Below are 72,089 nucleotides of genomic sequence, written 5' to 3'. Positions count from 1 at the left end.
TTGATCAAGGAAGATCAGAAGAGGAAAAGGACACATCAAAGGAAGAGGAGCAGGCCACAATACAAAAATTAATAGAACTACCAACTACTGGCACTCCTACAAAATTCCTTTAGAAGCTGAGCATTGATGCAATGCCATTGCAAATTTTTGCACTAGGCTCGAGCTCAACTAAGGTAACAAGCACTGTACTTCACTATGGAGACCCTAAGTTAGATGAAGAAATAGTCATACCTAGCTATGACTCAATGACAATAAGCATTGAGCAAATAACTAAAATGTAGGATGCATTAAATAGAAGAAAGAGGCAAGAAATAATCAGGAAGGAGTATAAACATAAGCAAGTATTGCATGAAATTAAGGACATCTTTTTGTATGCCTTCAACTTGTAAACACCTGATCAGAACAAGCCAATAATGGAACAACTATCATAAATTGTAGGGCAAGTGACAAATGAAGACCAAGAAACCAATGTAAAACTTATGGAATGGTTTAAGAGTAAATTTAAAGGAAAAGTAAATGAGAAAATATCCAGTGACAGCACTCTCACAAGTTGAATTGGCCAAAAAGATTGAAAAGGTAAAAACTGTACTTGAGAATGTCTTCTCATTGTACAAAAAGTTGTGTGATTTTTCCTATTTCACATAGGAGACATGCTAAATGATCCTAAGCTTGGAGAGAAATCTAAAGATTTCTAGCATGCAACTACCCAAAGATCTAGCTCAAAGTAAGAAACATTTTGCTCAAATGCTTCACACACAGAAATAACTAGCTAGACTAACAACTAAAGAGGCCAATATCAAGGCCAAACTAATGTAGATACAATCTTCCATTACCCCACATTTGGGAGTACTCCATAAAGAAAAAGCCTATGCTAAAACTATTCTAAAGAAAGATCCTAATCTTTCTACTTTAGATGGACTTGTACATCTTGCTACAAAGACTACCATCTAGAATAAGTCATTGGAAATTGCTTTCAAGAATTAGGATACAGCTCTCAAGATGATTATGGAGGTAAATATGGTATTACTCCTTAGCACCCTTTGACATAAGTGTCAAAAAGGGGGAGATTAATAACTAAGTGGGAGAATACTAAATAATTACATTCTTTCATTCTTTTGGAGAATAAAAGGGAAAAGATTGTACATATCCTATGATAACCAAAAGGGGTGAGATATGAATAAAATTTGGAATTTTAGGATAGGTGAAAACAAAATAGATAGAACAGGACAGCATGTAGGGCACAGGAAGCATAAATAGGGCAAAGGCAAAGAATATCAAATACATCAACATGAAACAAATCAAGCACAAGAACGGAAATGGCACAATTAGCTTAGGGGGAGTTATAAGAATTTTGAGGTATATTGTTCCTTACAAAATTTTGAGCAAAATTTTGAAATTTTGCCAAGCAGAATGAATAATGTACTCATAAGATCAAGCATAAAACTTAGTTAAGTGTTTTTGACACTCATGTCAAAGGGGGAGATTGTTGGTCTTAGATTGGTTTTGAAAACTGAGTGTCAATTTTCATATAGAAGTTAAGTACACTATATATGTCGAGCTAGAGTATGTTCTAAGCCAAAATTTCTATAGGTGTCAAGTGACTTTAGGTGTCAAGTGAATCATATGAGCCGAGTGATATATAGGTGAAAAGTCATAGTTGATGCCAAGCAAGCTAGAATGAAATAAGTACCAAGCAAACTAGAATCATACATGTGTCGAGCAAGCCAGAATGCAATAGGTGTTGAGAAAACCAGAATCATACATGTGTCAAGGACCAGTAATCCAGTATGTGCCAAGTAACATAGATTGGACATAGTTGTTGGTAATTGTGCAAACACCTATGTAAACCATTTTTTTTGGGCCGACATAGAAGAACCTTGAAGGACATTAAGGATAAGAATGGATCTTTTATATTTCTTATGTAATTAGAATGCATCCAATAAGAAAAATGGAGAAGGCATGCAACCAATAGGATAAATCTAAGGATTTGAGAGGGAAAGTTAAGTTCATGAGTTCATTACAAACCCTAAGTCCTTGAGGCCTTTATAAGAAGGCATAGACCCCTCGATTTGAAGTTGCTAGTGGATGAAAGTAGTGTATGGGTAAACTATAGTAAAATTCAATGGGAAAAGTGAAAAGACTTAGAGGAATAGAGTAGCAGTGTAGTATTTAGTTGATCGGAATAGAGCAAGGTCATCAAACATATATAAGATCTTAGAGGATCAAGATTTGAGAGAGTAGATCAAGTGCCTGAATTCAACAATAAGGATTGTAAGATATCAAGTATATTTATCTAATACTCTCTAGCAATCGTATTAGAAGGAGAAAATCCTATGTTGATAGGTTAGCTTAACAACTAGGTTGTAGATCCTTTGAAAAGGTCATAAAATCCTTTAATAGGGTGACACTTTAATTAAAGTGTTTGTAAATCCTTTAAATAGGTCACTATTGATATAGTGTAATGCCTTTAATAGGGCAGACCATTAGAAGTGGTCAAACATTATTGTTGCAGTGATTTTTTTGGTATCATCCCTACCCCAATTTTACCTTCTCATTTTGGAGGGTTTCTAGGTTACCAAATTCTAGTGTTACGTGTTGTTGATGGATGTATTTGCTTTATGCTTATTTGATATGTTTACATGCATGCAGTTTACTTTTAGTTAAAAGTTTTAATGGATAAAATGTATTACTTCTTATTCACACCCCCCCCCCTCATCTTAGAAGTATTATTCCCATTTCATTATTCCAACATTTTCTTTATCATTGTCAATCCTTTCATTGAACACTTTGAAGAAATGGATTTTCACTCCTTCCCTCTCAAGCCCAAGAGATTGAACCATTATATTAATGAAACTAATGTCTATTAGCCCCAAGAGCTCAAAAATTGTAGGAGTTTCACACTCACCTTAATAATGTGTCACCTTGTATATCCTTCATTATGCAATTGGAGTCAAATGATTGCGTCCCATTTCTCGATGTGTTTCTCCATAAAAAAATGTAATGGATCCCTTGATTGTCGGGTGTTTTCTAAAGCTACCCACATGAACTTGTATCTCCATTAATCTTCCCATCATCATCTTTTCCCTAAAATCCCTTTATATTTATGATGATGGCAACATTGACCAAGATTTTTCTTACCTTTGTTAGGTTTTCAGGCTTAATGGGTATTTTGAAAAGCATATAACCAAATATTTTCAACAAGCCAAGACTTTCCTCTCTATCTTGAGACCTATCCCTTCTCAATGTGGGGCTACCCCCACCAGTGTCATTCCTCATATTGAAGGTATTTGGCACAAAATTTCCAAAATTATTATTTTAAAAGGATTTTGTTCTTCCATAAAATCCTTACCCACAATTAGGAATCACTTACCTCACTCAAGGACTACATATATATCTTATTGGAATCTAGAGGCTACAAAGTGTTAAATTCTAGTAGCATGCCTTACATTGGTGAAACAGGTTGATATTTTGTTGGCAAGAATTAGGAAGCACAATGCTGAAATCAAGCATAAGAGGGTAGTTAAATCTTCCTTAGCTGCGAATTCATCTGGTACCAAACAACATTTTTTTTTGGAAAACACTCAAATCCTCATTAAAGAGAAAAACTACTACAAGAGAAAGATGAAGGAGGCTATTGAAATATGTTGTCACCCCTCCAATATCAATCTTAATGAAGTTGGGACTTTAGTATTTCTTGGCATCCATTACTTTCCTCCATCAAGAGCCTCCATCATCCCCGAGTTTGACCCTCCTACCCCCTTTTTTCTTTCTTTTTGCTAGTTTGGTCTCTTCTCTTTATCTTTATCTTTATTTTCCTTGGTATTCTCCCTCTTGTTTCTCTTTTCTCTCATATCTACTTCACCCTATTTTACACCCCCTCTCTCTGGGATTGGATCTTTCCCACATTTTAGCTCTTTCATTCTCTCCTCCTATTCTTCTTGCCCAATTTCCACCCCCCTCCCCCCCCCCCCCCCCTCTCTCTCTCTCTCTCTCTCCCCATTTATTTCCTTCATTTATTAGGTCTTTCCCACATTTTAGCTTATTCTTGGTCTCCTTGCCCAATTCCCCCCCTCCAATTTGTGTCTCTCCCTTGTCCCTCTACCTTGTGTCCCTTTTATTTTGTAGTCTCTATTAGTTATTATTTTGGTTTTGATCTCCCCCATCCTTTTTATTCTTCAAATTTCCTCACTTTTTGTTCCTTTGATCTTATTTCTCTTCTTTTTGTTGTTCTAGATTTGTGTAATTTTATTTTGTATTTTTGCTAGTTTTTCCTAATATAGTTTTTTTGGCACATATAATTATTTCTTCTTATCTAATAATATATTACTTATTATATACTTATGGTTATTGTGTGTGTGTGTGTGTGTGTGTGTGTGTGTGTGTGTGTGAATAGAGAGAAATTAGCCTATAATTTATTTTGTATCTTTTTTATTATATTTCACAATTATAAGAATTAACCTATAATGCAAAATAGATAACAATTATATAATCTATGTATGATTATGAATATATTATAATCAATTCTATAACCATATATAGATTAATGTTCATAATTCCTACATATATTTATAGTTATATACACACGCACACACATATGTTTGTGTGTGTGTGTGTATGTATACATCTATATAACTATATACATATGTATATAAGTGCACACACACACATATGTATATATACATATCTGTTAATGTGTATATATATGTATGTATATGTTATATATATAAACATAAACACACACACACATGTGTACACAATTTATTTGTATGCATTTATATTTTTTATTTTTAATCTTATATATATTCATATATATACAATCTAATTGTGTATGTATTAATGTAAAAATATTTAATAAGGTGGGTTCATTTCTCATCCGCATAATCTTGTTCGATACTAGGAATTATTTTTTCCAACATGTGTATATAGATTTTGAGAGAGATGATAAGGCATTGCTAGTTTAGTTATGGTCAACTATTTTGGCAATTGATTGGAATGAACCTAGGTTCACATTGTTTGAAAATTAATTTGCATTTTCTCTTAGGAGAATAATCTTTTCATTTGCCATGTATTTCCCCTAGTTGTTTGTTGGATACAATTGATTAATTGTGTGATGTCTTTGATGTTACACAAATGTCATAATCTTTATCAGTTAGTATATGTCAAGCTCACTCAGGTAGTGAAGATAGTTCTCATTGCCTACCGAGCATTCATGTGTTTGCCTAGTTTAGAAGGAAGTTTCTACCATGTCCACTTGGGAGTCAAAGGAAAAGTTACAGAATGTGAGTGTTAACCAAGCTCACTTGGGTATCGAAGGAAAGTTCAATGGAACCAATGCTAATTGAGCTCACTTTGTTGCCAAAGGATTTTCATAAGTTTGTATTGTTAACCAAGCTTATGTTGGTTAATGAAGGAAATCATTTCAAAGTTAGTTTCTACTAAGAAGGGTTGGGCAATGACGAATTTTCTTATTTTTTTGTGTTAAGCTTAATTGATTTATCTATTGATTCCAACTAACTAAGGTGATGAATATTGATTATTGTAAGTTGTATTTGAGTCAACTTGACAAAGTGAAAGATATAAGTATAAGGTCAAGTTGTGATTTCATAGTGTGCAAGTGAAAGAGTGCATGAAAATGTGTGAATTATGGTGATGTGATTGAAGATATATTGATGTGAAGAGGACACAAATTTGAAGGATAAGCATAATATCCTTGTGGTACAGCAAAGTCATATTTGATCAAGAAGGATCAAGTACAAGACATAACAAAGATATGAAATCAACAAATTGGTTGTAGTCAAATCAGGTCATCTCATTGTTACTCTCCAACCATTGTAGTAGTGATCTAAATATTTTAATAGAGTTGGCTTAATTGATATTTGCTAATCCCCTAACAAGGTGACAAATCCATTAAATTGTTCTCAAGACCTCTAACAAGACCACTCCTAACAAGGTAATTAAATCCTTTAATAGAGTTACAACTAATAGTGTGTTTTGTAACCTTTAATAGGGTTGGCTCCTAATAGGGCTCACCTCAAAAGAGTGAAAATTAGTAACTAGTTTCTATTGGTGGTTTTTCCCAAATTGGATTTCCACATTAAGTCCTGGTGTCAAATGTGTTCATGCTATTTTCTTTATGTGTTGGCAACTAAGTTAAAGTAATTTTAATCACAGATAACATCTAAAGGGTTATATATTAATTATTTACTGAGCTAATCCAATTATTACTAAGTTACAACATTCTATGTGTTTACCAAGCTTCAACAATATTTAGTTATCTATTTGCATTTTTTTGCTAACATCTAATGGATCTGGGATTTATTTTTGTAGTAACTGATTCACCCCTCGCCTCTCAGTTACTCCTCTTATATTTCCAAAATTTGGTATCAAACCTTCTGGTAACTGCAGAGAAGGTTTCGAGGACCTAAGCTAAAGATCAGGATGTCTTACAAAAGAGACCTTCCCAAGCTAAGCAGAGATAATTTTGCAGCATGACAAGGACTTATGAGAATACATCTAGCTACCATCAGTGATTCATGTTGCTAGTATCTTGATGCTGAATATAAGACTCCCACTAGAACATTATCAGTTGAAGATATTGATGAAAAGAAGAATCGGAATATCATGATGATTGATATTTCATCTACTCTCAGTTATGTTGAATTTGATGAGGTAAAAGATTGCAAAATTACTTTTGAAATGTGGAACAAACTTAAAGATTTCTATGGTGGAGATGATAATGTAAGAAGAGCCAAAGCTAAAAGCCTTAGAGGACAATTTGATCAAATGAGAATGAGAAAAGATGAAAACATAAAAAAATATGTGGAAAGGTTCAAGGCTAGTGTAAGTGAAATCAAAACATTTGGAGGAGACATCAAGGAGGAAGTTTTTGCAAGTAAAGTACTCAAAACTCTTCTTCCCATCTATGCATTTAGAGTATCTACTATTTAAGAAATGAGATGTGGTCCAACTAATAAGATAGATTTGGATGCTCTAGTTGGAAGATAAACAAATTTTGAATTAGACAATTATGATAACTATGTTCTTACTTCAAAGAATATTGAATTTGCATTTGAAGCTAAGCTTTCACTGAAAGAGAAGGGTAAAAAGTCAAAATCTAGTCAATCAGGAAGTGAAGAAGATGGATCATCAGAAGAAAGTTCAAATAGTGATCTTGAAGTTGTTGAAGCCTTGCTTGCAGAGGAATTATTCCAAAGGAAGAGGAAAGTATAAGGGTAAATTTCCTCTGATCTATTTTTCTTATGAAGAAATTGGTCATATTGCTGCTAGGTGTCCAAACAAAGAAAGCAAGGGTGAGAAGAAAAGAAATAACCATAAAGGCAAGAAAGACTCCAAGAACTACAAGAGCTTCAAGGGAAAAGGTAAGAAATCTTTTTTCATAGCTAAATATTCTAATAACAGTGAAGATGAAATGGTATATATAGCTATGAAAGATGAATCTAATGATGAAGGAGATAAAATGGCACTTATCTCTTATGTTAGCAAAAATGATATGTGGATTATTGAGAGTGGCTGGACACATCATATGAGTGGTGACAAAATAAAATTTGAGCATATGGAATATTATGATGGAGGTAGTGTAAGATTTGGGAACAATGAACCTGGTAACATAAAAGGAAAAGGATGTATCTTGTTGACTAAATAACTTGCATATGACAATACCTATTGGGTTGAAGGATTAAAGCATAATCTACTAAGTGCGGCACAAGTGAATAACATTGGATTTAAGGTAGAATTCATGAATGGATAGGCCAAGTTACTGGATGGAAAAGAAAATTTGGTTGGATCTAGCAAGCAAAAAAAAGGTAATCTATTTTATCTTGATCTTAGTGATTGTTCATGTTTTATTCCTCAAGTAGAGGAAAACTAGTTATGGCACAAAATGCTATATCATGTAAATTTTGATAATCTGGTTAAGATAAGAAAACATAAAAGAATAAGAGGTATTCCTAGTTTGAAGAAACCTAACATGGGTCTATGCAAGAATTACCAAATTGGTAGGATGGGAAAGACACACTTCAAAAGAAAAGACTATTAGTCAAAAGAAGTCTTGGAAATTGTCAATAAAGACTTATGTGGACTTGTTAGAATAGAGAGTTATAGTGGAGAAATTTTTTTCATTCTCTTTGTTGATGAATACTATAGAATGATGATAGTAATGTACCTAAAAGAAAAGTCAAAAGCCTTAAAAAAATTCAAGTGGTATCTGGCAAGAGTAGAAAAAGAAATTAGAAAGAAGTTGAAATGCCTAAGATTAGATAGAGGTGGTGAATTCATCTCCCATGAATTCAATAATTTATTCACTAAAAGAGGAATCAAAAGACAAGTATCTACCCCTGGTACACCATAGTGGAATGGCATAGCAAAAAGAAGAAATAGATCTATCATGGATTGTACAAGAACCCTGATGATTGAAAAGAATGTTGCTCTCGAATACTGGAAAAAAGCTATCATCACTATAGTTCATACCTTGAATAGAGTTCAGTTGAAGAAAGATTCAAACAAGACACCTTATCAGTTATGGTATGGCTACAAACCTAATGTAAGTTACTTGAAATTATTTGGTAGCATATGTTACATACTGAAAGAATCTAGAAAAGGAAAATTTTATGTAAAAGGTGATGAAGGCATATTTCTAGGATAGTCTTGTAGAAGCAAAGCATACATATGTTTGAATTTATCTACTCACAAAATCATAGAAAGTGCACATGTTAGAATTGATGAATTTGTAGAAAAGAGTGAAGAAGAAAGCAATAAGGAACATGAAGACTATAGAAGATTTGTTTAATATGTATATTATACTCTGCCAAGTCTATCTGGAAGAAAAGAGGCTTCAACTCTTGAGTCCCTAGAAACTTCAATAGCTACCGAGTTGTAGAGAATGCAACACAAGATGCAAGGACCTAAGTCATAATCAAAGGCTATCAAGCTAGTTCAAATCGAGCCTAATGGACCTAATTCATAGACAAAAGTAATCGAGCTTGAAACTAAAATGCAAGGAGAATGTGGTGGAACTCTTTCAAAGACCAAGGATCCTATGTTAGCAAGATATGTTAGAAGACATCATGCACTTGATCAAATCATTAGAAACAAATCAAATGGAACAATGACAAGAAGAAAATTAAAAGGTACATGTTTAATTGCTGAATTTGAACCTATAAGTATTAAAGATGCTCTAGAAAATGAAAGTTGGATTGAAGCAATGAATGAGGAGATAGAACAAATAGAAAACAACAAAACCTAGACTCTTGTTCCTAGACCCAAGGATAAAAATTTAATTAGTACAAAATGGGTATTTAGAAATAAGTTGAATGAAAATGGAAAAGTATCAAGGAACAAAGAAAGATTGGTGTGTAAAGGTTACTCTTAAGAAGAAGGTATTGACTATGGTGAGACTTTTGCTCCTATAGCAAGACTTGAAGGTGTTAGAACTTTACTAGAATATGTAGCACATAGAGGATTTAAAGTATATCAAATCGATGTTAAATTTGCATTCTCAAATAGAATTCTTGATGAAAAAGTTTACATTGAGCAACTAGAAGGTTTTGTAGATCCTAGCAAAGGAGACATGGTTTGCAAACTACACAACACTTTATATGGTCTCAAGCAAGCTCCCAAAGCTTGGTATGAAAGACTCCATAATTACTTGGTATAGATTGGTTTTCAAAGGACTAATGATAATAGTAGTCTGTATATCAAGGAAGGGCCAGATAAGAAGATTGTGTTAGTAGAAATATTTTTTGATGACACTCTATTTACAGGAGATGATGATCTATGCAAAGCATTCTCAAAAGAAATAAGCAAAGAATTTGAGATTTCCATGTTTGGTGAAATAAAATTATTTTTTGGATTGTAAATATAGTGGAACAAGAATGGTATCTACATCACTGAATCCAAGTATATCAAGGAGAGACTAAAGAAATTTGGAATGGAAGATTCAAAACCACTTGGAGCACCTATGTCTACTAGACATAAGCTTTCCAAAAATGATGATTCCAAAGAAGTAGATAAGACCACTTACATATCAATGATTGTAAAATTACACTATGTAGTTCACACAAGGCCTTATATTGCTCTAGTAGTTGGAATAGTGGTAAGATTCTCAGCAAATCCCAAATAAAATCACATGATGGCAATCAAGAGAATCATGAGTTATCAAAAAGGTACTAAAGACTATGGTTTATGGTACAAACTTGGAGGAAATCTAGACTTGAAAGTATTCACTGATGTTCATTGGGCAGGAAGTCTTGATGACAAAAAAAGCACTAGTGGTGGAGCATTCTTTCTTGGTAAAAAACTAGTATCTTGGACAAGCAAGAAGCAAAATTGTACTTCTCAATCTACAATAGAGATAGAATATGTAGTAGCAACAGTCAATTATTCTAACATTGTTTGATTCAAACAATTGTTGGAAGGAATTAAGGTAGAGATCAAAGATTTAGTTGTCATATACTATGATAACACCAGTGCAATCAACATATCAAAGAATCCAGTAAAGCATTCCAAAACAAAGCAAATTGTTATAAAATATCACTTCTTAAGAGAGTTGGTGCAAGATAAAGAACTCAGATTGGAATATGTGAATATAAAGGAATATATTGCAGAAATATTGACCAAGCCATTACCCAAGGATGCATTTTTTTATCTAAGAGGTAAGCTAGGGGTCATTCACCTATCTAAAATTCACTAAATTGAAGTTTAGTGAATGCATCAACTAGAACCTATTGAAGATCAATCAATTGATGCAAAATTGGCAAGGGCATATTATAGATGAATCAGTACTTAAGGTACATTGGTATTTATAGAGTTATTATCTTTGACATGTGTTGTCAAAGAGGGATAAGTTTACTGTCATATCTTTAAGAAATTTTTGGAACCAAAAATGGAAAAGTCTTCTAAAGATGAAGTATGCTTATAGAGGGAGGATGTTTAAAATGAACTTGGTAATAGCCATTGTAGAAAAAAATATTTGAAAGGAAGAGCTCATACTGATAGAGGAAGTTCTCAAATATAAAATTTCATTGTACTATGGCATGTTGTGTTGCCATCAATTCTGAAGAGGGAGATTGTTGGATATAATTGATTAATTGTGTGTTATCTTTGATGTTACACAAATTTCATAGTCTTTATCAATTAGTATATGTCAAGCTCACTCGAGTAGTGTAGACAATTCTCAGTGTCTACCGAGTGTTCCTATGTTTGCCTAGTTCAAAAGGTAGTGTCTACCAAGTCCACTCATGCATCGAGAGAAAATTGTAGAAAGCAAGTGTTAACCAAGCTCACTCAAGTATTGAAGGAAAGTTGGATGGAGCTAGTGTTAATCGAGCTCACTCAGTTGCCAAAAGATTTTCTAATTTTGTAGTGTTAACCAAGTTTCTATTGGTTAACAAAAGAAATTAATTTTAGAGTTAGTTTCTATCGAGCAGGGTAGACTAACGAAGGATTTTCTTATTTTGTTGGTTTAAGCTTAATTTATTTATCTATTGATTCCAACTAACTAAGGTGATGAATATTGATTCTTGTAAGTTGTATTTGAGCCAACTTGTATAAGGTCAAGTTGTGATTTCAAATTGTGCAAGCAAAAGAGTGCAAGGGAATGTGTAAATTATGGTGATGTGATTGAAGATCTATTGATGTGCAAAGGAAGCAAATTGAAGGATAAAGAAAATATCCTTGTGGTGCAGAAAAGTTAATTTAGGAGATAAAAATGGCATAAGGGGGAAACATGAATTTGACTTCCCTAAAGACATAACTAAAATGATGATGATAGGAAGTCTTAGAGAAAGAATAAGCATTGGCATGTTAATAAAGAATTACTAGATGAAATATATGGAATAGATCCAAGTCATGGCCCACTTCTAGATGCCAAGATATGTGTAGAAAAGTTAAGGATTATTTTTAAAATTTATCATATGTCTATGGTACTATGAATGAAATCTTGGTAGAGCCAAAGCACCAAAGGTCCCTTTTATTGAAGACATTGCATGATTGGAATTACTTTTGAAATCACATGATTTATTTCCTCGAGACGGAAGGAGACATAAAAGGAAAAAAGAAGAGGAAAGGCCTTAAGATGAGGACACATATAAAAATAAGATGAGTGAAACTATTGTGATAGTATATCAAGGGAATAATTCAAGTAGAGGTAGACAAGCACCAACTACTTGCTAGGGGAGGGAATCCAAAGATCCAATTAGACAAACCCCTTCCCCACTATCTTTGAGGCCACCCACTCCACCATCACCACCAAGAAGAAATCATGACCTTGTTCCTAAAGAGAAGGGAGAAACACAAAATATAGATCCCATCCTAGATGTGGAACAATCAAGAGAAATAAATATGCCTAAGGATAATGATGAAGAATGAGATTATATTTATGTGCCAAAAGAATTATTAAATGAAATAATTCCCTATATTCCTAGGCCACCTATTTCTAAAATTACCATATAGGGAAAAAAATTTGGTGCCTTGTGTGGAGAGGGCTCTACAACTAAGCCTTCATAGAGCCCTCATTACTCCTCCTATATAGGCCTTAATGACCTCAGCTTGGCTTGGGGTTAGGAAAATTAATATCCTCCATCACTTGGTACCTGCTACATTTATTGAAGAAGGCAATAAAATTGTTGGTTCTAATCAAGACCACTCTCACCATTACCAAGATCCCAAAGATTCACATTACAAGACAAAGGATGGAGAACATAGGCAATCCCTAAGAGCCCAAGAAATTGGAAACACTCGACCCACCTTCAAATAGGCATTGCAAGGAAGCTTCAACATCTCAACCAATGCCAAATTTATCAAGAAATAACCATTCATAACTATTTTCTCCACCATCTCAGGATATGGAGGTAAGAAACCATCTTCCCCCTGTCTTGTTGTCAAGCCTAATTCCTAGATGATGATGCTTGAGTTTGATAAAGAAAAGACTAGATTGAAGAACACAACTATTTTTTTGGCTGCTATGAATCCATTGAATCTACTATTGAGGAACTACCTTAATGATTGGTTTCATAGAGTCTGGAGTAATAAGCTAGGGTGTCATTTTTCATTTTGCAGCATGATCCTAAAAGGGCTATTTATTACTATTTTTTCTAATTCTAATGCTCAAAATACTATTGTTGATAAACAATTCTCAAAGGTAAAACATTGTAAATTTAGGGCTTTACCCTAGTCTTTTGACTCTGTTAATGAAGAAGTCCTTTCCTTAGCCAACCCTAGATGGGTAACTATCAGTAATCTCCTGTCGTATGTCTAGAACTTAATCCCCAAATTATTGGAACCCATTGGGAAGATCCTCAAAATTGACACTCCAACACTCTCATCCCTAATGTTGATATTAGAGTCCTTGTTTCCATCCTCCCTACTGTGGATGCCCCCCAAAAAATAACCCTAGAAGATGGAGTCATTCCTATCAATTTCTCTATCATTTACATGGGAGGTTTGAATGCCTGCTACCGATATAGATGGGAAGGTCATAAAAGGAAAAATTGTCCCTTGTTGGTAGGGAGAAAAGTAGCTATCTCTCTGAACCCCTCTCCCTCCAACCCACCCCCTAAGATTAAATCTGTGATTATGTCTTCTAGGAGAGAATCTACTCAAATCTCCATTGATCCTCAAGCCTCTAAATGGCTGAAAAAATCTAAGGATATTGTTGCATGCTTGGACTCTCTTAAGAACCAATTTAACTAGACATTAGAGGAACCTCATCTTCCCATTAATCATGATGCTTTGAAAGAACTTAAATCTCTTCCTAATATTCTATCTTTGGATTTTGGTTTGGAATCTAAATAGTCTATGAGAAAGAATAAACCAGTTAATCCCCAATAGTTGGTCCTTATTTCTCTGAAAGATAAAGCTAAGATGAAAATTCATGATAAGCCCTTGACGACTATGGAACTCTACTATGCTATGACTAGGGATTGTGAGGAGTCTACCCCTCCTGCCTCCCCATCACCTTATGCTGATTTAGAATCAAGTCTCCCTGAATTGTTAGCCAAAGCCCCCCCTAAAGTTGATACCATGGATTGTTTAAACATGGAGGAAAGGCTTCATGACTTCTCTCTTGTTGTTATTCAAGTGAAGTCTAGTATTCCTAATCCTAGTGTGAATGAGGAGGTTTTTGAAACTAAGGATGATAATTGGGACATTCTTGATTTGAGTTAGCACAAGGAGAATTATGTTCCTGAGGATGGGCAACCTTCTAGTAATCCACTAGTTGCAGTGGAGTGTAGTCCTCATGAAGGATATTTTGTAGTGTTAGAGAAATTTGTATTTAGTAGGCAAAAAGAGAACTTAGATAGTAAGAATTGTTAGGACAATGTTGAGATTTATAAAAGGAAAAGAGGGAGATCTTGGCATTCTAGTGGTAATACTAAGCCTTTTAGAAAAGCTAGGGCTAAAATGCTAGATTGTTTCAAAGGGTTCATGTCCCCTATAGACACTGATAAATAATTTTCTATGATGAATAATCTAAAAATTGCTTCCTAGAATGTGAGAGGTCTTGAATCGTTATATAGGAAATATATAGTTAAGAGATTCCTATGATGGAAAAAAAACATAGACATTCTACTCCTCCAAGAAGTTAAGTCTATAGGATTCACTCTAGACATTGCTTTGAAATGCATCTCCAAATATGTTGTTACCCTCTCTACTAAGCATCCTAAAGGTAATGGAGGCTCCTCTATCCTAGTTGGCCCTAGTTGGAAAAAGAAGATCACCAATTTGGTCTCTTCCCCTTGTAATAGAGTGTCCTAGGTCACCTTCAAGGATGAAGATTTTGAGTTTGGCATTTGCTTAGTCTATGCCCCTAATGAATTTCTAGAAAGAATTGTTCTATGGAAATGGTTGGCTAAATCACCTAACATCCCCTCAATTCTGGTAGGTGACTTTAACATGGTTAAAAGGGCTCAAGAAAAGATGGGAGGTCTTAGGTTTGAATGGAAAGGCAATGAACATCTTTATTGGTCCAGGATGGCTAATAAACTCAACCTCATTGATCCTCTTGCCAATTTGAAGCATCAACCTTGTAGTTTTTGGTTCACTTGGTCTAAATACCAAAAAGGGGATAAAAAATATTATTCTCAACTGGATAGATTCTACTTCAATCAGAATGTTTTTAGTTCCCATAAACCCATGGACAACAATCTAGTGCTAGTTCTTCCTTTCTCCCTTTCTGACTATCACCCAATTGTGATTGATATTTTTAAGCTTGGCTTCCAACAACCAATAAAAAGAAAGACTCATGCCTATACTTTGAATACTTCTCTCTTTCATGATCAAGATCTCCTAGCTACCTCTAAGATCATCCATTGCTATAACTATTCTATTTGCAAACATGACAACCTAATTGATAGATGGGTACAATATGTTCTCTCTTGGTAGAATTTATTCAAAAAAATGAGTAAAAATAAAGCCAAAGATAGTACGGCTCTATAAATTTCCTTGGTTAACTCTTTGTAGACTGAGGAATCTACCTCCTAGATGCATCCTGATAACCCCATATTTGTTGATTCTATGGCTAAAACCAAACATGAGTTGAGAAAGCTCCAGTCCAAAAAAATTTAGGGGGCCATGATTCGATCAAGAGCCAACTAGTTGTCCTTAGGGGATAGGGGTTCTAAGTTCTTTTTCAATGTGTTGCACTTGAAAGTGGCCAAGGATAAGATTGATTGGATTTGTGATGAAAATGTCATTTTCATTGATATAGAGGATATACTTATGACCTTCTATCAATTTTACAAGAATTTGTTCTCTTTTGAGGATAAGGGAATGATGACTGAGGTAAAAAGGTGTAAGATTGATTCCATCATACCCAAGAAGGTCTTAGCCTCATATTCCTCCATTCTTAACTCCCCTATTTCCCTGATAGAAATCTTAAATGTTATTTCCTCTATGGAAAATTATAAAGCTCCTAGACCAAATGGTATCTTTGTGGAATTCTTCAAAGCTAATATTGAATGGATTGTCCCAGTCTTCTTGAACTCTACAACTATTCTATGATGCTAGGAATCTTGGGTCCATCTATCATTTCTAGCCTTATCAAGCTTATTTTCAAAAGTGGTGATAAAACCCTGGTCAAGAACTGGAGACCAATTACCCTTCTCAATGTTACCTATAAGATTCTGGCAAAGAGTTTACCAGCCAGAGTTGCTCCTATTCTTCCCAAAGTAATTAGTCAAACTTAGATAGGCTTTGTAAAGGGGAGGTGTATTCTAGAAAATCTCCTAACTTGCTAGGAGGCTATGGAATGGGCAAGATCTTCTAGATAGGACTTTGGAATGCTTTTGATAGACTATGAGAAAGCATATGACATAGTGGAATAGAAATTTGTTCTTATGATGTTGAGAGCCTTAGGTTTTCTAGATTTCTATGTTTAGATGGTGGGAGTACTATTGAAGGATGTTAATGCATCTGTTGAGGTGAATGGTAATAGATCAGATTGTTTTGAGCTTTCTAGATCCATCAAAAAAGGATGCCCACTTGCCCCTACCCTCTTTGTTATTTTCGTTGAAGCCTTGCAATACCTTCAACTTATAAAAGAGCTTATAGAAGAAACCATACATCACCTCATGGCTAAGCTATACCTCGTTTACATAGCTTTAGGGAGAAAAATATCCATTGCTAAATCTACCATCTCAATGGTGTACCAAGTTTGGAATCAGCTAGGGTGGCCGCAACCATATTGTAAGATACCTTGGTATCCCCTTTGCCATCAATCCCAACATTAACAATATGTGGTGCTGGGTGAAAGAGAAGATTAGTAAAAAGATCTTCAAATAGAACACGATGTATCTATCTCTAGCCTATAGGATTCAGGTCTATCAGAAGATTATTTTCCAATGCTACACTTGGTGAGGAACCTTGGAAGGTGCTAGTTAGAAATAATTTGACTAATGGACACCCCTATGGAGCCAAACTCTAGAATAATTAAGATGCTATAGAATTTATTGCACTCAACTACAAATCTGTAGTTAAGGCATTTGTTGTATTCAAGGCTATTTGGAAGAGTTGGGGTAAAGTCAGACCTCTTTTGGGTACCATTGTTAGGACTTAATAGGGAAGCATTTGGTGTGGATTTTTCTCTATTTGGTGAAATCTCCAAAGTTGCAAGGTTTCTCAGCAAAATGCTAGTCTAAGATGGGTATCAATACATTTAGAGATGTTTTTGGAAATAATAAGTTATTGGACTGGTCAAAGTTGAAGCTGAGATTTAGTTTACCAAACTCCCATTAAAAGACATATGTTATGGTTAAAAAATCCCTTGAAGCCTTTGGTGTTAGAAGTACCTATTTCTTGGCTAATTCTTTCTAGTTTCATCTTAGGTGATCAAATTCCTCCCTTCTCCATCTAGTTAAATCAAAATATATTTATGACTTGCTCTCTCTAGACCTGCTATGCTTAATCATCTCAATATTGTTTGGAATCTCTCTCTATCCCATCTTGAGTGGAAGAAGATCCTTGGCCAACTTTGGGCTAGATCTATTGAACCCAAGATTATCTATTTCTTTTGGAGGTTGCTTCTTCATAAATTACCCTTCTCCAAACCTAGTGGTGAACCCAATTCTTGCTCTATTTGTGCCCATCTTGAATTTGTTATTCATCTCTTTTTTTATTACCCTTTTGCTTATGGAGTTTGGCAATTATTTGGTTTTACTTTGGGCTCCAACTTTTTTGTTGTTAATGTTATCCATGGTAAAATTTGTTATGGCAGCAGGAAACTAAATGTGTTTTGGTCTATTCTTTCCTCTTTATTGCTCTACTTTATTTGGAAATCTAGGAATAACAATTTTTTTTTAGTGGGTTGATCATATCCTTACTGAGTCTCTAAGGAAACTCATAGCTACTGATATTTCGCTATAGGTGACAACAATCTTCAAACTAAAAGAGAACTAGTTCTAGGAGTTCCTAAAAGAAGGTAAAGCCACACTTTCAAAGGAGGAGCTCTTCTATGGATACACAATCGTTAAAGAGAAATACAAGGGGAGTGTTGTCAACTCTATGGAGGATGTCTTCAACATCCCTATAGCTCAATTGTTGAAGAAGATTAGAAGGGATGGTCAATGGAGGACCCCCCTCTGAAGATTTTGTACTGACTACATGTCCTTCCTACCTTCCCCTATGAGGTTCACCACCTCGGATTTGAGTGAAGAAGAAAATGTTTAATCTTTTTTGTGTTGTATATTTTTCTTTTTTTCATCTGCATGTTGATACTATGATATTTCATCTATGACAACTTTAGTGCTATATTTTGGTCTAGGTTCTCTCTAGTATATGGTGTAGATAGCATCTTACCTTGGTTAAACTTTGGTTGTAACTCTCTTTTTTTTCTTCTTGATATGAAATATTAAAATTACCAAATAGGAAATAAAAGATGTTTTTCCTAGATACGTAAGGACAGAGGCTTGCATGTAGTTTTTTGAATATGATGAGTTCATCAAATCTGTTCCTTTTAATAAACTTCTTTGGCACTACTATAGGCTAAATTCTTGTAGAACGTAGATGAGAAGGAACTACAAAGACCTGGAGTTAGTGTAGATGATATCTTACAAGAAATTAAAGGAGAAATGATGACTAAATTTGAGGCTATTAATCTAGAGGAAGGAAGGAGAATTGTGAAGAATCAAAAGTCTTATTACTCCCAGCCTTTAACATAGAAGATGTTATAGCTTTTTATTCCACCATGCAAGAAATGAGGATGAAAAGACCTAATATTGGTCAAACCGAAAGAACTAATAGTGGAATGTATTATAGTGAAAACTTGAGTGCCCTAGCTACTTGGTCATTTTTTGTTTCTACAGTAGGAAAGCAGATTGTTTATGAGAATATTGGTATTAGGGTAAACATAGTATTGTAGAGAGTAAAATATGAAAAGATCTCTCAAATAATTAGAGATTTCCAAGAGCATATATCCTATGTATATATTATGGTAAAATTGAAAGAGAATAAATATGAGAAAATACATAAGAGATATAATCATATTTTTACTTCTTATGACAATTAGTCAAAAATCAATGTTAACTTGCAAACTCAAGTAAGTTTGTTACAACAAAAGATAGCCCAGTTGGATGCAATTAAATCTCTCAGTATAGATGGACCAAAAAGTGTACAAGAGGCAAGATCTTCAAGAAAATTGAGCATAGTACCATTTATCTTTCAAGTGTAATAGTACCACTCCAGCAAGTTCCACCTAGAGAAGGTAAAAATGTTGATTCATTGATGAAAGAATGGTTTACTTGTAGTTAAAATTTTAGAGTGATAAGAGAAATTTTTATTATAATAAGGAGATTATTGTTTAGAATTCTCTAATGTACCTACATGAGAAGATTGATATTATAATTCTTAGGCTCCACCAAGTGTGTGACTTGTTATATTTGGATATCAGTAAACTAGAAGATGATAGGATATTTGCTAAATAGACTTACCACAAATAGGTTAACAGTATGGAGAAAATAAAGAAAATTAAACTATGTGTTAGGGAGGATCCCAATAACCCTTCATATGCCATGCCTATAGTTGAAATTGTAAATTCATTGAGGAATTTTCCAACTCTTCCAAATACCATTAAAAATAAAATGATAGAATTGAAAGATGACTTAGAGGATTTCCAATATACGTTGTTTCCACCAATTTTGAAAGAGGATAAAAGTTTCAAGGAATTTTGTTGTTGGAGAAATGAGGCTATAACCAAGGTAAATGATATGGTGAAACCCATAGCAAAAGATATGAATATGACACATTTTAAAGAATGGATTTTGAATTTAGTAAATTCCTAGGTATTTTATGAAAGTTTTGAAAAGGAAGTCACACAAGACACAACAAAATATAATTCATACAAATAGGTGGAAGATTGAATCCTCTAGCATAAGTGGTCAAATGATGATGAATTTTAGGAGTGGGTAAGAAAGTACAATCCTACTATCGATTCAAACAAAAAGGACCCACCAAAGCAATACTAATAAAAAAAATGATATCCCTTCTTGATGGTGACAGGTGGTTTGGAAAAGAAGACAAAGAGTCGCGTGAACCACAAAGTTATCACATCAAAATTGTTAAGAGGCTAACTGCATGTGCTCTTTAGAGAAACTCAGATGTTTTATTATAACTAGAAAAATTTTATACAATGATCAAATGATATGTATACTTTCCCTTCAAGTTTGAAGTTTGTTGCAACTCATACCCATAAACAGGTTCTCAAGACTTGAAGATGGGTCCAAATTTTAGTTTGAGAAAGTATTTTCATTCTAAGTTGGTCCAAATTTCTATGTATTCAATTTTATGTTGTCAATGAACTAAAGGAAATGAATAGCAATTGTTTAATTATTTTTTGATCTTTTGGAGTTATAGATCTAAATACATATGTATAATTTTCAATAAAACTAAATACTACCAAACAAGTTACCATAGTCACTTTGATAAACAATTTGACAAATGATGAAGAAAAGAGCCTACTAATAACTTAATAAGGTCAATTTCTATGACATTCATTTAACCTTCTATATCCCTTAGTCCTTAAAATTAAATTCTTTTAGTAGAAAATCTTTGAAAATCTATCCCACATATGTAGGATTATATTTTATAGTTTTTCTTTAGTACCAAAGTAAAAGTGAAGCATGCATGGTAGATGACAGACAAAATGTAACTAAAAGAAATGGGATATATAATTAATGTCACCTCACACTACAAGTACTAAGCGGAGGTGGTGGCAAGGGCAATGGACACATGTCACCAATATGGAAATTAGAATTAGATCGAAGTTTTATTTTAGGAATTTGACCCAAAACAAAACTTCCACCATTGATATATAATCATTGAATGATAAACTATTGTTCAGTACAAATCCACTATATTGTATTTATTACCAATTGTATTTTTTATTTTTTATTTTTAAAAAATTATTAATATACCTTTTGCATTAATTTAAAACTTTAAAGATACATATTCACAAAAAAGGCACCGGGGGATACAAGATCACCTCACAAGTTCAAACAGCCCAAGGTCGGAGATCAACTATTCATCAAAAAAACATATATAAATAGAAATGGATAAAAGCACAAACCTATGTCACCCTTTTAAAAAGGAAAAAGCTAACAAAAGTGTAATTGTTCACCTTCAATGACATAAAACTAGTATTATTATTTAGAATTTGAAAATGAAATAAACTAGTGAAATATGTAGAAATGGATGAAGTTTTGGCTTATAATTTTTAATAATTATTTGGAATAAGAAATGATATATTTTCCTATTTCTAAAGATAATTTTTTAGTTGTTGAAAAACACTAGAAATTAGGTGTCTAGTTCCCACCACAAAATGACATGGAAATAAACTTATTTCGCTTTGACCTTAGACTATGTTATAGATAACATATGTAGCGAGAACAATAAAAAATAAAAATTGGCTTTAGACCTATATTTTCTCTCTTATAACAATTCAAATTTCAACTTATTCAAATCGATAATTTTCAACTCCCACCACATTTTTCAAAATAACTATATTCAAACCAAAAGAAAAATTATAGATTCTAGAAGAGGACTCTCTCCTCTAGAACATCATATAATTTTTAAATTTTTTTGATATGATTTATCATTTTTTCTTTCTCAAAACCAACATCTTCTCTAGTGTTAAAATACATACTTGTAGAATTTTTTAATTACAATATACTATATCTAATTAAAACACTATGAAATATATATGAGAATATTCATGACTTTAAGCTCTATGAAATGGTATTTATATGTTATTAAAAAATATAATAAAAAATAGTAAGAGTCATTGAAATGTCAATTTTCTAAAATAATTTTATTTCTTTAGTAATTGGGTAGTAACTAGTATAAACCATGCATTTAATAGACATTTCCAATTGGAAAAGTGTGAGACCATATATAACTTAGGTAGAACTAATTTATCATGATCATGTGTTTGAACAAAATTGAATTTTAGATAGAAATAATCAAATTTGGTAGTTCTGATAAGTGAGCTTGAGAGGTAACAACTTTGTACTTTTACCCAAACAAAAACTTTAGGCTGTAAGAGGAGTGCCAACTAGAGGAAGTTCTTTGTCATCAGAACCCCAAAAGTCCTTGGGGTCTGTGGTTGGCTCTGGGGAAGCCCAACTATCTGTAGCAGTAGCTTCTTTGTCTTTATCTTTATCTTTCTTGGTCCTAGGAGAAGAAATGACAAGACCTAGCTAGGGGAACACCCACTTAGGGTCACAGTGAGTAGCTGAGCAACTCACATCAATAGTAGTAGGGGTAGCCACTAGGGACCAACTTGAGCCTACCCTTTGAGGAGGTGGTGCCGAGCGGCAATGACCACCAAAGCCACCATTGGGAGAGCAATGATGAGGCTACGACTTGGGGGTTTGTGAGTGGTGAGTACAACTGCTCTAGCCTCTCTAGTGATCATGAGGAGGAGTGCAATCACTAGATAAAACATCTAAAGGTACTCAAGCAACCATACAAGGGGCATTTCCCCAATTATCAAGTAGCTCTTGCAGGTGAGACACTTCTAGTGTGACCTTGTTAGTTTGTACTTGGATTTACATCATGACATTATTACAAGTACATGCTTTAGAGTACATTGCAACATAAATATCAAGAAAGTTGTGAGAGAATAAAACAACATTTTGATCTTTCCAAATTGTGAATAATATCTCCATTCTAAAACCAAGCTAGATCTAGGCATATTTAAAAGGGAGTTAGGGAGAATCCCTTAGAACCACCAAATGCCAAGTGAAGGCCTTAGGATGAAAAGACCTAAATAAATCAAAAATATAGAGCCAGTAATCCTTAGCTCTTCTAGACAAAACCAAAAAATATGTAGAAAGCTTTCAGTTTAGCCATAAAAAGGGCATCTGGGGTCAAGAACCCCTAGATATCAAAGCTAAGGACCCAAAGGGAAACCCTAGAAAAGGAGACACCAAGAAAAGTGAGCAATATTTGGCTCAGTAATAGCATACCAAATAGTGGCTAATTCAAGACTCCAAGTCTTGTGTGAAGAATGCAAATGCTAATGTTGATTGAGAGTATCAACCATCGAAAGATGGCGCACCAACCACTGATACCTTAGCCTGGGTTTTTAACTAGTCATTACAATGGTAGGGTACCACTTCCAATCTTTCCACTAAGGGTGGGATGAGTGAATTCCAAGCTTGTGTAACAAATGGGGAGGAACTACAGAAACTAGAAGATCAATTGTCTATCAATTTGAATAGATAAGTTGATATTGCATCTACAAGTCCTCCCATGAACAAAGGCTCATTGCAACCTTGGATAATAAATCTTTGGGTGTCTTGATACCCCTTTGAAATAAATGCAAAGAAATGGCTCCTTGAATCTTGGCTAGAGGCACCCCTCGAGTGGCAAACAAGGGCGACCACCAAAGGTTTTGTTGATTCATTGAGAGCCCATCTTTGGATCTATTACCAACCCAAAAAAACCAAGGCTTAATGGCTTCCTAGGACTTCCAAATTTCTCTTAGCAACAAAGATACCCATATTTGAATAAGTTCAGAAGTCACAAGAAGGGTTTGAAAACTAATCCCTTTCTAGGACGAGAAGTTAACAAGGAAGCCTAAAGAAATGTAGTGACATAACAAAATTTTCTAGGCCTCATAGCCAGTAAGATCCCGTATGACCCATTTGGAATAGAGGGAAATCCCCTATTTGCAAGTGGAAAGTAAGCCAAGACCACTAGAATCCTTGGGTAAATAATAAAAATCCTAGGCCACTCTATGAAAACCATGATGCAAAGCATTAGAGGCCCAAACGAAGTCCTTGAGAAGATGTTAAAGCTTAAGATACAACGCTTTGGAGGGAGCACAACAAGAGGAATAGTATATATGAGTAGTAGCAAGCACTTTGGAGGATATTTGGAACTTCCCCACAAGTGAAAGGGGCTTAGTGATCCAATACTCCAACTTCTTCTCAATTTTAGTAAGCATAGCACTCCACAACTCTACAAGAGATGCTTGGAAAGAAAAGGGAATGCTTGAGAATTTCAAAATTTCACCATGTTGGACCCATTTCTATCCATATTGTTGCAACTAGTGTGGGCTTAGAAGAAAAGATTGTCGATAGCACAGGGATTTGTGTTATTGAATAGCCAACCCTGAAGTATGACAAAAGGTATCTAAAAACAATAAGGCGTTGGTAATATTCTCCTCATCATCAATCAAAGTGAGGAAAGAATCATTAGAAAAAAGGCCATTAACTATCTAGGTGGTCAACTTTAGTAAAGAAATGCCATACACCAACCCTCGAGAGATGGAATTGGACAATAGGGAACCAAAGCCCTCAGCTGCCAAAACATAGAGATAGGGTGCAAGAGCACAACCTTCATAGATAGATTTGAAGATCCCAAAAGCTTTAAATTGGTGACCATTAATGGTTATGCAAGTAGAAGCATCCCAAAGAGCATCTACACCAATTGGCAAAATATTGGGCCAAAACCCAGAGCTTGAAGCATAGTAAGAATAAAGGGCCATTCAATACGGTCATATACTTTGGTGAAATCAATCTTTAGGAAAAGGGCCTACTGTTTGGATTGCTTGGCCCATTCCATTCCTTCCCAGATAACAATGATTGTCCAAGATAAAGAGGGACTTAAAGAAGCCAGAATGTTTAGGTCAAACAATCTGAGGGAGCAAGTGCCAAATTTTAAAAGAAAAGGCTTTCATAATTATCTTGTGTGAGACATTCAACAAGGTAATGGGCCTCCAATTGAAAATCTCTTCAAGGTCTCTAGCTTTAGGTGTGAGTTTAATATTCCCTTTGTTGATAATGTTGCCTAACATTTTAGAATTGTAGGATTCAAGACACACCCAAAGCAAGTTAGGGCCAATGTCCTCTCATAGTGTCTTGTAGAACTCACAAGGGAAGCCATTACAACTAGGGGATTTGTTATCAACCATGGATAGGATAGCTTCCTTTAAGTCTACAAGAGAAAGCTTTTATTCACAAAAGGCATACTACTCTAGAGCAAGCCTATTGGGAGTGACATCAAGGTAGGCTTGCAGTGCTTGATCACGTGCACTAGATGGCCCCTGGGCCATAAAATCCTACTTGTAATTACGCATAAAATCCTAGGAATATGAGGTAGGTTAGTGAGAATCTGGTGATCTTCCTGGATGTGCTTAATGTGCACAATAGAATGACGAGCCCTCAAGGCATTAAAAATTTTCTTGGAAGCCTAATCGGCAACCTCCAACCAATGGAGACAAGCTTTGATCTGAGATCCCCTGGCAACATAACTATCAACCACCTACTTTGAGTACCAAAGGTTGGCGAGCCAAACTATGAGATTTGTATCAAATAGATTCATGGAAAATGCCTCAGAGGTCGTACATAGATTGAGAGTAGTAGGTTCATAAGATTGCCTATGGTACATAGCTAGTTGTCTACCATAAATGCGAAAAAATCATGCAATATGAAGGATAGCATCATTCCACCATTTAAACCATCAAAGATGGTTGTAGGGTTGGTGCTCAAGGTTCCAAACACATAGAATGTGAGAAATAGTTGGCAAATGGGACAAAAAAGAAGAGTTGAGGTAAAAATGGGTTTTATTCAAGAGTGAGGTTGAGCTGTCTGTTAGGTGTTGGAAAAGATGATGGGGGAGTGATCTTAGAGTGTCACTATAGGCAAAGGAATGATAGACAAGGAATGCTTTTGAGAAAAGGAGAAAAGGGACTATGTAGAAATAATTGCCCTATCAAGCCTTTTAAAAAAATTGTCAGATCCAACTCAAAAATTGGACCAAGTGTGCCAAATCCCATCAGGGCAATGATGAGAAGCATTTGGATCAAAAAGACTTTTTTTTTTCACATGCAAAACTAGGCCTCTCATTCACTAGCTACCCATCTAAATGGTAGGAGGCCATCCTTATTAGAGGCCAGCTCAACCATATTAAAGTCCTCATAGAAAACCCATGTCATAGGTGGCAAATGATCTACCAACCAACACCATAGTTTTGAACACTCAAGAACATCATTAGGAGCATAAATGTTAACAATACCAAAAGATTGATTCTAAGAAGACAACAAAATCAAAAGCACCCTGTGTGAAGGGTCAGTACCATGCAAAACAACAAAGGATATTAAACAAGGTGAGAGAAGAGTAACAACACCACCTCAACTAGAAGCAAAAATGGCACTATTTGGCCATATAACATGATAAGCTAAGGTAAGAAGAAACCCAACAACTTTAACTTCCTGGACACAAAGAAAATCAAGATCAAACCAACATTTGGTATTACAAAAAAAATATTTTCTAGGGAGGTCTATCAGCCACCGCACATTCAATGACATGCAATTCATCATAACCCAACTTTCATGTCATCCTCATCCCCAAGAGAGGAGAAACTATTGTGCAAAAAAGGAGGCTCAAAATTGGGGTCATCAATAGCCGTGACCCTTTGAAGCTTCTCCCCATTGTAAAAAAACTCATCGCAGCCATCTAGGCTCCGAGACCGACGTAGCTTTTGTTGGGAAATCAACGATGCCACTTGTGGGACTCAAGTCCAAAAAGGAGATGGATTTGGGGTATGACCAACTATAGTCCTCTTGTCTCTAGGGTTTGAAATGGGAGGTGGAGGTAGCACTAGAACTAGGGCTGCCTGGTGAATCTATCTTGAGCTAGGTTTACCATGATCCGCAAATGCAAACCCTGCCTTAGTTGTAGTTGCAGCTTTCCTTTTCTTCACCACCATAGTCCATTCATATTTCTTGGTGGCTAGAGCAGGCTTAGTTTTTGAAGCAGAGGGATCATTGAGGTCCAACAAGGGACAATCCCTAATGTTATGCTTAGCTGACTAGCACCAGTAGCTGGTATTTGGAAGGTTAAGATCAAGAACCTTCTGAATAAAGGTGGTACCACCTATCTGTATGTCCATTGTATCTTTCAGATCCCTAGATAGGTTGACCTCAACACAAACCCTATGTTGGGGATGAGCATTGAAAAACTTGTCTAGTTCAAGGCAAACAACCTTTCCAATAGTTTGTGCAATAGTAGGTAAAAAGGACCAGCAAGAAATGGAAGCCTAGGGAACTCCACCCAAATGGGTATCTTAAGTTTCCAATCATTGGAAATAGAAAAATCTCACTACCAGCACTAAAAAACTAGAAAGGAGGACCTTACAACCTAGGGGACTCTCACAAAAACATGTTCAACTTGGCTGGCATTGCCAAAGTGAAAAAGAAAAAATCTTTTGGTAAGGCTTTGAACGCCTTCAAGGTGAACACCTTGAAGTGTCCAAACCTTGGAAAGCCATTCCTATAGCATGCTTTTAGAAGGAGTATGACCCACAAAATACCCAATAAGGGTTTGTTTCTCTAACTTGGTGCATGCACTATCAAACTCCTTAGCATTCAACATAATATTAGGAGAGGAATAACCTCATCAAATACTTTGGGAACAAACTTGTGTAGGCATTTGGTTAGTAGAGCCATTAACTCTAGTAGCAATAGTAACTCTAGCACTGACATCAACTTTTGGGTCGAAGAAGGTCGAACTCATTATAAATGAAAATAATCCCATAGTAAATGTAGTATGATGAATAGTGGAAACCAAAAAGGATTCAGATAGAGGCCGTACAAACCCTAATAGAGCTCATAGACCCATAAATTTAATTTTTTTAAAAATAGTTGTTATTTTGAATTTGTTACATAAGACATTTTATTAAGTACTTTTTCCAAATAGGGAGGGCCTTTTGAGACAAACTCTAGTACACAAAAAATATATTGATCAGTAATCATCTAATGAGGCATAAAATAGTTTGGATTTATATTAATTTGAAAAATTTGAGTACAATCAAGCTAGAAAATTCAAATAGTTGCATAACATTATAAGAGCCTATACAAAATTCTATTCTATAAACATTTAATAGAGTACAATAACTTATAAGTATACCTATTATATGATTTATATCCTTTAAATATCTCCCAAAGAGTCATAGTATCCCTTCTTATAGAACATGAAGGGGTGCATACAAGATTCAAACTCTTTGGAAACTAATAACTAATATGCATAATTTTCCCAAAAAATTAAGAAATAGATTGGAATAAAAGAAAATTAATGAATTTCCTACCACATTGCTCAAAACATTGCCAATAAATTGTCAATGTGTTCTATGTTTGCAACATTGAATTGAACCTTGTTTGTTGTTGCTAATCATGAATTTCCTAGCTCAACTTCCCCCTTTCTACCTCCTACTTTAATTAATGTCGATCATTGATATTCTTAGGATAATTTATCTGGAGATCCCACATGGTCTTCATCATGCTACTAATAATATTGTACTGATATTCAGAAGACCCAACCTACTCTAGTTTCTCTATATGGTTTGGTGTCTCTCCTATTGGATGCTCTTGAATAGGAAGTCCCATGCTCATTAACTTTCCTAGCTACACTTATTAATCTAGAGAAAACCTTATGCTCTAAGTATAGATTCTCATTTTTGCCATCAATTTAGTTTTATAAAGCATGCATTGAATGCCAAAAGGAAATTAATTGTCATATTTCACATGCTTTGATAACAAGTTGTACAACATTTCCTAATGCATTACATTTTTTTGCACTAAAAGCAACCAAATCGCCTCAATAATTATGTATTTTTTCAAGCTAAAGGGAAAAGTTGCCTAATACATTATATATATTTTTCCATCAAATTGGAAAACATCACCTCATAATTTATATATTCTTTTAGTTCAAGAGGAAATAAATGATTCCTAAATTATGTATTTCACTGAAAAATAAATTAATCACCTCCATTTTATGAAATTATTCTATGTTGAAAAAAATAGCAAATAAAATTAAAGTTTTTGTAGCTTGAAAGAAAAAATTGCCCAAGGAAAAAATTATAGATTTTCCAATATTTTATAAATTTTCTTGGGAGGGGATTTCTTAAAGTTATCCCTAATCTTGGCTTATTAATGTGGTTGGTAGTGGGTGCCAAAAATCTCACATAATACATGGTTATATCTTGTTTTGTGTAGGGGGTGTTGGCATAGTTACTATATCCCTGATAAGATCCCTCTTCACCACATAGAACAATAAAGATGTCATTGGTGAATTACTAGGGTTAGTATTATGTTGCATTCAAAACTAGGAAGCACAAAACCAAGCATCCATCTATTGCATAAAATGGAAACTCACCCAAGATAATATGGATAGAAACCTAGCTATATTTGGAGTGACTCTGGAATTTTTTTTATTAAGGATGAAAGAAGTTTTTTGCAAGGGAGATGAAACCCCAACAATATTAAAAAATAGATGTAAAGATAAAATTCCCAAAATGAAATAATGTTTAGACCAATAGAAATACCCATAGCTACATCCATCGAATCTTGGTTACAACCATCGCTTAAACTGACGTGAACAAAGAATAAATAGTCTAACTAGAGGAAAAGAAGAAGAAGAAATAAACAATATTAAAGTAGAAGAAGTTAGACTAATTCTTAGACGTTATCTTTTAGCTCATGTTGAATTCTTTTGATCTTCTATGTGACCTCTTTGATGACATTTTTTTGAGTAGGGTCTCTTTCTTCAATGCCTTCTTAATATTAGATCCAGTACATTTTGAAAGGTCAACTTCCACTTCTTTTTTCTTAGCTTCCTCCAAATTGAGTACCAGCTTCACGTCCTTACACTTCATCAAGGTACTCATCACCCTATTCATATGCTCTATAGTTTCTTCAACAAAACCCTAACACCTACTTAGCACATCTCTTGTCATTTTTTTCAATTTTAATCTAAGTGGGTGGAGGGAAACTACTTTTACAATTTGTAAAACACCATGAGGAGGGTCAATGGATAGATAATTTATATCTTCCTTTTTAAGATAAAAACTAAACTCCTCCTCATCAACCACTTGCAGCATTGGAGTCCTTGCCTTCCTCTTCTCTTTTTCCTCCAAGAAGTACTTGTCCCTTTTTCATTTTGTTTCAACCTATGAGACATCCCTTTAGTCTCCATCCCTTTAGCATCTTTCAGAGAGATGAATAATTCATGTTTGACCAACTCTTCATAGTCAATGAGCCTCAAGGTTTCTCTTGGCTCCTCATCATCAACATTCTTTTGGGGGATCTAGAATTTCTTTCTTTGATCATCACAAGAGAACTCATCTCATCCTTATTAGCCTGGATTTCTTTTTCTTTTAATGCCACGGGAGAACTCATCTCATTTTGACCCAGACACAGAGAGGGAGGGTAAACCATGACATTATGACCTCCAAACAATCTTTCCACTAATTCAAAAAATTTAAATTCCTCTTAATGTTTTGTTTCCATCTCTTCTTTCCCCTTCCCTTTGCCGCTTCTTTCTCTTCTTCATATTCACTTTCTTCTTCAAATTCTGAGATGAGCTCTCCATAATTGACCTTAGTCTTCTTCCTTTTAGTTAAATAAAGGGAATCAATACCTAATTCCTATAGTAAATGTGTATATTTATATATGTATACGTATATATATATATATATATATATTTATATATAAACACATATATGTATATATATATAAACATATATACATATACATATATACATACATACACACACACACATAAAATTTATTTGTATACATTCATATTTTATATTTTATATTTTAATCTTATATAGTCATATATAAATAATCTAACTATGTATATATTAATGTATACATATTTATATATAATAATATATTATATATATTTTTATATAATTAGGTGGGTTCATGTATTTATAAAATAGTATATCTATACAATTTATACATAGCTTAATATAGATATTCTCTATTTATTAAATTGTGTGTGTGTGTGTGTGTGGGTGTGTGTGGGTGTGTGTGTGGGTCTTATTATTTTCATTTATTATTTACTTCTATTGAGATTGGTTTCTTTGTCCTCTTTCTATTTTCATTTTTTATGTGGTCATTCTTTCCTTTTCCTTTCCCCTACTTTCTCTTTAGTTTTTATTTTTTAATTTATTTCCATTGTTGTTTTCTCTTTCTCCTTGCCCCCCTCCTTTTCTTCTTTTTATTAAGTTTGGTCTGCATCCTATCTATACTTCACATTATTATCTTTCTCATCGTGATGATGGTGTTGGTACTACTTTATGATAAAAAAACATCATCAAGTTTGATATTTTCCCCTTGGAATATGTCTATGGTTAGGGTCTTGTGTGAAGTTAATCCATTAGAATTTACCGTAAGTGTGCAAAACCTAGCAAAATTTGTGGTATTGCTTGAAAGATTGTATTTTTAAGTTACTTTTTATAGTAACTTAAGAATTTTTCCATCATGATGAGCCCCTTTTCCTAAGCACTATAACTTTAAGTTTCCACCCTGTGGAAATTCTTTTTATTTTATTAATGTCTTAAGAAATGGTTGTCACACCATAAATGGGCCCCTTGTTATCGCTTAATTGTGCTTATCTTTTAAGTTATTTCCCCTTGGTTGAAAGTTAAATTGATGAATAACACTTGGTATATAATATTTTGGGTGGAGTCACAATTTGATGACTAGCACATCTCCATGAAATTAGACATAGTTCATATAAAAATAATGAGATGCCAACATGTGTCTCGTGGCAGGAGCAACATTTCAAATGTCATCACTATGCTAGATGGAAGATGAAAAAATTTTATTTTTTTTTGAAATCTTTTCTCTACTCCAAAAAAGAAGGAAGATGAAGATGCGTCAAAGGGACTTGAACTTGAATTTGTGAGGTGACCCTTGTCTAGTCAAGAGTTTTTATTGATCTCAATGGTCTAGATAAAACTAATTGGGATCAGATGTAAATAGTTTAAAGTACATTTACAAGAGGGAAGCATCAAATTGTACCCTGTGGATTGAAGGATGATAAAGTGTTCTTTGCAGGTGGACCCACTAATTTGATTGAACGGTTCTCACTTATTTACATTCCTAAAATTATCATATCAAAAAAGAAAGATTCTACCATGTCTCTAGGATTGACAGACAAAGTGTTTAGTGACACCTAAGGAGTTGGTAGGGACCTGACATATTAATGTTCCACATGGAGTTTTTTAGTGGACCTAAACATAGTCATGGATGGAACAATTAAATTAAAGAAGATCAATAGTTCTAATTTATTCGCAAGCTTCTTTCTCCTCTATGGAAAAAGGTGAGATTCTTCCTTTTTTTTACTTAGTGCCAAAAGGTATTCAAGTTACTTATCATGAAGATTCTACACGAGGTTAAAATCAACGACTAGGACTTAATTGCATGATGAATGAAGATTCACTTCTAATGAATCATCTTAAGGGGAGATCAATGATCCATGTGTTTTCACAACCTTTGAAATTCGTAAAGAAAATAAGAGATGTAGAAATGTAGATTTCTCTTCTCAAAGGTGTGAAATTTTTCAATTGAGCTTATGAGGCATCGTTCTTTATTTCCATTGGCTAAATGGTGGCTCCCAAGTGGCGATTAGGATGGTAAATGAAGGCCAAAATAAAGTAGTAGCCATCTGATGCAAAACAGAAGAAGATCATTAATGGATATTCAAATCTCATACTAATACATAGGGAAAAGGTTATATACTAATAACTAGAGTTATGTTGCATGAAAGATGGTTTAATGTCATTTAGAGGGAGTTAAATGATGTCACTTCAATATGAATTTGTCACCTTGGTGTATTTCATACTCAAGAATTGTGATCACTTGTAGCATGAGATTGTACAATAAAATTTGAGGAAAAAAATTCTTTAGCCAATAAGGTGAAGCAAGTAAGTAACATAGTAGCCTCTAAAAATTTTGAAATTAGTATTTTGTGAAGAATTAAAGCTTTGCAAATTTTTGTGGTTTGATTATTTTTGAAATGCTAGTGTTTTTATCAAACCCTTATAAATACATTAAGCCTAGTAGATATAACTGTTTAAAAATGCCACATTAGAAGAAGTACTTTGGTAAATTTAACTATGAGAATAGGCACTTATATGATGACTTTACTTACCAATTACCATTGTCTAAAGAGGGTAGGAAAGTTTTAGAGGGATGTAAAACCTTAATAATGAAGTTCATCCTAGATTAAAAGATAAATTTGGAAATGTGTGTGACACCAACATGCCAATTAAGGGTTTGGATATTTTCAAGAGATGGTATGGCTAAGAAAATGCATGAAGCAATTTTTATAACATATGACAATTTGACCTAGGGAAACTAGTGGCTCCTACTATCTTCTTGGATATTGATATGTTAAATCTTGTAGCAAAATATGATCCAATCACTCAAATAATTAGGAATTTAGATGGAGAATTCCTATTGAAAATTGTTATTGAATTTATCAAAAAGGCTATCGACCTTCACCATGCCTTACATGTAACTGATGAGATAAATTTTAAAATATTTAAATATGATTTTGAATAAGCTAGGCTTGAAGTACAACATTACTTGATAGCTCCTTTTTAAAAGAAATTGAATGGAATCAAGTTAATCCCTACAACCATCTCATAGACTGTGGGTAATATGGATCATTATGATGATATTTTATTAAATGCACATACTACTATATATCAAGTGCTAGGATATACAAGTAGGGGAAAAATCATAAAAGATACCATGTGGAGGTATTTAGGGATTCAAAAGTATGGGGTTCTAGTAATTTATAATTTTCTCCAATACCTAGAGGCAAGGATCAATGAGGGGATGACAACCTCGCATGAGGGGAATCAATAGATTTTAGATGGTATTCATTGCTTATCCACATGATCTTATTCCATAACAGGGATTATTTTTTCCAACATGTGTATATAGATTTTGAGAGAGACAATGAGACATTGCCAATTTAGTTATGGTCAACTATTTTGTCAATTGATTGGAATGAACCCATGTTCTCATTATTTGAAAATCAATTTATATTTTCTCTTAAGAGAATAATTTTTCTATCTACTAGAGATTTCACCTAGTTCTTGTAGACATTTTTGAGGCCAATTGATTGTGATGTAAAACCAAAGGTTTGCTAGAAATGGGGAGATATCTAATTCTATCCTCATAGAATTGTTATTAGATTTTGTGGTTTCCTAGGAAGACCTTTTGTGCTCCCAAGATATGTTCCATTGAGGATTAGCCTTCTTAAAGGAATGAGGCAAATTGGTATGTTGTAGGTCACTGATTTCCCAATCAATGCACATAAGGGAACTTTCTTTCTTGATTTGACAATCTTTCATTATTTTGTAGTGACAAAAGGAGGGAAGAAAAAATTGGTTCATTTTTTTTGGGCTTATTCTTTGGGAATTAATTCGAAGAGCTAGATCGAATGATATAGAGGGATCTTATGAGATGTTAATTTAGAAGATAAAAATGACATTAAGGGGGAAACGTGAGTTTGACTTCCTTGAAGATATCATTTGAAATGACCACGATATGAAGTCTCAAAGAAAGAAGAAGTGTTGGCTTGTATATGAAGAATTACTAGATGAAATACATGTAATGGATCCAAGTTATGACCCACTTCTAGATGCAAAGATATGGGCTTAGAAGTTAAGGATTGTTTTTGAAAATTTATTAGATGTCAATGGTACTATGAATGAAAAGCTTGGCAGAGCCAAAGCACCAAAGGTCGGTTTTATTGAAGATGTTGCATGATTGGAATTACTTTTGAAAGCATGTGATTTATTTCCCCAAGAGGGAAGGAGACATAAAAGGACAAGAGAAGAGGAAAGGCCTCAAGATGGGGACACATTTAAAAAGAAGAAGAGTGAAACTGTTGTGATTGAGTATATCAAAGGAAGAATTCAACTAGAAGTAGACAAGCACCAACTACTTATCAAAGGAAGGATTCCAAAGACCATATTAGGAAAACCCCTTCCCACTTATCTTTAAGGCCACCCACTCCACCATCACCATTAGGAAGGCATCAAGAGAAACTGGTTGAAGAGAAGGAACAACACAAAATGTGGATCCCATCCTAGATGTGGAATAATTAGGAGAAATAAATATCCATAAGGATGATGATGAAGAAGCAGATTACATTTAGGTGTTAGAAGAATTATTAAATTAAGGAATTACCCAAATTCCCAGGGAACCTATTTCTAACATCACCACATAGCAAATAAAAAAAAAATTCCTATATATTTAAGGATAGATGCTTGTAGGAAGTTCATTGAAGATGATAAGTTCATCAAATTAATTCCTTTCAAGCAATTTCTTTGGTAATACTAGAGGACTAAATTATTGCATAAAGTAGATGAGAAGAAACTATAGAGACCTAGAATTGATGTTGAGGATATCTTACAAGAAATTGAATGAGAAATGATGACTAAATTTAAGGTTATTAATCAATACAAAGGAAAGAGAATTTTGAAAGAATCAGAAGTCTTATTACTCCCAAAACATAACGTAGTAGATGTTGTAGCTTTTGATTCCATCATGTGAGAAATAAGGATGAAGAGACCTAATATTGGTCAAATTGAAAGAACTACTAGTAGAATGTATTATAGTAAAAACTTGAGCACCCTAGCTACTTAGTCATTCTCTACTTCTACCTTTAGGAAAGTAAAGTGTTGATGAGAATACTAGTATTAGGTGAAACATAGTATTATAGAGAGTAAAAGATGTGAAGCTCTCTTAAATAATTGGAGATTTACAAGAGAATGTATCCTATGTACATAATGTGGTGATATAAAAGGATAATAAATATAAGCAATTATAGGAGAGATATAATCATATTTTTCTGCTTATAACTAAAATCAATTTTAACTTTCAAACTTAGGTAGGTTTTTTAGAAAAAAAGATAACCTAGGTGGAAGAAACTAAATCTCCCATTATAGCACCAAGTGTAGAAGAGTCAAGCTCTTAAAGACAATTGAGCATAGGACCATCTATCCTACAAGTATAGTAGTACAACTCTAGCAAGTTCCAACTAGAGGAGGTAAAAATGTTGACTCATTTTTGAAAGAGAAGGTTGACTTGTTGTTTAAAATTGAGAGTGATAAGAACAATTTTGATTATAATAAGGAGATTATTATTTAGTATTCTCTAATGCACCTACATGAGAAGATTAATACTAGAATGTTTAGGCTCCACTAGGTGTGTGAGTTTTTATATTTGGCTATTAGTAAAGTAGAAGATGATAGGATATTGGTTAAATCGACCTACCAAAAATGGGTTAACAAAATGGAGAAAATAAAGAAAATTGAACTCTATATTAGGGAGGACCCCAATGCTCCTTCATGTGCCATGCCCATAGTTAAAATTATAAAATCATTGAGGAATTTTTCAATTCTTCCCGAAACCATTGAAAATAAAATGGTAGAATTGAAAGACAACTTAATGGGTTTTTAGGATATGTTTGTGCCGCCAATTTTGAAAGGGGATAAAAGTGTGAAGGATTTTTATTGTTGGAGAAATGAGGCTATAACCAAGGTAAATGACATGGTGAAACCCATAACCCAAGTTATGAATATCACACTTTTTTAAGAATGTGTTTCAAAGTTAGTAAATTCTAGGGTATTTTAATAAAGTTTTGAAAGGAAGTCACACAAGACATAGTAAAATATAATTCATATAGATAGGTGGAAGATTGAATCATCTTGCATAAGTGGCCAATAGGTGATGAATTTGAGGAGTGGATAAGAAAGTACATTCCTGTTGATGATTCATAGAACTAGGACCCATCAGAGTAGCATTTATAAAAATTGATATCCCTTCTTAATAATGATGGGTGGTTTGGAAGAGAAGACAAGGAGTTATGTGAACCTGAAGTTGTCACACCAAAATTGTTAAGAGGCTAACTGCATGTCCTCCTTAGTGAAAATCACATGTTTTATTGTAACTAGAGTATTTTAATCCAATGATCAAGTAACATGTATAATTTCCCTTCAAGTCTGAAGCTTGTTGCAACTCATACCTAAAAATGAGTGCCCAAGACTTCAGGATGGGTCCAAATTTTTATTTAAGAAAGTATTTTCATTCTAAGTTGGTCCAAATTTCTATGTATTCAATTTTATGTTGTCAATGAACTAAAAGAAATGCATATTAGTTGTTTAAGTCTTTTTTGGTCTTTAGGAGTTACAAATCTAAACACATATGTATAATTTTAAAGAAAACTCAATACTTCAAGCACTACCATAGTTACTTAAAAAAGAAATTTGATAAATGATGAAGAAGAACCTACTAATACTTTAATAAGGTCAACTGCCATGGTTTTCATTTAACCTTCTATATCTCTTAGTCCTTAAAGTTAAATTTTATTAGTAGAAAATCTTTGGAAGTCTTTCCCACATATGCAATATTATAGTTTATAGTTTTTCTTCAATACTGAGAAAAAAATGAAGCATGTAAAGTGGAGGATAGAGGGAATGTAATTGAAAGTGATGGGACATCTTATTAATGTCAACTCACATAGCAAGTGATAATTAGTGGAGGTGGTGGCAAGGACAGGGGACACTTGCCACCAATACATAAATTAAAAATAGATCCAGGTTTCATTCTAGGCATTCAACCCAAAACAAAAATTTCACTGTTGATATATAATCATCAAAAGATACAATAGTGCTTGAATCAACTCTAGTGTGTTGTATTTATTACCAATTAATATTTGATAGTTTTTGTGTAACAAAGTTTAATATGTACTTTTTTCCAAATAGGGAGGGCCTTTCAAGACAAATTCTGATAGGTAAAAAATATGTTAATCAACAATCATCTAATGAGGCATAAAATAGTCTAGATTTATATTAATTTAAAAAATATGAGTACAATTGAGCTTAAAAATTTAAATAGTTGCATAACATTATAAGATCCTATACAAAATTCTATTCTACAAACATTCAAGTTAGTACAATAACTAATAAGTATACCTATTATATGTTGTGTATCCTTTAGATACCTCCCGAAGAGTCTTGGTACCCCTTATAGAAAATGAAGGGGTACATACAAGCTTCACACTCTTTGGTAAATAATAACTAATTTGCAAAATTTCCCCAAAAAATTTACCAAATGATTTGAAAATCAAGAAAATTAATGAATTGCCCACCGCATAGCTCAAAACATTGCCAATAAATTTCCAATGTGTTCTATGTTTGCAACATGTGAATTGAGCCTCTTTTGATGTCGCAAATCATGAATTTCCTGGTCTAAGTTCTCCCTTTCTACCTCCTACTCCAATTCACGTTGATCATTGATATACCTGGCATAAGTTATCTGAAGATCCCATGCTATGTTCATCATGCTACTAATAATATCATACTAATATTCCTAAGACCCAACCTTCCTTGGGTGCACTACATGGTTTGGTTGCTATCCTACTAGATGCTTCTAAATAGGAAGTCCCATGCTTATCAACTTTCCCAAGTGTATTTGTCAATCTAGAGAAAACCTTTTACTCTGAGTACACATTATAATTTTCATCGACAACTTGGTTTTATAAAGAATGCACTAAATACCAAAAGAAAATTTATTGTCATGTTTCACATGCTTTGAAAATAAGTTGTACAACATTTGCCAATGCATTACATTTGTTTGCATTACTAGCAACCAAATTGCCTCATTAATTATGTACCCTTTCTAGCTAAGGGGAAAAAAGCATCACACGTTATATCTTCTTTCCACCAAATGGGAAAACATTGCCTCATAATTTATATGTTCTTCTAATTCAAGAGGAAAAAATACTTTCTAATTTATGTATTTCACCAAAAAAAAGTGAATTAATCTCTCCCATTTTCTAAAATTCTTCCACATTGTAAAATAATGGCCAATAAAATTAAATTTTTTGCATGTTGAATTTTTTTCCCAGGGGAAATAAAATTTTCCTACCAAAAAAATGATGGATTCGCCAATATTTTATAAATTGTCTTGGGAGGGGGTTTCTTAAAGTTGTCCCTGATCTTGGCTTATCAATGTGGTAGGTATTTGGTGCAAAAAATCTTACATAATACATGGTTAGATCTAGTTCTATGTAGGGGGTTTTGGTGTAGTTACTATATCCCTTATAAGATCTCTCTCCACCACATACAACAATAAAGACGTAATTGGTCAATTACTTGGGTTGGGATTATGTTGCATTCAAAATTAGGAAGCACAAAACCAAGGATGCATCTATTGCATATAAAGGAAACTTACCCAAGATAAAATGGAGAGACAAAAGCCTATATTTAGAGTGACTCTTGAATTGTTTTCGATTAAGGATAAAAAAATAGTTTTTTTATAAGGGATGTGAAAGCCCAACAGTACTAAATTAAAATATTTAAATTTAAAATTCCCAAGATGAAACAATGTTTTGACCAATGGAAATACCCATATCTATATCCATTCAACCCTGGTTATCTAGCCAACACTTAAACTAGCATGAATAGAGAACAAATAGTCTAACTAAAGAAAAGTAAAGAGAGAGAGGAAAAAATAAAAGTGGAAGAAGCTAGACTAATTCTTCCACCTTATCTTCTAGCTCATGCTAACTTCTTTTGATCTTCCCTATGACCTCTTTGATGTCTTTTTGTCAATTTAGGTCTCTTTCTTCAATGTTTTCTTGGTATTGGATCGAGTACATTTTCTAATGCCAACTTCCACTTTTTATTTCTCATTTTCCTCGAGATTGAGCACTAGATTCACCTTCTTACCCTTCCTTGAGGTGCTCATCACCTTATTCATGCACTCTACATTGGCTTTAGGAAAACTCTAATAGCTACTTAGCACATCTCTTGTCATTTTTTTCATTTTGTACAGTTTTACTCTTCATTTCTTTAATCATCTCCCAATTCCCCTTCTTGTCTATAGCATTCTCCTTTTTCCCATGCTCTTCCTCTTTATGCTACATATCCTCAATTTTCCCTTCAACACCTCTACATTTTAAATTCAACATTTTGAGGGAATGAAATATCCATTTATCCAGTCTAATTGAGTAGAGAAAAACTACTTTTACAGTTTGTAATACACCATGAGGTGGGTCAATGGATAGATAATTTATATCCTTCTCTATAATCTTAGCACTAAATCCTCTTCATAAACCACTTGTAGCACTAGAATCCTTGCCTTCTTCTTCTCTTTTTCCTCCCAGAAAGACTTGTCCCTTTTTTCCATTTTGTTTCAAGTCGTGAGACATGCTTTTAGTCTCCATCTCTTTAACATATTTTAGAAAGATGAATAAGCCATGGTCGGCCAAATATTCATAATTAATGAGCCTAAAGGTTTCTCTTGGCTTCTAATCATCAACATTCTTTTGGAGGATCTAAGTTTCATTTTCTTTGATCACCACAAGAGAACTCGTTTCATCTTGATTAGCCTAAATTTCTTTTTCTTTTAATGCCACAGGAGAACTCATCTCATTTTGACCCAAACATAGAGAGGGAGGGGAAGCCATGACATTATGATCTCCAAACAATATTTTCATTGATTCATAATTTTCAATTTCCTTTGAATGTGTTGTGTCCCTCTCTTCTTTTTTCTTCCCCTTGTTGCTTCTTTCTCTACTTCATACTCACTTTCTTCTTCAACTTTTGATGTGAGTGCTGCATAATTGATCGGCTTAGTCTTCTTCTTTTAAATTAATGAGGGTCATCAATACCTAATACCCACTTCTTACCCCAAACCTACCATTTTACTATTGTGTTCCATGGTTTTCCTCAGTACAAGGTCAAAAATAAAAAATTTCACATAACTCTCCATTTATTTTGTTTCCCATCCTAAACTTATCCTCCAACTTCTCCATTTAATCTTTAGCCTATAAAATCTCTAAGGGGTCTCCCAAAACCATCCATAAAATATTTACAACTTCATCATTATTCTATACCTAGAATCTTCTTTCATGAATGCCAACTCTTATTAATACTTTCCAACCCTCTCCATAAAGAACAATATGCCCCCCAAAAAAAATTGACTTTACACTCCTACATAAGTAACAAAGAATTGAAGATGTGTGTTCCTATTTTTCAAATTCTAAACTTTAACATTTTTTTATTCTTTTAATTTTGCGTAGTAATTCTTCTAGACCCTCAATTTTTGAAATTAGAATTCTTCTTCCTAAACTAAACTTCCACATATCTTTCCCATATTTATTACTTATGCAAAATGATATACTTAAACCTTTTTAGAAGATTACCTTTTATAAATATCATAAATTAAATTTATTTTATATAAATGGTTAATTTTTTTATAAGTGGTGAGTTTGTATAGGCCCAAGGTCAAGACATTCCACATGAGAAACTCACAAGTTACCATTGTACTAAAGGTTTTTGTCTAATTTTTTTTTTATAGCTTTTGATAAAAGAATATATACTAAATATAATAAAAATAAACAAAATATTCATAATAAGTTACCATTGTACTATAGGTTTTTGTCTAATTTTTTTTTTATAGCTTTTGATAAAAGAATATATACTAAATATAATAAAAATAAACAAAATATTCATAATATTAACTATTAGGCAACTTTTTAAATGTAATTATTCTAGTAATTTTTTAAAGATAATAATAATTATTAAATATTTATATTGGTACTATATTTAATCCAAATGTTAGGTAGTATTCCTATAACATTGTGACAATTTGTGAGTCTCTCATCTACTTGAACTTAACACATAAAAGTAATTTAAGCTCAATATATGATAATAATAATTAATCTAGGTTTAGACCTATTAAACAATAATACAATAATTAAACTATATTTGTATGAAAAGTCTATTGAACAACAAAATTACAAGAAGAGATGAAAGATAATTCTCTTAAAAGAGTGGTAGCTTTATTTTTATAATATCAAGAAATGTGATGAGTATGCAATACATTCATTATAATTGAACACTATATTTCATAAGAACAAATTAAACTTTCTAGAGGCCACATTTGAATTAAATGATGCACTAATCAACTACCTCCTAAATAAGAATAAAAACTGAAACTTATCGTTATTGAAAAATAGTGTAATGATAGTTCCGTCAAGAAATTCCATATATACACTCATTTATGTAATTATACATATATATAAAAAATTGTATCGAATTTGTTGAATAATGAACATGCTTCAAACTTTAACATTACAAAAATGCACATATTAAACTTTCTCATTTATAACATTTATACATTTCACATAAGATCAACCATTCATTTATGATATAAATCATAAATAAAAGTTATTTTCACACTCATTTAAACTATACAAATGAAATCATAGACTACGAGTTCCTCAAACTTGAAATAATGATCAATGGTTATTTAAAATGACCATAACAACAAATATACGATACAATACAAATGTCTTTCAATTATCGAAAATAATATATATATTTCAAAATCAACTTGCAAAATTACATAAAGAATGAATAAAATATAATCTATAACAAATGTAACTAAATAGAGTGCTCTCATTTCTCATGAAGAAATCTACTATTATCTACAGATGGCTCAAAATATTACATCAATGTACTTCTTATTCAGAATCAAGGGCACTGCAGTAGAAGGCAGAGGGTTTGCGGGAGTTAGAGGATATCCCAGTGCCTGAAAATCCTTTGCATCGTCCCTTCACATTGCCAACACACACGCCGATCATATCTTTCAGAAGTTTGCTTTGTTGGTTTTTAGGCTGAGATGCAAAGTCTTCAATCGCCATCCACTGGAAAAACAATCAAACAATTTGAACCCCACATAAGACGATAAGGCAATATCCGATTAAATAATATTGAATCACCGCCACTAATTTAAAAACGTACCTTGGCTGCAGAAACTTCAGTATCTTGCGCAACAATGTTAGAAGAAACTGATCTCAACATACACAGGAAGAGCATATCTGATTTTCCAAAGGGAGCATTGTGACCATCCCTGCAGTTCATTCACCCACAACTATTAGAGAGCCATGAAAAGAATACTACTTCAAACTCATCCTTCTTTCCATTATCTATGATACATGTTACAATACATTAATGTGATGATAGTTTGTGCTTACCTAAACCCGACCACTTGTACAAACTCAGTATCAATCTGTAAAAGTGCAGGAATATAGTTCAATAACTAAATATGTCAGGAAATTGAATTGTTTAGAAGTGAAAATCCCAAAAGACGAAAGAAGTGACAGTTAGCCCTGTTTCTTCCTGAACTTCTCTTATGGCCCCTTCCTTAATGCCTTCGCCCTATCACAAACAAATATATATCAGTGCGTGCCTATAATAGCTCAAGTGTCATTAATTTAGTTTGACGATGTCCAAGTCTAAGCGGCACACCTGGTTAATCCTTCCCGTTTGCATCTTCCACAGCCCGGAATCCTTGTAAGGTCCGCACTTCTCCTGAACTACTAGAACCTATCATCATAATTTATGCATCAGATTCGATTATATCGCATTCTAAATAATAGTTGCTAGGGACAGGGGTAGAAAATTGAGCAGAAGGAATACAAATGCAAACGTTACCTGTTCGTCGTCGTTGAATACAAAAGCTGCAATCCTCACTTGATGTGAAGCATTATTGGGGATGGTACAAGGAGTTTGGGGAATCCAATAAACTAACATCACGTACCAAGGCTCAGCATGGTGGTACCAAAATCCCAACTGCAATCCGTCAAAAAGTATCGATTGAAGCGTAAATAAATGGATTGGAATGGGAACAAAAAGAATTAAGGCGGGTAGCACCAAATTATTGAAGAACTAACCTCGATCGCAACGGGGACTAGCTTTGCCTGTTCCTTGGGCACTTTAATCCACACCGCCTTCTTTCCCTGTACAATCCAACAAGTATTATGAATGAAAAGGTACTAACATGGGATTTTATGTAATTGTACATAACAGAGCAGTAAGGACTGATCACCTGGCGCGTCCATTGAGAAAGTGACGCCTTGAGCGAGGCTGCAAAAAGAGAGACATCGTTCTGCATATTCTCCATGTCAACAACTATGCCGTCATATCTGTCTTCATGGGCTTTCAGCACTTGATCATTACATGTTTCCTTCATGACTGTTTCAACGTCGTTAGTGGTGATCACCAAAACCTCGTTCGCTGTAGTACTGATCAAAGCCATTCTGCAGTGTAGTCCAGAAATACGTCTGTGAGAGAGATGATTGGATTTGGCTTGCCGATTGAATTGAATTAGCAGTGCAATAAGAATAAGTGGTAGAGTGAGTGTATATATAATAGTGGCAAGCGAAGGTTTCGATTGAACTACCACAGTCCTACGTTGCAGCTTCCATTTTAAAATAGAAAGCGCGTACTGATCGTTGGGAAAGCTTGAAAGAAAAGGAAAAACGCTAAAAACTTAATCAACGAAACTTGGAAGGACACAGGAATCATTTATCATCATTCCTCGTAAATTCGCAGGAGGGACACACGAATAATTCAGAAAATTCAACTTGTCCAGATCAGTGGTGTGTAGGTTCGCGGAATCCTCCCCACTCGTTCGCTTGCCGTGCTGTAAAGATCGATTCTTACAACAATATGCCAACTCATCCTTAAAACGATAAATAGGAAATAAGAAGATACACATCAGCAAAAGATTTGAAAAGTCAAACATTTCATTTTGTCAACTGAAATTGATTACATAGATCGTTTCAACTCCAATAACAATGTTGTTGAGAAGTATAATGCACAAAAATAATTCTTCATTATAACCATTCAATGAAATGGAGACATAAATGTTTATGATACATAGGTACATCCCAAAAGATGCATGTACATCATAAAGAAAGAAAGAATGATCAGCCAATAGGCATATACAGCTTTCAAATGTTAGCTGTTCTACTTCTGATTGTTCTGTTCCTTAGCCGACGAACAATGTCCATCTATTATCTAAAAATGGGGGTGTGGCCCAGGAGCTTTTACCACACCAACCACAGAGTAATACTCTCCTAGGGTTCTTCCTAACAATGAAGAACTCCTCGACCCTAGCGTGAGAAGGTTAGCTTCCCAAATCAAGACAGATCAAATGGATCCGATGCAACTGTGAAACTTACTATAGACATCCATGCGCTAAGTAGCCTAATCACACACACACACACAAATAGCAAGGAAAAGAAATAACATATCTATCCATATATACTAGTCAACATATCTACTTTATGCTTAAATGAAAGTATGCATATCTCTCATACACAATATTAGAAATAACAGTATTTCAACTGAAATAATAAAAGATGGCTTGGCCAAGCACTAAATTCACCAAAATGATGCATAGAGAGTCAAACCATAATGAATCCTATCATGCAACACTCGACAGGTTGGGAGAAGCAAAACAATAAGAATCCATCTCCACCCTCCCAATGCCATATACACCCATCCATAAGGAAATAAAACTCACTCAAGACAACTCATAGGCAGTTTGAGATTTATCTCAACAAAACATGGTCTAACTATAATACCTCAAAAATCAAAAGAATGGAATAATGCCACCCAACATGGCACAGTTTAGCAGCATTATCAAGAACAACATTCTTAACAATCTATGGTTCTGGTTCAATTTGTTATTAATACACTAAGAGCAACCTAGTTTTTAAGATCTTTACTCTATTTACCATATTGAAATAATAGTAAAAGAGTTAAGTTACAACATAATAGAACAATAAGGTTTTAATGAGCAGTTCAATACAAATATGTTACTTCATTTCAAATTGATCATGCCTTATCATTCTCATTCAGACTATTGTATTTAACCTCAAAGATTATAGAGGTTACTTTATCACACATGGCTTGATTTCTAGCTAAGCACAAAATAAAATAAAATTTAAAATTTAAAACAACTACTGTTTAGATTTACTTCTTATTTGAGTTCCAACAGTTATCCAGTTGTTTGAAGTCTCCATGAACAAAGAGCCTTAGACCTTCTTTATTGTCACTAGAGTCTGATAACCGGTTACATCAGCATTTATAGACAAAATTTAACACTCAATTTACATCTGTTCAAAAATTTGGTAACAATGCCATTGAAAAATTGAAGTGACCCCTATGAAGGAAAGTTTTTGATGTACTATAGTGTTTTGGAGTTTATAGCAATTACCAACCCAAGGTATTCTGATCATGTAGTAGGCATAAACTGAGAGTCTATAGCTAGCATATTAATACATAAATGTTTAAAAAAATGGTGCAACAAAATTTCAATAGCTCACACATATTTTACTTCCCTCAAATTCCATAATGGAGGAAGGATAGAATTTAACTTAGATATTTTCATAATGAAACTATAGAAGTATGACTAGCATTTTAAAATAACAAATGGTTTAGTCCTATTACAAAAGGTTCTACTCACATTTTCAAGTTTACTTAACATGGTGTTTGTTTAAACATTCCTTCCCCTATCCAATAACGTCTAAACCCTTGACTAAAGTTTGTTTCTTTTGCTACAATAATCCCTGCCAGGGGAGTTCGGCATTAAGGACAAAGCAATCCCATCATGTAATTATTCTTCTATCTATTACTTACAATGAACATCAGGTTGTGGAGCAAGTTTGGTTTGGCAATCCCATGGAAGCACAACATTAATTCACAACTTTATTGGATAATTGATAAGGATAACTGAACATGTTTAAATCTGAACTAATTCCTTGCTACAATAAGTCCAATATTGAATCAATCCTAACTTAACAACTCCAATAAGTGTGAAACAAATGAAATCAGAAAAATCACATTTTTGCAAAATTGTGTGACTGAAATTTTGAGACGGAAAGTGTTCATTTAAAAAGCCATCAATATTCTAAGTAATGGAGGGTTTTTGTTGAATACAACATACTCTTAGCATTTGGATTTAGGAGCTATTGCTGGCCAGCACACACAATTAGAGGGCATAGAAAAAAAAAAAAGAGATTTAGAGGTTGAATTCTAAGAAAACAAAACAATAATCCCCAACACACATAATTATACCTCTGTCATGGAAGAAACTGCCCTCGAACTTGCTATAAAATGAGCATTTACTACACTCAAATATAGCAACCATAAGATGACCTCCTTCCCAAACAATATCCAAAAACTAACTCATTTAAAAAAACACAACTTTTTAAGGAGTCAAGATAAATATTTGTCATAAAACAATAAAATATCCACAACCTCATTTATAAACACATCATTTTAAAGGAAATAAGTTAAAATTATCATTAAAAAAAGTTATCACTCCTAATTTTTTAAATTTATTTTTAATCTTTGAAATCAAAGAGCTATAAGACATAATAGTTTTCTTTCATAAAAATAGAACATTAGTCATATCATTGAACTTCATTTCAATATCTTATTAACAATTATATATGTTAAGAATTTAAGTAAAATCAAATGCATCAACATTAATTTACGCTAGACTAAGTGGTGTGTGATATGCTACAAGGATTATCCATCTATCCCCTTTCGAGAGGCTAACTCTCTCTACCTCAACTAGACCCTTGCCTTCGACACCTACATACACTCAAACACTCACAAACATAAGGATTCCGTATCCATCAATCATTAATAAAACATCATATATGAACATCATAACTATAATACATACACATACATCAAAGTATGAACTTAAATCACGTCTACATAATATCATAAACATGATCATAAAACAACTTAACTATTCTTTTAACATAACTTTAAAAAAAACATTTAATAGCATTAATTCCCTGATTAGTTAACATATCAAATGACAAGATTAATCTAATCCAAGAATTATTCTAGCAATTTTAAAATAGTTGACCTAGTCAAAATAACAAGATTCCCACCTAATCACCATGTAGGCACAAACAAAGTAGTCATATGATGATTCATGACATGTGCTCCATATAAAACCAACATATTTGTTCACATTGACCTTTTCTACAAATGAATTTACATTCAAAAAGATTTGAGGCTTCCCTATCCCTAGGTTTATCCATCACATACATCATCTATCATTGCTTCCTTATCCCATTTGAGATTTACCTTACCAATGTCAGTAACAAAAATGGACACATCAAAAAATACGTATGCTTACATTATTTCACTTTCCCAAATATGTCATCTAGGGTCTAGACAATGTATATGTTTGAGAGGCATGGAAGGAAGTCTAAATGTATATTTTTCATACATTTAAATCTTTAGTGTTCTTAAATAAGAGTAGCATTTTAGAATAGCTTTAGTAAGAAATGTTTTTACCATGTAAAGATGTATAACATAGTTGTGATTGTTCTTCAAATAATAATAAAAAATTAGTAATTAATTTGGTCACAAAATAAATATATTCTTAAAAATGAAAATGATCGATATTCTTATTTATTTCTAATCAAAATTACAATATCATGTATTTTACAAAATTAAAGATTGGAGATAAAAAATAAAGGCATAGAACCCAAACCATAAATCACTTTATCTTATTTCTTTATTTATTCTAGTTTGTAAAATCAACATGGTTGAAATTTATTTTAATAATAACATTATTATTTTAAAATTATGTTAAATAATTTAAATAACTATTTTTAGAATTTTGCTAATTTGTATGTTGGAATTGGTAGATTAATTTTGTTAGAGTAAATAATTAATTATTAATTATTTATTCTATTTTACTTAAGCTTACTTAGGTTAATGCATTTATTTAAGATTTAGTATTTAATGCATGCAGTGGTTAGTTGTTGACAACACGGGAGTTTGTTCCCTTCTAGCATGTTCCACCTTTTTGCGGATGCTTGGTTGTCAACCTTATCTTCTACCACTTCCAGCTTGTTCTACAAGCTTCCTTGAGGCCTTTATAAGCGGTCTCTCTCTTGTTGTAAAATCATCCATTCACATAGCAATTTCATTTTTCCTATTGTGAAATATTTTCTCTTGCTTTATTTTCTTCAAGCTCTTGTTCCTTCGGTTTCTCTTTAGCAAGCTCTTTGCATGTAGGTGATCTTGGCAACTGTGGAGTTGGATTTCATCAACTCCTACATGGTATCAAAGCTTCCCTGCTGCTTCTTGTTTGAAAAATTTTTTTGAAACCACGATTCGGAGACACAAACCCTAGTTTGTTTGTGGTTTTTTCTTCAATCGGGAGGAAGAGCATTTTTTTCAATATTTGGAGAAAAAAGAGAAAAAGGGTTTAGCATAACAGATCTAATATTTTTGGTCTTTTTTCTTTATTTTTTGGAGGTGTGATGACGGCGATTCAAAAATAATAACTACAACAGTGATTTTCAAACAGCGATATCTCCCTCATACGGACTCATTTTTTCGAGCAATTTTTTTTTGTTTTGAGGTAGGATTTCGTGATCTACACATTGGTGTAGGTGGTTTGAGATCTTTGTTCCTATTTTTTTATACAACTTGCAATTCTCAATTTTTTCCACTTCAAATACTTAGTACGGGCTCATCTGGACACATAATCAGGTTCTATTTTTTTTGAAAGTGTATTTTTTTTGTCTACTTTTCAGATCTGCAATTAGATTATAGGTTTTGTAGACAAAAATATTACTTTCCAAAATAGGCCCTAAATTGGCTATTATAATTGCACTAAGTAAAGAGTGCCCAATTTATATATTGTGGGGGGGAGCATTTTCTTTTCTATAATTTAATTCAGAATAAGACCCTTCTACTTTTGTCTTCTTCTTTCTCTTAATGGCAGATCCATCTGTGACCTGTCTCACACCACACAACTATCACACATGGAAGGCACAAATGACACAGCTTCTCATGTCAAGGGGTTTATGGTCATGTCTGGATGAGAATCAACCTGTTCTTACACGAGCTTTTGAGGCTCTTCAGCATAGGAAAAAAATGGATGAGGCCATGGGATTGATTGCATTGAACATTTCAGAGAATCTACTATTTCACTTGGATGGTTTGACTACTCCATGAGCTTATTGGCTCAAATTTCAGACTTTGTTTGGCCAAGTAAATGAGTTTCGGGCACTTCAGCTAGATGTAGAGTTGGCTTCTTTAACACCTGATAACTTTCCCACCATTGAGGACTTTTTGATGAAGTTCAAATCTCTGTGTACACTTTTACAAGGATGTGGGAAAACCAAGACAGATGATGAGTGTATCCTTTTGATACTCTCAAAGTTGAGGGGGCAATATCAGATCTTCTCTTCTACTTTCTACTCCACTATGGATGCCTTGGGTGATAGACATAAGATGCCTTCATTTGAGATATTTTGTGATCGGTTAACCCGTGAACAATCCAAGATTACTCAGATGGATTCACTTTCAGGTTCACAATCACAAGCATTACTTACATAGGAGCAGAAGTCAAAGTAGATATCAGATCCCTCTTCTACTGGCTCATCATCTTCTAAGAAGAAGGAGAAAAAGAAGACTAAGACTCCTACCTGTTCCTATTGTGGGAAATGATCTCATGATGAGGCACATTGTTTTCAGAAGAGATTTGATGGCTATGAGAAACAAATTGCAGATTTGCAAGCTCTTCTTCAGAAGAACACCATTTCTTCTCCATCCTCTTCTACCTCACAAGGATCTACCTTTCATTCTTCTTCCACATCTTCACCAGCTACATTGGATCTTGGAAAGGGTCATGCATTACAGGCTACCATTACATCTCCTTCACAGGTTCCTTGGATACTAGACTCAGGTGCTTCTCACCACATGACATCTTCTCAAGGTGTCTTCTCTACTCTTGAGGCTTCTCCTATTCCTCATATTCTCAAGGGGAATAAAACTGCACTACCAGTCTACGAAAAAGGTTCAGTTCCCATCCAAGATGGTATATTCAATGATATATTGTATGTTCCATATTTCTCTGCCAACCTTCTCTCAATTTCTCAGATTATACATAGTGGATCAGGGAAGACAGTTGAGTTCACTGCTGATTCAGTCTTCATTCGGGATCGTGTAACATGAGGTCTTATTGCTACAGGGGTAGTTGATCATTCCACTCATCTCTGCACCTTCTCACACTTTGGTCCACCATCTCCATTGTTGGAGCACACTACTTCACTTTCGTAGGAGCATCATGTGGTGCAGTCAGGATACTTGAACCTTTGTATTGTTCCTGAGATCCCTATTTTGACTACCACGCTACATCCAGCTGAGGGCTTTTCTTCTCTGCAAGATTCTCCTTCTGCTCTACCTAATCTTCCAGCTTCATTTATTGAGACTCTAGGTGCACTTGTTGCAAATACTACAATGGACATTCATGACAATGTCATCACACTTGCCTTGGGGATTCCCTTTCCAGTTCCTCATACATTCTCCTCTGGGCATCAGCTAGGCTTTCCAGTTTTTGCTCCCATTCAGGGATTCCCTTGTTATGTACCCTTGTTTCTTCCACATTGGAGTTTCATTGGTTCGATCCCTCCTTTAGGGGCTCCTTTATTCTGGGGAGGCTTTAGTATCTCTCATGGGGGGGCTGGTTGTACTTATGGTTTTGAGTGGGTCTCTTGACTCTTTTCCGATGGAAGTTGTCCTTGGGGGGATTGGTTGAGGCCTTCCTTCCTTCATGTTTTTTTCTCTTTTCATTGTACATGGGTACCTAACATGGCCTCATTGTCGGGAGCCATTATGCATTTCATCTTAGTTTTGGGAGCTTAAGGCATTCCCCTAAGTTGCACTTCAGGGGGGTGTTAGAGTATATAATTAATTATTAATTATTTATTCTATTTTACTTAAGCTTACTTAGGGTAATTCATTTATTTAATATTTAGTATTTAATGCATGTAGTGGTTAGTTGTTGACAACATGAGAGTTTGTTCCCTTCTAGTATGTTCCACCTTTTTGTGGATGCTTGGTTGTCAACCTTATCTTCTACCACTTTCCAGCTTGTTCTACAAGCTTCCTTGAGGCCTTTATAAGTGGTCTCTCTCTCATTGTAAAATCATCCATTCACATAGCAATTTCATTTTTCCTATTGTGAAATATTTTCTCTTGCTTTATTTTCTTCAAGCTCTTGTTCCTTCGGTTTCTCTTCAGCAAGCTATTTGCATGTAGGTGATCTTGGTAACTGTGGAGTTGGATTTCATCAACTCCTACAAATTTTCCTTAATATTTTTTTGAATATACTAAAGTTGTTATTTTGATATTTTTTTTTCTTGAGGAGAAATAGGAACAACTCCTTTCTCCTAATATTTATGGTAGACAATTGACACAAGGAGTGTCCATACTACAACATTTTTCATGCATGCAGGTTAGGTTAGATAGAATGAGGGACCACTAAAACATATTCCTTGAACTACATTTTTAAAAAATAATTAATTTTTAAATCTATCAAGTAGTTTCTCATTTTTCAATCATTGTTGCACATTTTTATCCATTCTAAGTGAAAACCGCTTTCTAGAGCATAAGAATCTCTTGTGTTTTACAAAAATTTCAAAAGCTAACTAGATGAACTTCCACAAACTATAAATTTAAAACAAAAAGGTCTATAAAAACATGAACTACACCATCCAAAGAAAAAAATCAAGCTTCAATCAATTCATGAGTATACAAACTAAAAATAATTAAAATCTGCCAAAATTGTTTGGAATTCTTAATGACAAAACTTTCCTCTTACAATATCCAACCCTTGGAATGGTCATTTTGTGGTTTTACAAGCCTACCAAGAGGTTTTAGAAAGTTATGTAAATCATCCACCTCAAGACCATGACACATGCACTTCTTGCTCAAATGTTGTCAAGCAACTTTTACATTTTTTGCAATTTTTAAACCTCTATCACTTGGAACCTTCAAAGTAGGTCTAACATGTTTCATTTATGATGCCTAGGCATGATTTAGCCTTTAGAGCATCAATTCAAATAATTTTTACCACTTTATTCTATTTGACAACTTTGTCAATATTGACATCTTTTTTACAACTTTCTCATCTCTTACTCCAAATGACATATAGGCTCTCCAATCCATGCAAAGGAATGTAAAAACATAATGGAGAACAAGATAGGTTAAAAACCATACCTTCCTCATACTTTTATGGTCCTAGAACCATAACCCCTAACACTAACAACACTTAAAAATCAGATCAAAACCTCCTAGAATGGAAACTTCATCTAGGAATCAACTCAAACAAAGAGATGACCTAGTAAGGCCCAAAATCACCCTCCTAACTTGGCTAGAGTTAGTACATGCCAAAACCAAAACAAAAAACTAATCCTAAGGAGTTTGATTAAGGTATTCATGTATGATACTCACCCAAATGAAAAGAAGTTAATCCATCCTTGGATTAGGTAAGTAGGAATCAATACCCAACCTCTTGAATTTTCCCCCTTGAATCCAAGTAGCATCAACATCATCCTTGGCAAGCCATTTCACAAGATGTTCCAATCTAGTATCCTATCTACTTGCAGACGTGGAGTGGGGGTTAGGTGTAGGTATACTAAATCTTGTGTGATCTCTTGAAGACTCTGATCACCATCATAGATAGGTCATTTTTAGGAAATCGAATCTACAACATTGGAGATGGGGGAGAGTCCAATGTCTTTAGGAAGTGCCACCTTGTAAACATTGTTGCCATACTTGGAAAGTATTTTGCAAGGTCCCAACCTTCTCATCTAGAGATTGTGTGGTATCCCTTTTGGAAATCCATGTTTGTCAAGGTACACCATCACAAGATCCCCTATCTGAAACTGTACCTCTCTCTTTGATGCATCCACCTTTTGCTTTAATTTTTCAACATTTTCAGCTAGAGTCTTGCTCACATTTTCATGGATTTCCCTCATATCAATTTAAATATCCCTCTAGGATGAAAACCATAAACTATCTCAAAATGACTCTTACCATTTGATCTATTCATTATGTCATTGTAGGCATATTTAGCATTCCCAATGAGTTGGATCATTGTCTAACCTTACTTCTTTATGAGACACCTTATCAAGTTACCAAGACTCATATTAATCACCTCTATTTGGCCATCTGTCTATGGGTGATAGTTAGAGCCAAAAGATAAGTTAGTCCCAAGCCTTCTCCATAGTGTATTTAAGAAGTGGCTCATGAATTTGGTATCCTTGTCTAAAACAATGCTCATAGGTACTCCATGGATCCTAACGACCTCTATAAAAAACAAGTGAGAAATTTGACAAGCATCATAAGGTACAAAAATGGGCCATCTTACTAAACCTATCCATAATGACATAAATGTTATCATAACAATGCCTTGTCTTTGGTAAGCCAACTACAAAATCCATAGAGATTCATTCTCATGGTCTGCTACGGATTGGGAGTGGTTGATAAAGACTAGTGTTATTCGATGTGCCCTTTGCCTTTTGACACACTATAGAACTCTCCACATACTTTTTTATATCTCTAGTCATCCTAGGCCAAGAATTGAACCTAGTGACTAACTCTTGAGTCTTATTGACTCCAAAATGACCACTAAGTGCCCCATTATGCTTTTCATGGATTAAATTCTCCCTCAGTGAGCCTCTAGGAACACAAAGTTCACTCCCCTTAAACAATAAAGAATTCTTCAATGTCTAATTAGAAAAATCACCATGAAAGTTATTTTTGAACTCCTTACATACCCTATAGATTTGAGCAAAATTTTCATCATCACTGTATAGGTGTTGGAAGTTTTCAATGCCTATTATTTGGAGTTGAACTTCTCGTACTATGAGGAACCTCCTACTTAATGCATCAACTACCTTATTCTACACCCCCTTCTTATGTTTGATTAAAAATATGTAGGCTTGTAGGTATTCTACCCATTTCATATGCTTGTTTTTGAGCTTGTAATGGGAGTTAAGGAAACTAAGAGCTTGGTTGTACAAGTATACAAAAAATTCTTTTGGAAGAAAATAGTGCCTCCACTTCCTTAGATCCTGGACTAGAGCATACAACTCTAATTCATAGGAAGAGTATTTCCTCTTTGCATCATTGAGCTTCTCACTATGAAAATCTAATGGCATCCCTTCTTGGCTTAGAACAACCCCAATAGCTACATTAGTAGAATCACATTCCACTTGGAAAAGTTTTGCAAAACTAGGAAGAACTAGTATGGGAAATTCACCAATCTTCTTTTTGAGTGTGTCAAAACCATGATCAGCTTATAGGGTCCAATAAAACTTTTTCTTCATACCACCCTTGATTGTATCCAACATAGAAGCACACATGCCATTGAAATGTTAGATAAACTTCCTATAATAATTTTCCAAACCATGGAAGCTTCTCACATCTAATGTAGTCTTGGGAGTAGGCCAAGTTAAAATGGCATCCACCTTCTCTTGATCCATTTTGAGGTTCCCTTGCGACAAAACAAAGCCAAGATAATATAGCTCTTGCTTCATAAAGTTGTATTTCTCTAAATTGATCATTATCTTTTCTTCATGCAATTTCTTTAAAATAATTTACAAATTCCTTATATACTCTTCTTTAGTTTTGCAAAGTTGTTTTTGACTCATCTCCTTCATTTATTCTAATATGGTTGTAGCCACTTCAAATCTTTCTTGGTGAAATATTTTACCCCTCCTAGACAATCTATTAGATCTTTAATTTTAGGTATTAGGAACTGATACCTAATGGCGATTCTATTAATGACTTTATAATTAGTACAAAGTCTCCAATTTCATCCTTTCTTGGGTGCTAAAAAACTAGGGGCTACACAAGAGCTAATGCTTTTCCTAATTTGGCCTTGGTTTAGGAGCTCTTGGATTTGTTTGGAAATTTTCGCATTTTTTTGAGGGTTCATCTTATAGGAAGCTTTATTGGGTAGGGTAGCTCTTAGGATAAAGTATATTTGGTGGCTAACAAGTTTCTTATGAGGTAGGGTGGAAGTTTGTCCCTTACTAACAATGGGTTTGTACTCTTCAAGGAATTATTGTACTTCCCTTTGTATCTCTATTTTCTTGGTAGTAGTTTCATCCCTAGGTTTCAAATCTAATGGAAAACCAACTATATTTCCTTCCTCTAGGGTCTTTAAGAACTCTTTCTCTCCAACCATGAATACACATGGACCTGAGGTCTTCATTTCTCCTTCCCCTATCAAGGACTAGATCTTGAAAGTCAACCCATCATTTTGGAATGAGTAGGCATTTTTGGTTCCATCACGTATGGATTGGTTATCAAATTTCCATGGCCTTCCAAGTAGAAAGTGGCATGCATCCATGGGAAGAATACAACATAACACTCTATCCTTGTACCTCCCTATGGTGAAATCTATCCGTGCTTTCTCTCCCACAAGAACATGGTGTCCTTTATTGAGTCATGTGACCTTATATGGATTGGCATGAGGGATTCATTTTAGTCTTAGTTTACTGACTGCCTTTTCACTGATTATATTATCAATTGAGCCTAAGTCAATGATGACTCTACACACCTTCCCCATGATTTTGCATTTGATCCTAAAGAGTGTCTTTCTTTGACTTGGTTCTTCCTTTATGGGCTTCTTGATCAAGGTCCTCTTGATCATTATATTTTCCCCTTCATTTGAGTCTAGGGGTACCTTAGAGTGTTAAATACTTGCCACTAGATTCTCCTCATAGTTAGTTGACCCTTTTTGTATTTCCTTGGGAGGTTCAGCCTTTTTTAGAGCACCTATATACATGGTTTCCTAGCTGAATGCAATGATATCATATCATGCTAGAAAACTAGGACCCTCTCCCTTGGTTGTTTCTTCTTCCTATCCAACTAGTGTTAGAGCCTCTACCTCTACTATAACTTTCTCTTCCTAAACTTCCTTCTTGTTATTCAATCAACTTGTTGTCTCTTGTGGCATAGAATCTGATCCTCTTCCACTATAGCCCCTTTGACCTCTTCCATCTCTTCCCTTACCTCTACCTCTAAATTTTGAGTTTGCCTTCTTCTTGTTCTTCTCTTCCACTTTTAGAGCAAGTTGAAAGCATTTATAGACTATTGTAGGAGTCCATGGGTTGATCTCTTCTTGTATGTTTCATTTCAATCCTCTTGGGTATCTAGCCTCTATGATAGTTTCATCTTCTTTTACTCTTGACCTCAAACGTAAATTCTAAAAAAATTCAATGTAAGTTTCCAAATCCATGTCCTTTTTTTATAAACTATGCCCCTACTTATTTTATTGAACTTCATAGTCCTCTAGTAAATATTGTTCTTTCACATTTGTTACCATGGCTTTCCAATTTCTGATGGGTTTCTTTGCCACTTTCTCCCTCTCTTCTTGAGAATACTTCCACCATGTTAGGTTTGATCCCCTTAGCCTAGATTTGGCTACCTTAACTCTTTGTGCTTCACTTACCCCTTTACACTCAAAGTGGCTCTCCATCTTCCCATTAAATGATGGAATTCCTTCTAGTTCTTTTCCTCCTAATCCTTGATAGCCTTTAGGAATGTCTCTTCATCCATGGGAGGGTCTAGATAAGTGATAACATCTTCTTCATCAATCTTCTCTTTACCTTCACTGTTGCTTTCACCTTCTTGGTCTTTCTTCTTAGCTACCTCGGTTACTTCTTCTAGTTTGGTTTTCATAATTTATTATAGGGCTTCTTCAAGGATTTTTCTTCTCCTTTTTCTCACCCACTTCTTTGGACAACTCTGCATTGGTCACCATGATTGTTTCTCCAACTAATTCTTTATTCTAAAACATCTAACCACAAACCCAAATCTTCTTTCTCTAATACCACTCTGATGTAATGCAAGGTATTTTACTCACTCAACCCTATTCTTCCTTTAGGAATTACTTAGGCTTTCTCTTAGCCTCTTATGTTTCACCTTATTTCCCTAACCACTAGAGTATATCTATCATATCCTCCAACTCCTCACTGCCTAGTTACACCAATGTATTCGCTTCTTACACTCATCAAGTGCATTGTTCAAGATATCTTGTCAAAATGAGTTTTTGATCAAACTTTCTCATTCGACCAATTTGAAAGAGTGAGAGACTCCCTTATGATTTTTTTAAACATCATTCAACCTCCTACACTCAAGTTCAATAGGGTTTTCTATTGATTCTTGCAAAATTGCCCAAGTTGCACCAATTAGGCCTAATTGAATTAGCCATCCTACTTGGGTTTTTGGGTTTTAATTCCAATTTTCTCTAAGAAATATGAAAAAAAGGAAAAAATATTTGAGTGACCTTTTGGAAAACATAAAGGATTTTGTGGGTCTTGGGTCTCCAAGCCATTTTTACACCTAAAATCAATTTTTATGCTTAAATTTAAGGGTTACACAAAATGAATGACAACATTAGCTAGGGTCTATTCAAAAGCCCATCAAAACTTGGGTTGAAAATTCCCCCTCTAGCACATAGAAACATCTCTCACCCCTCTCCATTATTAAATTTCTAGTTTGAAGTATCCATCACAAAACCCCCAATCCTTCCTACAAACACTATGCCTAACCACGTAAATATGACTTGCCTGCAGCATCACATTAAGAATAGATGTGCATCTATCCACCACCCAAGAATTCATATACATTATGTACATTGGCTCCATTTCCATTTCACTTAATTTTTTGATGAATGCATGGTAGGAACTCATGGGGGACCCACTTTTGTGGAAACTACCAAGACTGGAACAACATACAATATGTTTACCAAAAAAAATCAAAACCTTGAACTTCTAAAACATAGAAATATAAAACAAAAAAGGTCTATACAAACATGAACTACACTAATCCAAAGATAAAAACTTGAAATTCAATCCATTCTTGAGTATAGAAAACTGAAAACAAGTAAAAGCTGTCAAAATTGTGTAGAGTTCATAATTGTTAATGACAAAACTTTTCTCTTGCAATATGCAACCCTTGTAATGGGTCATTTTTTGGTTTTTATAAGCCTACCAAGAGGTTCAAAGAGTTATGGAAACCATCTACCATAAGGCCACTGGATATGTACTTCTTGCTCAAATGTTGTCAAGCAACTTTTCAAAGTTGTTGACAACTTTTGCATTTTTTTCCATTTATAAACCTCTATTACTTGGAACCTTCCAAGTAGGTCTAAGCTGGTCCATTAATGATGTCTAGGAATGATTTATCCTTGAGAGCATCAATCCACATGCTTTTTTACCACTTTTTCCTATTTAACAACTTTGTCAATATTGACATCTTTTTGACATCTTTCTCATCACTTGCTCCAAGTGACATGTAGGATCTCCAATCCATGCAAAGGAATGTAAAAATATCATGGAGGAAAAGATATCTTAAAAACCACATCTTCCTCATGGTTTTTTGGTGCTAAACCCATAATCCCTAACACAAACAACACTTAAACAATAGGAAAAAAATCTCCTAGAATGGAAACTTCATCAAGGAACCAACTCAAACAAAGAGATGACCTAGTAAGGCCCAAAATCACCCTCCTAACTTGGCTAGAGTTGGTACATGCCAAATCCAAAACAAAGAATTCATCCTAGGGATTTTGATTAAGGTGCTTCTACACCAAATGTGTAGATATCTGGAGAAGAACAAATGATAATCTCACGTCTAGGATGAAGAACACATGATTTCATTTCTAGAAGACATGCTCCTTTCCCAAATTGATGATTATGGAATCGGTCTTTGATAGGTAAGGTCTGTAATCACTACCATAATAATGAATCCATTTCAAGTTGGTTTAAGAATCATAGGGAAGGAGTTATTAAAGCTTTTTGTATTAGTAATGGGGTAGATTCTTTATTTCCATTTTTTGGAGGTAAACAAGATAGGATCATGTGCATAAATGGAAGGAACAATTTATGAATCAGACAAGATTTTTCACTGATATGAAATTTAAAATTTTAAACCCAAAATAGTGTGAAATAACATACTATCCCTTTTGGGTAACTCTCCCATTAGTTCCCTTACAATATAGAGACATTGACATTATGGAGATTTTTGGAGATTTGTTGGGCATTTTTCTAAGGCATGATTTGTTGCATTTTGTTAAATGCAAGTATTTTTTTAGACTTTGTATCCTAAATGAAATCATGAAGATATGTTTGAATGAGATATTATCTATTTATAAACTTAGGATTTTCATCTTCATAAGATGGTTGTGGGAATATCTAGGAAGGTGAGAGGTAAACAAGATAAGTTAGGACATCTCACATGTGATTGCAATGATATCAAAAGGGGAATAAATTAGGCTTGGGAGTACCCAACCTCATTCATGAACATGTTTTTGGTGTCAAGAAATGGGGGCAAAGTTCAAGATGTAGTGACCTCACAATGAGAAATTGTGGATAATGCAAATCACAAAACTTCAAATGACACATTGACTATAAATAAAGAGGAAAAGGTTGAAAACCAAATTTGCATAGCAGGAGATGTCTAGCATTATTTTTTGGGAGACAAGTTACCAAGTTAAGAGAAGGAAATGGTTATAATTCATGCCACTCTATAAATAGGCTCTAATGAGGAGAGAATGTTTTTTTAGGTGCAAGAAGTGGAATCTACGATTCTTTTGGACAATTCTAGAGAGAAGGAATTTGAGCTCCAAAAGATGATGTTGTAAGATGCCTTATTTTTAAAATATTCAAATACTCACATTGTATTTGACTATAACATGAAAGAGAAGGATCCTCAAGGGATTAGGATACCTATGTTAGATGGTCATCCAAACTCAAGAGAGGGGGACCTTGGGATAGAAGCTTCCTTAAAGAATTTGGTAGAATTAGGATTTCATCTCAAGTAGATGGTGAGGAGGTGGACTAGTTGGAAGAAAATACCCAAGATTGCTCAGTACAACTAAATAGGAGTTAATCACAAGAAAACCCACAAGGATTCCTTATGAAGGAGGAGATAGCTTGAAAGGAGGGAACTCCCAATCCAATGAATTCCACTATGGGAGATGCTTAGGATGATATTGAGAGAAATAAATATAATTAAAAATCATGGAAATTAATCATACATACATACATACATACATACATATGTATGTATGTATGTATGTATGTATAAAATTGTAGTTGTCATTAGACTATTTACATAATGATGAATAGACATGTCTCATGAAAGGACATGTCTCTTATTGGCTCATTCTCAATATAAATGAAAGAGATTAATACCTTTGGAAAACACATGTATTGTACAAGCAGTGCTAATACATTTACAATGATCTTAAAATTAGATCATTATGAAGCCATAAACTAATGTTGTTAATCAAACCAAGTAGTTGGTGATGCTAAGGATGAATGAGTGACAACTTCATATGAAGCCATAACAATCCATCTATTGCTAGGAAGAAGTTCAAAATGATGGAAACATCAAAGTTGATTTACTTGATAGTCAAATTGCTAATCAAATATTAACCCTCTTGGAATCATATGTAATCAAGTTTCTATCTATGGAAATAGTAACATTAAATTGTTAATAGAAAACATACACTAATATTATTGTGAAGAGATGACAATGATAATCTAATTATTCGTGATTACTAGTGTGGGATTAATCATGACAAATGGTAGGATTGATTATGGTATAATCATTCTAGATTATGATTTATTTTAGAATTTTTATGGAGTGGTGTGGCTGAATTTCCTTTATATGTGGCTTATCCTTCCAAACGTGAGGTATCCCTATTCATTCATTTATTATATATGGTTAGGGATTTCCTTGTATTTGGTAATTTTTGGGTCTATTCATTCCCATTTTCTTCTAGTTTAGTTCCTTGTACAAGGAAAGTTTGATTGGTTTAGGTTTAAGCTAACCTCTATATCTTGTTCCTATAGAGGAGTTTATGGTCCACATTGATGTGGGATCTATTTATGTGATAGATTTTCAAGTGGTGGAAATTTTATTCTTAGATGTCTTCTTTGTATGGATCACTTGAGGTTATGAATGATCCTATGGAGGTGGATTTTGGATCAAGAGAGGATGTGTGTTGGGGGCTTTGTTGGGTTACTCTTGGTTTCTATCGCTCGATCCAAAGCTAATATTTTAAGAATTCCTCTTTCATCTTCTCCCCTTTATATTGTTCCTATTGAGGTCTGATCCTCTCATATTGAGATGGACAGGAGTCTTGTTGGGGAGTTATGGATGGATTTAGGGGAGGGATGGTTCTCTCCTTGCAATAGATTCTTGGTTGAGGGACCTATGTCAAAACCCTCTTTGTATGTTAAGGGACACTTCTAAAACCCTTAGATTATTTTAGGTATCATATTAAATCCCAAGAGTTCTTCAATGGTCTCTTTATGATTTATTCTCTATAGGTTAATTTATTTGGTTATAAGAGACATTCACATACCCAAATAAGGTTTGGGGAGCCTCCAAAAATCCCTAACTGTCACCTAGTTTCTCAGTGTATATATTTTTTAAGGATGGTTATTTTGGTTTGGGGAACCTTTCAAAATGTCATAGTTGTAGATAGAATTGTGATGAGTAATCTTGTTAGTTGTCTCAAGACTTAAGGTTGGTGGATCATTTTAAAATCCCATTCAAGGTTGACAGGTTTGAGTCTTATGGGAAAACTTATGTTTGAGTGAGATTTACAATGTCTAACTATTTGAGGTTGGTTTTTAAGGTTTGGGGACCCTCTCAAAACCACATAGAAGGTTATTAGTGTGTGATACATCTCATACTTTGTAACCTTCTCTAGGCTATTTGGTTTAGGGATACTTGTAAAACCCTCATAGTGTAGTTTTTAATTTTTATGCTCTTTTGTTAGGTTGGTGTTCCACTTTTGGTTAGATACTGGTGTGTATTGCTAATTCTTTTGTAGTTATTAGGGTTCTAGGTCCCCCTCACAATATATTTGTATAGGGCTTATCATCCCTCTTAAACTTGGTTTCCTCTAATAAAAAATAATAAAAAAGAGTTAAAAGAGAATATAGACAATGATGATGTATAATTATAAGTAAGGGTATTCAAAATTGAAATAGTAAAGAACATAAAGGGAAAAAAATGAAAGAACAGTTCCTGAAGACTCTAAACTTGAAAGGACATGAATCATTCAGAATTTAAGGAAAACTATAAACCATGAGAATGTACTAATGTACAAGTGCTTTAAAAATAGAGCAGGAAACAAATATCAAGGAAACAAATAAAAGAACATTTAGTTAAGACACTAAAGAAGTTGACCTAGTTTAAATGCCAAGATATGTTGTGTCTTCTTCCTCCTCTTTGGTTGTTGCATCTTCTTCATGACTCCGATTAGATGAATTCATGTCTACTTGTATATGTGAAGTTTTTCATGTTGGTGTGGCCTATTAATGTTTGTGCTCTTTTCAGTTTGAAAATGAAATGCACATTGAATTCACAAAGTTAATTTAATTTTTCCATTTATATCTTTTTTGACTGCCCTTCCATGAAAAATGATATTGTTACATTTTTTTTTCTAGATACATGTGGTTATGCATTAAAGTGATAGTAGTTGTGTGCTCGAGCTCAAAAGATGGGACATGGGTTGCAATAACACATCATTTTGGTAATGTCTTAGTAGGAACACATGGACTTTGTAGTTGCATTCAATTGTTGGTTGTCATCCTCTTTTGGGTTGATAAACTTACATGTGGCAATATAGTCTTCTAGTGTTGGTTTATGACTCGAGTGGCGAGCCTTGGATGACATATCTTGTCTTATGTAAATACTAGTTTTTCATAAATACATTGATAAGTCTCCCTTGTTTATATGGACCTACTCATTGGTAGAACCAATGCATTATTGAAGTAGGTCCCCAAATTAGAACCCGAGATCATAGGGAACTACCCACAATGTTAAGCCTCCTCCACTGACCTAACAGACTTTGAGGCAAGCCCTGTATACAACCAAATTTATATAAATTACAATTAGATTTTTTATATTTGATTTTTCAAATTTAAATTGAATGATTAAGTGCACACTTGTGGGCCAACTGCCTCAATATTGTCACATATATTAAATCACACACATATAGAAATCTGATAAAGTTCTCACAGTCGTTAGAATTAAAATGAAAGATGAGAACGGATATGATTGGAAATTTGAACGAATTTACCCGACCATACGATGGAAAAAACTCGTGATAAAGGAAGAAAAGATGGATGACGTGAAGGAAAAAAGTTGGGGTCGAGGAAGCCTCAAATCTCTTCTACAGTATTTATGTATTACTTTTAAAATGTCAACTCGAAGAAATAGTATGGAATGTCAATAAGAGCCCCAGAAAGTGCACTTGCTTTGCCTTCAGGCTTTGACTATTCTGTCACGCGCTTTTGTGTTATATGTTTATCATTAAAACGAAACAGCGGGCCTCGAAAGGCCCCTGGCATACGTGATCATTAACAAGAATTCGCGATAGCTTTCCGCGAATTTGCGAAGATAGTCTTCCGTATATTCTTAGAATTTTTATGAGAAATTTCTCGCTGTTCGCCGTTGCTTTGAAGACGAGTTTTCAGCATTCATTTTTGCTACGCTTAAGGAAGGGTAGCGGTAGTTGGTTGTTACTAGTGCCAAAGCACTCATCTGAAATCCCAGAAACATCCTCTAGTTGTTGCCTCGTATATATATACACACACTCTCTTACCACATAATTTATACTGCACTTCTGGTTCGATTCAATTTGTTTTTGCACGGGATAAGGAAGAAACAAAATACAATCTTGCCTACAGTGGTACTCACAAGGTTAGCATCACTTCCTGGACTACTTTGATCTATTTTCATCTCTTATTGAACTTTTGTTTTGGCATGTCGTTGCTTACACTGCTAATTCAATTCAATCTGCCTTTGGACCCGCTCAGGAAGAAGCCAAATCCATTCATCTCGCTCACAGACGTATTTTTAACAAAAAAATCAACTTCCGAGACATTGAACATCGCTGCTTACACTGCAGAATGGCTTTGATGAGTACTACAGCGAACGAGGTTTCGGTGATCAGGACCACTAACGACGTTGAAACAGTTATGAAGGAAACATGTGATGATGATCAAACTCTGCTGAAAGCCCATGAAGACAGATATGACGGCGTAGTTGTTGACGTGGAGAATATGCAGAACCATGCCTCTCTTTTTGCAGCGTCGCTTAAGGCGTCACTTTCTCTATGGACGCGCCAGGTGATCAGTCCTTACTGCTCTGTTATAATATACAATTACAGTTCCCTAATTAGTCATAATATGATACTTGTTGGATTGTACAGGAAAAGAGGCGGTGGGGATTAAAGTGCCCAAGGAACAGGCAAAGCTAGTCCCCGTTGCGATCGAGGTCAGTTCTTCAATAGTTTGCTGCTACCCACCTTAATTAATTGTTTTATTTCCCATTCCAATCCATTTATTTACGCTTCAATCAATACTTTATGATCGGTGGATCGCAGCTGGGATTTTGGTACCACCATGCTGAGCCTTGGTACGTGATGTTAGTGTATTGGATTCCTCAGACTCCTTGTACCATCCCCGCTATGTGAAAAATCAAACTATTGCAGTCACTAATTATTAATCTCCTATCACAAATGATTAATAAACTGCTGAAAATAAATTTCCAGCTAATATCGAAAAATAACACAACTGCAACTTCACTTAAAATAAGGAAAGAAATGCGCAACAGAATCAACACAATATTTTCGGACAAATTGTCCCTGGAAAAACCCCTAAGGGAAAACCAGTTCTATAGATGAGAAATTATATTAAACTTCAGCAAATCAAGAGATACAAAATTCCTTGCCTCACACTGGCAGAACTTTGACAACCTCCTAATTTCTCCCGCTGATATTTCTCACTGCTATCCCTGCGCTAACACTGCGCCCTTGCTAACACTGCAAGACTGTTTGCTAACACTGGAAACTGCTTCACGAAAGCTTCTTCCTGTGCCCTTGCTAACACTGCAAGACTGTTTGCTAACACTGCAAACTGCTTCACGAAAGCTTCTTCCTGTGCCCTTGCTAACACTGCAAGACTGTTTGCGAACACTGCAAACTGCTTCACGAAAGCTTCTCTCTTGCTAACACTGCAAGACTGGTTGCTAACACTGCAAACTGCTTCTCCAAAAGCTTCCTTGCTAATACTGCAAGACTGTTTGCTAACACTGCAAACTACTTCTCCAAAAGCTTCCTGCCTTACTCTGCAAATGCCCCCTAGACCCCTTTTTATACTACTCTCGTTGGTAAACCAACGATCGAGATTAAAACAAACCAACGGCTGAGATTAAGACAACTCAACAGCCAATAATAGAATTGGTTGCAAGGTGTCCAAAAGGGAATCTCTAAAATTAGTAAATAATAACCATTTACTAATTTTTGGCAAGTGGACAAACAGCTGTCCAAACCACCCATAAATACAACCGCTATTCATAGATAAGGACGAACAGCTGTCCAAGCTACCCATAAATAGTGCTGCTATTTCCGGGTCAGAAATAACAGCTGTCCAACTAACAATAATTAACACTCCCTCTTAGCGAGGAAGCTGTTCTGCATGACACCCATCTTATCTCTGAAGAAGATAAATTTGGCCTTTCCCAAAGCCTTCGTCAGAATGTCTGCTACCTGCTCATCTGTAGGTATGTATTGTAGTCGAACAACTTTCTTCAATCTGCACACGTGGGTCTCTTTGTTGTGTGCTACAAAGCCTTCTGGTTGTTCTATGTATACCTCCTCCTTCAACTCACCATTGAGGAATGCTGTCTTGACATCCATTTGATGGATCTGCCATCCCATCTGTGCTGCAAGTGAGATTACAGCTCGTATAGAAGTATACCTGGCAACTGGAGCAAATGTCTCCTCATAGTCTATTCCCTCCTTCTGAGAGAACCCCTTTGCCACAAACCTAGCCTTGTATTTCTCGATGCTACCATCTGCACCGTGCTTTATCTTATAAATCCAGCGTGATCCAACTACAGCCCTATCTGTTGGTCTAGGTACTACCTCCCACACATCATTCTGCATTATTGAAGAATATTCCTCAACCATAGCATCTCGCCATACTTGATGTTCTGCAGCTTCCTGATAGCTAGAAGGCACACTATCTACCAACTGACTAACATAGTCATTGAACTTGGCTGGTTGTCTTCCCTGTCTAGTACTCTTCCTAGGAGCTCCCACAAACTCCTGAGTATCCCTTTGTGCACAATCTCTGATGAAGTGATATCTGATATCTATATGTTTAGACCTATCATGAAACACTAGATTTTCAGACAACTTGATGCAACTCTGATTGTCACAATGTATCACAGTAGTCTCAACCTTCTGACCAAACAAGGCTACTAACAACTTCCGAAGCCATATAGCTTCACATGTCGCCATGCTAGCTGCTATGTATTCTGCTTCTGCTGAACTTAGAGCCACAGACTTCTGCTTCCTACTGAACCAAGATACAACTCCTGATCCCAAGCTGAAACAACACCCTGAAGTGCTCCTTTTGTCTGTTGTACTTCCTGCCCAATCTGCGTCAGTATAGCCTATCACCCTGATACCTTCACCTCGAACATATCTGATCCCATACTCGACTGTACCACACAAGTAACGTAGCACATGCTTAGCCGCTCTCCAATGCATTCTCTTTGGTTCAACCATGAACTGACTAAGAGAGTTTACTGCAAATGTTATATCTGGTCTAGTGTTGACCAAATACATAAGCGAACCAATCAACTGTCTATATAAAGTGGGATCTACATCCTTCTCCTTAGATACATCGTCATGCTCTGTGCTCACCTTCGGAACACCTGTCACTGTCTCACGAAGCAATCTAAGTGCTCCATGATGAATATGGCCCAACCTCCTATGCCATAGCTCTCCAAGATCTCTAGGATTATTGTTGCTCATAAGTGCCTTAGGAGTATCAAACTGCAATCTATAAAGGCGACCACTCCTAACTCCAATAGTTATGGGTGATTTCCAATCCTTGTGCTTAATCAACACATGTGTCCCTCTAAAGAGTACATTATACCCCCTATCCTGAAGAACAGATACAGAAATCAAATTCATACCTAAGCCTGGCACATATAACACATCATGAAGAGGAATTATCTTTCCATTCTCCCTCTAAAACTGAACAGTCCCTTTCCCAACAGGGTTGAGTTTGGACAAGTTTCCCATAGAAATCTGGATGTTGGTGTCCTCCTCCTTGTAGCTGGAGAAGTACTCTCTAACTCCTGTCATATGAAATGATGCCCCACTATCTATATACCAAACACACTGTGAGGTTGAGCTAACCATACAAGCTATGAGTGCAAACTCATCTTCTATTCTGCTGGAGAGTTCTTCTGCACTTGCTGAAGCTGCCACCTGCTTCTTACCCTTTTTCTTCTCTGGACAATCACTGACATAGTGGCCAAACTCGTGACATCCAAAGCACTTGACCTTAGAAAGGTCCTTCTTCTTCTTTTCACTTTGTGAATTTAATCCTTTGCTAGATCCCTTCTTTGCTTTCCCTTTACCCGCTAGGGCAACGTTCTCTTGTTCCACCTCATTTTTCTGACTCTTGTTGGCCCCATTGACAAGACTTAGTCTAAACTCCTCCTGAGTGAAATCAGTCCATAGTCGATCCCAACTCGGTAAAGTATCTCGTCCACTGACAACTTGAACAAAGACACTCTATTGTTTAGTAAACCCATTTAGGGCTATTCTCACTAGCTCATCATCACTAGGGCTATCTCCAACAGCCGCTAACTCATCCTTGACAAGTCTGAGCCTGGTGAGGTAACTTGTGACGTCTTCTCCCTGATTCATCCGGGTATTCTTTAGCTTCTCTTTGAGAATCAACTTCCTGTTAGTGGTAGCATTCTGGTACAGATTTAGAATGGCGTCCCACATCTTCTTTGCTATATCTAGCTCCGAGATATGTGGAACAATATGATCCTTGACACCATCAAGGATAATCCTCCTCGCTTTGGCATCGTCCTTCCTATATGCTGCAAGCTATGTTGCATCCGTTGGTACAAGTACACCACTGGTAGCATAATCTTTGATACCATTCTCTTCCAACAATAAGGAAATTCTGGCCTTCCAGACACCAAAATTTGAGGCACCATCCAATCTATCCTGATCTCTCAAACCAGCTGAAGCCATCTCAAGGGTTTAAAGCAATAATAAATCTAAAGAGATCAAAATTTCTTTCCCAGGGCAAAACTCTTCTACCCTTAACAATGCTCTGATACCATGTGAAAAATCAAACTATTGCAGTCACTGGTTATTAATCTCCTATCACAAATGATTAATAAACTGCTGAAAATAAATTTTCAGCTAATATCGAAAAATAACACAACTGCAACTTCACTTAAAATACGGAAAGAAATGCGCAACAGAATCAACACAATATTTTCGGACAAATTGTCCCTGGAAAAACCCCTAAGGGAAAACCAGTTCTACAGATGAGAAATTATATTAAACTTCAGCAAATCAAGAGATACAAAATTCCTTGCCTCACACTGGCAGAACTTTGACAACCTCCTAATTTCTCTCGCTGATATTTCTCACTGCTATCCCTGCGCTAACACTGCGCCCTTGCTAACACTGCAAGACTGTTTGCTAACACTGGAAACTGCTTAACGAAAGCTTCTTCCTGTGCCCTTGCTAACACTGCAAGACTGTTTGCTAACACTGCAAACTGCTTCACGAAAGCTTCTTCCTGTGCCCTTGCTAACACTGCAAGACTGTTTGCTAACACTGCAAACTGCTTCACGAAAGCTTCTCTCTTGCTAACACTGCAAGACTGTTTGCTAACACTGCAAACTGCTTCTCCAAAAGCTTCCTTGCTAATACTGCAAGACTGTTTGCTAACACTGCAAACTGCTTTTCCAAAAGCTTCCTGCCTTACTCTCCAAATGCCCCCTAGACTCCTTTTTATACTACTCTCGTTGGTAAACCAACGACCGAGATTAAAACAAACCAACGGCTGAGATTAAGACAACTCAACAGCCAATAATAGAATTGGTTGCAAGGTGTCCAAAAAGGAATCTCTAAAATTAGTAAATAATAACCATTTACTAATTTTTGGCAAGTGGACAAACAGCTGTCCAAACCACCCATAAATACAACCGCTATTCATAGATAAGGACGAACAGCTGTCCAAGCTACCCATAAATAGTGCTGCTATTTCCGGGTCAGAAATAACAGCTGTCCAACTAACAATAATTAACACGCTAATGCTTCACATCAAGTGGGGATTGCAGCTTTTGTATTCAACGATGACGGACAGGTAACGTTTGCATTTGTATTCCTTCTGCTCAATTTTCTACCCCTGTCCCTAGCAACTGTTATTTAGAATGCGATATAATCGAATCTGATAAATGGCGCTGTAGGTTCTAGTAGTTCAGGAGAAGTGCGGACCTTACAAGGATTCCGGGTTGTGGAAGATGCCAACGGGAAGGATTAACCAGGTGTGCAGCTTAGACTTGGACATCGTCAAACTAAATTAATGACACTTGAGCTATCATAGGCACACACTAATATATATATTTGTTTGTGATAGCGGGAAGGCATTAAGGAAGGGGCCATAAGAGAAGTTCAGGAAGAAACAGGGGTGACTGTCACTTTTTTCGTCTTTTGGGATTTTCACTTCTAAGCAATTCAATTTCCTGACAGTTTCAGTTATTGAACTATTTGCTATACTTTTACAGATTGATACAGAGTTTGTACAAGTGCTCGGGTTTAGGTAAGCAAAAACTATCATCCCATAAGAGTCTTCATGTATTGTAACATTCATAAGGATGAGTTTGAAGTTTTTTATTTTTTTCTCATGGCTCTCTAATAGTTGTGGGTGAATGAACTGCAGGGATGGTCACAATGCCCCCTTTGGAAAATCAGATATGCTCTTCGTGTGTATGTTGAGATCACTTTCTTCTAACATTGTTGCGCAACATACTGAAGTTTCTGCAGCCAAGGTACGTTTTTTAATTAGTGGCGGTGATTCAATATCGCTATTTAACTGGATATTGCAATATCGTCTTACGTGGGGTGGGGTTCAAATTGTTTGTTTTTCCAGTGGATGGCGATTGAAGAATTTGCATCTCAGCCTAAAAACCAACAAAGCAAACTTCTCAAACATATGATCGGCGCGTGTGTTGGCACTGTGAAGGGACGATGTAAAGGATTTTTAGGGACTGGGATATCCTCCAACTCCCGCAAACCGTCTGCGTCCTACTGCAGTGGCCTTGATTCTGAATAAGAAGTACATTGATATAATATTTTAAGCCACATTATTCAATACATTCACCCTAGTTTATCTGTAGATAATAGTACCTTTTTTCACGAGAAATGAGAGTATTCTATTTAGTTTAATTTGTTAAGAGTATATTTTTTTAATTCTTTATGTAATTTTGCAAGTTGATTTTGAAATATATATATCAATAATTGGAAGATATTTGTATTGTATATTTGATGTTATGGTCATTCTAAATCAAGATTTATAATGATTTCAAGTTGAAGGAAGTTGTAGTCTATGATCTCAGTTGTCTAGTTTAAATGAGAGTGAAAAGAGCTTTTTCTGAATGGCCAATCTTAAATGAGTGTGAAAAGAGCTTTTACTGAATGGTCGATCTTAGTGAAATGTACAAATATCATAAATGAGTAAGTTTAATATGTATATTTTTGTAATGTTAAACTTTGAAACATGTTCATGATTCAATAAATTAGATATAATTTTTATATATGTATAATTACTTAAATGAGTTTATGTATGGGCTTTCTTGAAGGAACTATCATTATGCTATTTTTCAATAATGATAAGTTGTAGTTCTTATTTAGGAGATAGTTGATTAGTGCATCACATTTAATTCAAATATGGATTGGTCTAGAAAGTTTGATTTGTGCTTATGAAATATTGTGTTCTATTGTACATATATATAGATGTGTCATATACTCATCACATTTCTTGATATTATAAAAATAAAGTTACCACTCATTTCAATAGAGTTTATGTTTTGACCAATAGAAGGCTCATTTTTTATAGCAACTTTCATTTATTCCTTTCCATTATAATTTCTACAAATATCTTAATCGTCTTCATGGTTAACCTCTATATCAATTATGTTCTCAACATGTCAAACATAACATTTATTTACATTGTTATCTTTTCAATTTGCAATAATGGAATATTGTAAATGATGCTTAATATATCTATTACATATTTAATAATTGGCATTTATTTAAATTACAATAGTGTGCCCTTTTTTACCAATTTTCATAATAAGATCAACATTTGAAGAAAAACCTCAATTTCAAATATCCATTACCACAAACATATTAGGAATTTAAAGTTGGCGTAAAATGAATTGTCTCTTCATTTCGTATGCAATAAAAAAATATTATAGAAAGTACATCTTCCATCTCTTCTTGTAATTTAATTGTTTAGTTTTATGATACACACATGATTGTCTAAACATAGAGCTTTCATAAAAATATAGTTTAATTATTGTGATATTGTTTATATAAAATACATTCTTTTATAAGTTCAATCGATTCAATTATATTATTTAATATTTCCTTTATAATTTAAAAGAAAAAATATTTAGATTTTATTTTTTGATAGGTAATG

The 72,089-nt window shown here is 34.6% G+C and overlaps 2 protein-coding genes across 2 annotated transcripts; one reads left to right on the top strand and one right to left on the bottom strand.

The window, feature by feature from the left end:
• Positions 1 to 42,294: 42,294 nt before the first annotated feature.
• On the bottom strand, positions 42,295 to 43,994 carry LOC149546728 (nudix hydrolase 2-like). The gene is made up of 8 exons (XM_089794646.1): positions 43,724 to 43,994; positions 43,569 to 43,634; positions 43,330 to 43,467; positions 43,144 to 43,221; positions 42,997 to 43,053; positions 42,870 to 42,904; positions 42,637 to 42,745; positions 42,295 to 42,539 (listed from the first exon to the last, which is right to left on the bottom strand). The coding sequence occupies exons 1-8, from the start codon at positions 43,931 to 43,933 to the stop codon at positions 42,357 to 42,359; spliced, it is 876 nt and encodes a 291-aa protein (XP_089650772.1). The 5' UTR covers positions 43,934 to 43,994; the 3' UTR covers positions 42,295 to 42,356.
• A 20,189-nt stretch (positions 43,995 to 64,183) lies between these two features.
• On the top strand, positions 64,184 to 70,789 carry LOC149546727 (nudix hydrolase 2-like). Its single transcript, XM_089794648.1, has 10 exons — positions 64,184 to 64,254; positions 64,371 to 64,689; positions 64,772 to 64,830; positions 64,940 to 65,019; positions 69,695 to 69,752; positions 69,856 to 69,933; positions 70,026 to 70,076; positions 70,174 to 70,208; positions 70,329 to 70,437; positions 70,539 to 70,789. The coding sequence occupies exons 2-10, from the start codon at positions 64,464 to 64,466 to the stop codon at positions 70,719 to 70,721; spliced, it is 879 nt and encodes a 292-aa protein (XP_089650774.1). The 5' UTR covers positions 64,184 to 64,254; positions 64,371 to 64,463; the 3' UTR covers positions 70,722 to 70,789.
• The last annotated feature ends 1,300 nt before the right edge of the window (positions 70,790 to 72,089 follow it).

This window comes from Cupressus sempervirens, chromosome 7, assembly GCF_028749045.1.
Source record: "Cupressus sempervirens isolate cs-2001-9-10 chromosome 7, ASM2874904v1, whole genome shotgun sequence".
Taxonomy (NCBI): domain Eukaryota; kingdom Viridiplantae; phylum Streptophyta; class Pinopsida; order Cupressales; family Cupressaceae; genus Cupressus; species Cupressus sempervirens.
The sequence above is the reverse complement of the archived record's forward strand: the minus strand, read 5'-3'. Positions and strand labels throughout refer to the sequence as shown.

Coding starts and splice junctions, on each gene's coding strand:
- LOC149546728 (XM_089794646.1), bottom strand. CDS start 43,933: ATGGCTTTGATCAGTACTACAGCGAACGAGGTTTTGGTGATCACCACT. Junction 43,222..43,329: donor TATTCAACGACGACGAACAG/GTAACGTTTGCA, acceptor TTATGATGATAG/GTTCTAGTAGTTCAGGAGAA. Junction 42,746..42,869: donor GTACAAGTGGTCGGGTTTAG/GTAAGCACAAAC, acceptor AATGAACTGCAG/GGATGGTCACAATGCTCCCT.
- LOC149546727 (XM_089794648.1), top strand. CDS start 64,464: ATGGCTTTGATGAGTACTACAGCGAACGAGGTTTCGGTGATCAGGACC. Junction 69,753..69,855: donor TATTCAACGATGACGGACAG/GTAACGTTTGCA, acceptor ATGGCGCTGTAG/GTTCTAGTAGTTCAGGAGAA. Junction 70,438..70,538: donor CTGAAGTTTCTGCAGCCAAG/GTACGTTTTTTA, acceptor TTGTTTTTCCAG/TGGATGGCGATTGAAGAATT.